Source organism: Euphorbia lathyris, chromosome 7 (genome assembly GCF_963576675.1).
Source record: "Euphorbia lathyris chromosome 7, ddEupLath1.1, whole genome shotgun sequence".
NCBI lineage: Eukaryota > Viridiplantae > Streptophyta > Magnoliopsida > Malpighiales > Euphorbiaceae > Euphorbia > Euphorbia lathyris.
In genome coordinates this window covers 6,887,308-6,959,396 of record NC_088916.1, presented here as the reverse complement: position 1 = coordinate 6,959,396, position 72,089 = coordinate 6,887,308, and the positions used below count along the sequence as shown (strand labels likewise).

General features: G+C 34.6%; 2 protein-coding genes and 1 non-coding gene across 4 annotated transcripts; 1 reads left to right on the top strand and 2 right to left on the bottom strand.

Moving 5' to 3' along the window:
* Positions 1-32,226: 32,226 nt before the first annotated feature.
* LOC136234727 (F-box protein CPR1-like) lies at positions 32,227-34,023 on the top strand. 2 transcript variants are annotated; one of them, XM_066024204.1, is made up of 2 exons: positions 32,227-32,347; positions 32,682-34,023. In XM_066024204.1, the coding sequence occupies exon 2, from the start codon at positions 32,714-32,716 to the stop codon at positions 33,815-33,817; it is 1,104 nt and encodes a 367-aa protein (XP_065880276.1). In that variant the 5' UTR covers positions 32,227-32,347; positions 32,682-32,713; the 3' UTR covers positions 33,818-34,023. The 2 variants fall into 2 exon arrangements, with proteins under 2 accessions (XP_065880276.1, XP_065880277.1); XM_066024205.1 differs by having other exon boundaries at positions 32,246-32,351.
* Positions 34,024-40,616: 6,593 nt separating this feature from the next.
* Positions 40,617-41,849, bottom strand: LOC136235860 (uncharacterized protein At5g39865). The gene has a single exon (XM_066025930.1). The coding sequence runs from the start codon at positions 41,716-41,718 to the stop codon at positions 40,843-40,845; it is 876 nt and encodes a 291-aa protein (XP_065882002.1). The 5' UTR covers positions 41,719-41,849; the 3' UTR covers positions 40,617-40,842.
* A 14,529-nt stretch (positions 41,850-56,378) lies between these two features.
* On the bottom strand, positions 56,379-56,452 carry TRNAV-AAC (transfer RNA valine (anticodon AAC)). The gene has a single exon. It is a non-coding gene; the product is annotated as a tRNA-Val (tRNA).
* Positions 56,453-72,089: the final 15,637 nt, after the last annotated feature.

Below are 72,089 nucleotides of genomic sequence, written 5' to 3'. Positions count from 1 at the left end.
TCATTCACGAAATCCGCCAGGACCTGACTTTTTAAAGATGACCTGCTCTCGTATCTTACATCAAATTCACCCAAGCGAATCGTCCATTCCATCAACCTTCCCGAAGTGTCCGGCTTCTGCAATACCTTTCTCATCGGTATATGGGTTCGAACTATCATGGTATGTGCCTGAAAGTATGGTCTAAGGCGGATGGCCGTGGTCACGACAGCCAGTGCCATTTTGTCCAACTTCGAATATCTGGTTTCGGCATCTTTCAAAACTTTGCTCACGTAATAAATGGGGAATTGTTGGGCATTTTCTTCTCGCACCATGACCGTGCATACGGCTTTATCCGTAACTGACACATACATGTATAAATCCTCCCCCTTCATAGGTCGACTCATCATGGGTGGCTCTGTAAGGAACCGCTTGATTCCTTCGAATGCATTTTGGCAATCTTCATTCCACACAAACGCCTTTTGTCCCTTGATAACTTCGAAAAAAGGCTGACATCTACGAGCTGAGCAAGAGATAAACCTGCCCAAGGCTATGATACGCCCATTGAGGCGTTGTACTTCTCTGATATTCCGAGGAGGTTGCATTTCTAGGACTGCTTTGACTTTGTCAGGATTTGGGCTAATTCCTCTTTCACTAATCATGAATCCTAGAAATTTGCCATATGTTGCCCCGAAAGTACATTTCTCTGGATTTAGCTTGATGTTGTGATGGCGAAGTATTTCCAGTACCTCCTTTACATCTTCTGCATGCTTTTCCGCAGTTGCGCTTTTAATGATCATATCATCTACATAGACAGAATAATTATCATTCTTACTGTTCGAGAATATCTTGTTCATCATCCTCTGATAGGTAGCACCTGCGTTCTTGAGCCCGAAGGGTATAACTTTAAAACAATAAGTAGCTTGATGTGTTACGAACGAGGTCTTGATTCTATCTGAGGGCTCCATAGGGATTTGATGATAACTTGATTTCACGTCAGTAAAGGAATACATTGCATGACCGGCAGTTCCATCTACAAGCATGTCTATGCATGGCAAAGGATAGTTATCCTTGGGGCAAGCTTTATTGAGATCTGTGAAGTCAATGCACATGCGGTAGGATCCGCCAGCTTTCTTGACTACCACGACGTTCGCCAACCACTGAGTGTAAAGTACTTCCTCAATGGCATCCGCCTTCTGGAGCTTGGCGATTTCCTCCTCTATCACTTTTTGTCTTTCTGGACCATGATTCCTCCGCTTCTGGGCTACAGGAACTGCATCTTTATCAATGTTGAGTTTGTGGGTGATTATGTCCGGACTGATTCCAGGCAGAATTTCATCCTTCCATGCGAAGACATCTTCGGCCTCACAGAGTACCTTGGAGATTGCATCTCTGATATTGCCCTGTAGTCCTTTAGCTATCCGTACCTGCTTTTCTTCTGCCATCAGGTACATTTCGGTTTCGCCTAAGGCCATTGTGACACGCTCTTCTTCATCTTCCTCCTTAGATTGAGGGCGAATCATTAAGGAAGCCGAATATGTCTCTTGGGCTACTTTTTGACAACCTCTAACCATCACGCCCCCCTTGACCGTGGGGATGTAAAGCGTTAAATGGCGAATAGAGATAAGAGCTGCAGCTTCGGAGATGAAAGGTCGCCCGAGGATAATATTGTAGGCTAATTGTCCATCCAAGACCGAAAACTCCAAATCTCCTTGCCAAACTTGATCATCATCAGTAAGCTCGCAATTCAGAGTAACTTGGCCTTTCGTCTGGATGGTATGACCTGTCACTCCCAAAATGTCCACCACAGTTGGTTCTACCTGGACAGGATCAATCTTGAGTTTGGCGAATGCTCCTCGGGTAATGACATTACATGAACTTCCTGTATCAATCATTACCCTCTTCATCTCCCAACCCTCAACCATCATAGTGACGACCAATGCGTCCGCATGGGGTGGAATTTCAGGACCTGCGTCTGAGAAAGGGCGATTTAGTGATGTCCTGTCAAGGGTGGTCGTCTTCGCCTTTTTCAATGTTGGCTGATAGCCAGGCCCACCTGCTATGACGTTGATGGTACCCTTTCCTTTCTTCTTTGGGTCCTCTTTGGATTTGTCATCTTCCTTTCCTTCCGTTTGGATGAACCGATCCAATTTTCCTCTCTCAATGAGTCGCTCAATTTCTCGAGCCAACTCCCAGCAAGCATCCGTATCATGACCATTCTTCCTGTGATACTTGCAATAATTTTTAGGATTCTTTCCTTTGTTGGTGTACTCCCCCCCTTTTGGCTCGGGGTATGAAATGCTCCGTTTGTGCTGGCTGTTCTCGATCCACATAAGAACTTCACTTTTAGAAGCATTAAGAGGTGTGAAGGAGGTGACAAACGTTGATTTGTTCCTAGAATCCCTTCGTTTGTTTCTAGAAGAAGAATCTTGACGTTTGTCTCTGTCCCGGTCCCGAGGGCGGGATTCGCCTCTATCCTTTTTTGGCGATGATGGTGTACCTCGGCGGATATCATCAACCTCTATAAAGTCTTTACAGCGCTCCATCAACTCTGCCATGCTGGTGGGCTTTTTACGAATGAGGTCTTCTTGCAAACTTTTACAAGTAGTGTTTCTTACAAAGCACTCCACAGCTACGGAGATATCTACATCAACGATTTGTATACACAACTGGTTGAAAGTGTCCACATAATCTCGAAGTGGTTCATTCGCCTTCTGTTTTAACTCAAAAAGTTTCCCAGATTTCACCACTGCAGGGATGCAGCCAGCAAATTTTGCACAAAATTCCCTGCTTAATTGATCGAAGCTATTTATGGAGCCTGGAGGTAGAGATTGGAACCATAAATAGGCTGGACCTCCCAAAGTGGTGACAAACATCTTGCAAAGTACAGGTTCGGTGGCTCGATTGAGTCTGGCCAAGATTCTATATTTTCGAACATGAGCCTCCAGATTGTCTTTGCCTGTGTAAATTGCAAGATTAGGGATTTTAAACGCCCTTTCAGTTTCCTCTGCTTCGATCCAGGCCGCAAAAGGCGAATCTCTATTGGCGAATGGATTATGCCTAGCATTTTCCTCATTCATTTGGAGCACTAGGGCCCTTACTCTATCATCAAAATTCTCTGGATCCGCCCTGGGATGATCTCTTCGTGGCGATCTGCTTGGAGAGGAAGAAGAACTTGATTCTGACGATGAATCCGATGGCGAATGTCTGCCTCGTCCGCCTCCCCTTCTTCCTCCGTCGCCTCCCCCTCCACTTCCTCTATTTGGAGGAATTGGACCGTTTCCTCCTTGCTGGCCTTCTGGCAGAGTGTGTCCAACAGTTCCTGAAGATGGATGGGGTGGTGGTCCACCTATATGAGACGTTTTTTCCGGTCTTTTGCTCCTTTTACGACCAGTAGATGGAGCCGATCTGCCACGGCGTGGAGATTTTGTTCGCCTTGGCGAAGGAGATCTTGCCTGCTTATCTTTGTTCTTTTTACGCTTTTTACGAATGGGCTCTTTAAATCCACCATGGGACGAATTCGTTCGCGGGCGCCTGGGTACATTCGGCCCATCACGATTAAACCTTGGAACTTCTGATCCGCCGGGAGGGACCGTATTGTTCCCGTGGCTTCCTTCACCAGGAAATAGCTCCCTGATAACCGGTCGCGCTCCACCCGGCGCCGTGGTAGTTACCGTAGAGTCAACGTTGTGAGCTTGAAGGAATGAAGAGTTACGAGCCCCAGGTCCCAGACCGAAGTTTAACGGAGGTAGAGTTGAGACAACTGATGTAGGTACCGTACTCCTATGAGGAGGAATAGTCATGAATGCCCGAAGGCGGTTTCCAATTTCAAGCCCATATCGCGCCTCGATATCCTGAGCACACATATCAAGGAAGGATGCCGTGGGCATATTTCCATCAATATTCATCGTAGGGGCGATTGTGCTTGTGCATCCAACGCTAGATGGTGTAATTATTGGTGATTCGATCCCTGAGGAGGGATTTTGTATTTCATCATTCATGATGTTTCAACGTGAACGAAAAATCCTTTATTTGGTCAAGGATTCCACCTTCACCGCACCAATTGATAACACTGGAGAAAACTTCTCGATCGGATCCCGTCCCTGTGAGGCGCCGCTGGGATCGGCCGGGGACACTCCGATGCCAAAGTTAGTAGAATATATGAAGAGTAAATCGTATTGACAAAGCTTAGAGAATGTAAAGTAAGTGTACCTTGATAGCCTAGAAAGGTAGGCTATATATAGTTGAGGAATTCGTAACCCCTAGGTAACTAGAAAGCCTCCATTAATGCTCATTTAATGGCGGTTACAAGTTACTCTTAATTTGGCGGTTAGAGACTATTAATGATTCATTTAATAATCATTTATGGCCGAGACGGCGGCCAGCCGTTATCTAGGTGAATGGAGAGATCCGCCAGCGGATCTCTTAGAGCTGATCTAGGGTGATCCGCCAGACGGCTTCCTTTGCTACGTGGCATATCTTAAGGTAATTATCTCTTTTGGTCCTCATGATAATATCCTAATGTTATCAAGTATCATCCCCGAGATCATTTAATTCGAGGTTTAACTCATTAGTAGTTGGGGATTCCTTCTTCTCCCTCTAGCATGGTGTTGACTACATCTTTTGAGCCACCAGGTCGAGAGATCAAAATCTTTCGACCATAGTCCTCGAGTAATTTCCCTTCCATGTTTTCGAGAAATGTTTCGATCTGTTCAGATTGAGGATATGAATGTCGTAGAGTAGGATCCACGCTCACCATACCAAATGTTTAAAGTAGTCCAACTATCGAGTTGACATTTCCAGCTACTCGTTGATCTACACTGGGGTGGACCCTTTGAGTACTCTGCGATGCTAAAGTTAGTAACAACCCGAGTAAAGAAAGTGATATTCTTACATAATGAAGAGAGAGAAAGGAAACATTATTTATTTATAGACTTCCATTAGTATGGAAATATAATTCAAACCCCAAGATTAGGTGGTGGTGCATTTCTACTGTGGGCTTCTCCTTTATCGATAGGCTTTTCAGAGTGGAAAAAACTTCTTAGAAAGTGAATAGACCTATGTTTTGACTTGATTTGAGATATTATCTATACTATATATAATTACGGAAGCAGAGAGAAATGAGAAGAAGTGTTTTAGAGGTCTTTTTGATGAGTTGTCAACGTAGTAAAAAATCAGATTAAAAATATTTAATTAATTAACAATAAATATTTAATTAATTAAAAATAACAAATTTATATTTATAATATATTAAATAATTACTAGCCTATTAATTAAAATAATAAAAGAAAGCAAGAGTTACGGAAAGATGAAAAAACACAAAGCAAAGGAAATCCAAAAGTCACAAATAAACTTCTATATAAAGCATGATGTATAGTATTCCACCATTATATTCATTGGTCACGATAGATAGTATTATATTTCTGAAGGTAAATATTCAATTTTTTTTTCATATGTTGTAGTTATTTTGTTCTCAATTATGTTGTTGTTTTATTTTTATTAAACAATAGTTGTTATAGTTTCATCTTTCAGATTCATTTCTGTTGTTACCCAGGTTCTATACATTTCGCTATCTTATCCATGTTTTCTTTTTTATTTGTCTTTTTTTTTCCAAACTGATAGCTTCAATTGAAGAAATCCAACCGAAATAGAAGATGCATGAACAACTAAAACCGGAAAACACAAAAGTGTCAAAAATTACAAGAAATTCTTATGTTTCTCAAGATAATTATTCGATTTTTTTTCATATGTTGTAGTTATTTTTGTTCTCAATTATGTTGTTGTTTTCTTTTTATTAAACAATAGTTGTTATAGTTTCATTTTTCAGAGATGAAATTCAATTTCTGTCGTTACCCAGGTTCCATACCTCTCGCTACCTTATCCATGTTTTCTTTTTTATTTGTTTTTTTTTTCAAAATGACTAAAATAAAGATTTTGTAAATTTGTATTCTTTTTTAGTATATGTTGCTAGGTGTTATCGTTTCGATTGCTAACTCTTAACTAAAATTTAGATTTTCGGCTTTATATGAACTCAATTTTTGGCTTTCTCAATTGTGTTGTTGTTTTATTTTTATTAAACAATTGTTATTATAGTTTCATCTTTCAGATATGAAATTCCATTTCTGTCGTTATCCAGATTTCATACCTCTCGCTACCTTATCCATGTTTTCTTATTTATTTATTTATTTTTCAAAATGACTAAAATAAAGATTTTATATATTTGCATTCTTTTTTAGTATATGTTCCTAGGTGTTATTATTTTGATTGTTAACTCTAACTAAAATTTAGATTTTCGGCTTTTTATGAACTCAATTTTTAGTTTTAATTGAAGTTGGATTAATTTTTCTAATTCGGAACATGTTGAAATCCACTCATTTTTTTAGTTTGAGTTTAGCTAATTGATATGGATTGTATTTTTTATTTTTATGCATTTTGGTACAAATAGATATAAAGTTTCACACGATAGTTGTTCATTGAAGTTTGAGACATATTAAATAAAATATTAAAGAGATATTGGAATATTATACTTACAATGAAGTTTATTTCAATATAAATTATGTTATATTATTATTATTATTATTATTATTATCAAGAAGTTATTTTTTCCCAATTTTCTAGACAAGGAGATTGTAAGCGTCTAATACGCTTTTGATAAGATGTTTATTCTTGAAGAATATGGATTATGCTAGATACGAATTCAAAATCAAGATAAATAAAAATAAATTTTGATGCTCAAAATCCTAAAAATGTACATTAATTATGGATATTGAGATAATTGCTTTTGCAACATTGGCTTATATAATTTTTCACTATTATATTATGATTCATACAAAATTGTTAATATTTCAAGAGTTTTTAACAGATGAAAATGAAATATGATCATAGGACAAATTATTGAAAAATATTAATTAAGAAAATATTATTATTTGAATCTCTTCAAATTCTCAAATGTATAATGATTCTAATTAATATAATTAATTTCACATATTAATTATAAAACATTTTTTTTGTACTGAGTGGTTACAATTGCGATTTAATTCTATTTAACTAAAATTAATTTATGGACTTAATACTTCATTAAGAAAAAATAAAATATTTAATTAATGGGCAAAAAATATTTTCACTCTCCTCTTTATACGCTTATGTCTCGACATTCTCTCTTATTTTCAAAAAAAAAAAACTGAGAGGAAGGTGGTTCTCTCCTAATTATCTTTTTTGTCCCTTCTTTTTTTTCAATTCTTTTGTTTGTTTTTCTTACTTACAAAATTCAAGAATATATAATTATTAGAAAATATTAATGAAGTCAAATAAGTGATATCTGCAAGTATGGCTGATATTCTATATAGTGAAAGAATGAAGAACAAATTGATCGAATGTCTTGATAAGATATTACGAGATGAAAATAGGAGAAATCATCATCTTAAACTGATTCAATTAGATATATTGGGTTATTGTAGCAGAATGAATAATTGAATTCGAATACTTGGTGATCATGAAATTCCATCAACCAAAATAATTATCATCTTGATGAATTTGTGACTAATTCTTACGAATTTTATTTTTTTATATGTAACATATTGAATTGATAAAGTTTCTTCATATGCAACATTAGAAAAGTATTGATTGTAATAGTTTATAGAATAATATATTGATGTTGCTTCCATTTTAACATAGATTGTAATTCTTTTGTATCGTAGATATAATATTTAATTTTAATTGTAGTTTAATTCAATTTTTGTTTAACCTATATTGTAATTCTTTATGTATCGTAAATATAATATTTAATTTTAATTATAGTTTAATTCAATTTTTTCATTTTTTATTATATTCTAATATATTTCTTAATTAATCTGCTATTTTATTATTATTATTGTTTCACAGAATATTTGGAATATGAAAATGTATTAAAATTCCTAAAAAGTACAAATCATTCAATTTTGTAAAAATAAATAAATCATTCATCTTTAGTTAAAATTCTATAAAAAAGTAGTCAATTATTTTTAAAATTAATTTAATTTGAATTATCATTAAAATATATATATTAATTTCAAATATACATAATATAATTTTTTCATAGCATGATATAAAATTATTTAAAAGTAAATATGTCAATTTATTTATTTATCTAAATTATATAAAAGTTTCATACCCCGTGCATCGCACGAGTTTTCGACTAGTTATTTGATAATTTTAAATGATTGAAAATTTGAAAGATTAAAATTGAAATAGAACATATTAATTAATAAAAATTTTTTTCAATTAATTTATGATATTAGATTCAACATCTGAAACACACATAATTTTTTAGGGTAAACTCTAAAAAAAAACCGCATATATATGCTTTTACTTTTTATTGAACTGGTATTTGTAAATTCTTTTTATCCAAACGAGACTAAAGTTTTCGTTTTGCTAAAAATGATGATCGTTATTTTGAGACTTTAAAAGGGATCATTAACGATTTCAAAATGAAAAATTCTAAGAATTAAACTTGTTTAGTAACATATTTACTATGAAATTAAATTTTATATTTTTCAAAATTATCATTTTCGAAACTTTCTCCCTCCTTAACAAACAACACTTGAATGATCTCAAACTTAAAAAGTTGAAAAATTAAAGTTGCTTACAATATCATCAAGTTTTAGAGGTTTTCAACACTCATTTTAATTTCGAGATCTTTACTTTTAGTAAAGTAAAAAAAACTCCGTCATATCCTAAACGTAAACGAAAACCTCATTCTCAGTGGAAGGACATATGTTTTGAACTTTACCCTATTTTGTTATTTACAATTTACTAGCAGCAACTACTCTCAGTCCTTTGATAAACCACAATAAATAACCATAAGGACAAGTCACTCTTGAAGAGGTAAAAGTATACCAAATTTTTTACGAAGAACAACAAAAGAATCCATTACAAACTTCAAAATCAAATAAAATAGGCATAATACCCTTTTCGCTCCCCAAACTAAGGCTTAAAAGTCATATAAACCTTAAACTATCAAACTCATCAATCAGCCCTGAACTAAGCAAAAATAATCAATTGAGTCCTCATTTTGAACAAAAATCATTCGATTGAACAGTTTCAGATCGTCTTCTCAAAACCTATTTTGAACCAATACAGAGATTATTACATCTATATCAAATAGTCACAGTTTCTGATTTTAGGATAGGATGTGGACTCAATTGATGATTTTTGTCAGGGACCTAATTGATGATTTTGTTAGTTTAGAGTTCTAATTGACTTTGAAGCTTTAGTTTAGGGAGTCAAATGAGTCAATTTTAAAGTGAAATACTGGCTCCTAAACTTGCTTACAGTGATCTATTTGCCCTCTGAACCTTTTAAAGTGATATACATTGCAATTTGTCTAAATTTATACAAAAAAAATCAAAACTTAAAAAATAAAGGCCTAATTCGTGATTCTAAGTCTTTAAAACCAATCAACTTTCTGTTTTATACATCTTCATGGCATTTTTATAAATTCAGGGACTTAATCATGACACTTTAAATAAGTTTAGAGGCTAATAAAATATTATATAAGTTCAGGGGGCCAAATAAGTTCAATGAGCAACTGATGTATTAAGCCCTAATATAATATAACCCATTCTTCCTTGGTAAGTAATATAGGTCAAATATTGGGTTAAATGCATTGTTGATCATTGAATTTACATAGTTGTTTCAAAATAGTCATTCAACTTTAATTTATCTCAATAAAATCACTAACCCTGAGTTTTATTTTAATTAGGTCACTCCGGCGATTTCAGCGATTAAAAATGATCGGAATGATCACATGAGCAACATATCAACATGAATCAATTCAGATATCCGATCGAAACATGTGATATCCATTTATGCACCACCTGACACCCACGTGTCTTTTTCATAAAAAATTATCAACATGTAGCTACCACGTCTCGTTTCGGTTAGACCATGCTCACTTGTCAGCCATGACATTATTCCGACACATTTTAACCACCGAAATCGTCGGAAGACCTAATTGAGACAACCATTTAAATACAGTGACCAACAGTACATTTAACCCGTCAATCATTAGAGGTCTTAAAAGAGGTATAAAAGTATACCCAAAAGAACCGAAGACTCCATTACAAGCTTCAAAAAACATAATGTTAATTTTTAGCAGATGCTTCATTCGTCTAAGAAGATGGAGTCGACATTATATCTACATTTCAAAGCCTGCTTCAATCCTCTTTGGTACGTTTTTCATTATTAGTATTCGTGAAACGCTAAAAGCTGTTCCGAAAAACTGAAACAAACGTCTCAGTCTCGTAATTCGTTAACTTTTGTTCAGGATTGGTATTGGCCCATGAGTTAGCCAAAAATGCAGTGGTAGATGTTCTAATTTTGTACCTCATCAATTGAGTCACGTTCTAAGCAAAAATCATCAATTGAGTACTCATAAAAAAATTGAACAGTTTCGGACCCTCTTTCTGAAACTCATTTTGAACTAACACAGAGATTATTACAGTCCATATCAAATAGTCACCGTTTCTAATTTTAGGATATGCATTATACCCATTTTGGTCCTCAAACTAAAGCTTCAAAGTTAATTAGGACCCTAAACTATCAAAATCATCAATCAAGTCCCTAAACTAAGTAAAAATCATCAATTAAATCATCGTCCTATCCTAAAATCAGAAACAGTGAATATTTGATATAGGCTGTAATCATCTTTGTGTTGGTTCAAAATGAGTTTGGGGAAGAGAGTCTGAAACTGTTCAATTGAATGATTTTTTATAAGGCCCCAATTGATGATTTTTGTTTAGAATGAGGACTCGATTGATAATTTTTTGTTAGTTCAGGGACCTGATTGATGATTTTGATAGTTTAAGGTCCTAATTGACTTTGAAGTTTTAGTTTAGGGACAAAAATGAGTGTAATGCCTTTAGAATATTATGAAGACTCAATTGATAATTTTTTCTGATCTGATCGATGATTTTGAAGTTTTACTTTGGGGGGAATCAAATAAGTGTTATGCCTTTATTATTATTATTATTATTATTATTATTATTATTATTATTACTTTCATCACATTAATTATCGTACACCATCTGAGCATCTAAGGCGTGCGTCTGAGCATCTGGTGGTGCTCAGACGCATGGGCCCTACTCCAAGTCTGGCTAGTGGCGTTTCTACTTCTATGGCTAAAGAGATTTAGGGATTTTAGTGTTTTTGTCTATATTTTTCTACAAAATTAATGAAGATAGTTTTTCCACTCAGCTCATTTTTAGAGATTTTCACCGGTCAAACTTCTAATAGTGGTATTTAGTGAAAAGAGTTTTGAAATAGCTTTTTAAGTTCAAACCAAACTAGTTTTAAGAGTTTTTTCAATTAGTTTATTGCTACATTTTTTTTAAATATATTTTTATCCCTAATTGTTACTCCTTACCAAAACAAATGGTGTTTTGTTCCTATACAAAAAAAATAAAAAAAAATAATAATAATAATAAAACAATAACATGATAAACATATTCATCTAATTAAATTTTACTGATAAATATCAATTAATAAATCTAAATTCACTATTATTATGTTTTTGGAAATTATATTTCTATTCAAAATTATATCAATCGAGTGGCCGACACTCTTGCTAAGTTCAGCCTTATTCTACATCTTTCAACTGGTGGTCCTCTCAGCCCCCTTTCTGTGATAGACTTGTTATTGAGGATTGCTTGAAACTTGAGCAATTTCGTTTCTCTTAATTCTTTTACTCTGATTGTCTTTCCTTACTACATTTTACTATTAGTAATATTGGACCTAGTTTCTTTGGAGTCTCCCAATTTGCTTTGGGTTCTCTCGATCCGCTTAGTTTTCTAGCTTCCCGCCTTTCATTTAAAAAAAATTAACAATTAAATTAATGAATATTATTGAAAACTTTGAAAAGAATATAAAAATATTATGCGTTCGTTTTAGTAAAATATTAAAATATAAATAATTGGTATATATTAGAAAATGTATTATATAATATATTATATAATACTCCAAATACTGTTAGCAATTCAAGTCTAAGTTTTCCAAACATCCTCCTGATAATTAACATTGTTCAGTAATTTTATTCAGTTTATTTTAATAGTTATTAGATATTAGTAATGTGGGTTTACATTTACATATTTATGTATATATTACTTGGTAGATAAAGGGTATATCCTTAAAGTGAATGATATTTGACGCTCTACCATAAGATAAGGTATCATCAATCGGAATTTTGTGGTGCAAAGCCAAAAATCTCGATAAATTTTTAATCATGTCCATTCCTCCTTAAAAAGTTGTATTGAGAGGGTTTTTCGCATTTAAGCGGCACATGAAAAATATTAGAGAAAGTGTTCAAATACTTGTTGCAGGATCAAAATAGAATGGTTTCTGTTGCATTTGCATAAGTACATAAGAGTAAACAAAGTTCTTAATCGATTATTAAGATCATAGATAAAGATTCCACTTTTATTAGTTTAAGAAATAATTTTATTGTTTAAATATATATGTTTATGTATTACTCCGTTTGTTTCATATTACATGTCTTTTTAGACAGTTGTATAGAAATTAAGGATATTGGAAAAAGGACATTATTGCTCCTCATTTATTGATTCCAATATTTATTTATTCTATAATAAGTTCATTATTCTAATTAATTTCCGTAAACCCGCGTTTTATAGTAGAAAAAAGATGACTTAACGTGTACTGATCATATAAAATGATATGTAATATGAAACAAAAAAGAATATCTAGAAAGACATGTAATATGAAACAGATGTAGTATATAACATGTGTATATGACATTTTTTTAAAATGTGGCGAAAAATATGAATTATTAAAAAAAGCAATAAAAAATGTGATCAACTAACAGCTAACAACTAAACTCTATTTACCAAACAGAACCAACGTATAAAATCTTATATGCTTGCAATCACATGATTTTTTTTTTTTTTTTTTGTGAAAGTAGAATATACCATAGTCATGACTTATGGATTTTTTTTACATGATGTATTCTCTACGCTCATGTTTGTCGTATATTTTCATACGAACTTTCTCATACATGTACACAAATAATCTCCCACCCATATGATGGAGTTGCCCTGAGCTGAACTGAACTGAGATGCATTTTAGCATGTATCGATATAATACGATTCACCATATAATCCTTGCTATTCATTCATGGTATATATGAATTTGTGCATAGATTCATTTACTTCCAACTAGAAAGTTAACATTTTTATTCTACCTTTCTAGCTTGAAAGTTAACTATGTATGCTAACTTTTAGCTTTTTCTAAATTTGGGTGATTCTCTTGCTTTAGTTTAGTTTTTGATCATCAACTTATATGTTGATTCCATTTCTTCATTGTCCTGGTCTATTACCTTTTCCTTTGGTGTATCTTATAGGGACGCTATATAGGTCTTCTGTGCCATTCTCTGTTTCCCCCTAGAAATTGACATGCCTTTTTTATTGGGATTCACATGGTTAAATGCATGATTGATTCATAGTTTCAACGTCCGAGAGAAATGTTCTTCCCATAATGACATTGTATATCAACGGTCTTTCCACGATTGTAAACGCATAGACTCATATCCATTTTGACCTCCATCCCTAAACTAATAGTATAATACCAATTGGCCCACCACGAGGGTCGTGTGCTAGTAAGACCCACTACGGGTGTATAAACTGGCTCCACTCTAGCAGAGTCTATTTGCAGTTTAATAAACACACCTTTGATAATCACATTCATGGAGCTTCCTGTATCTACTAGTATCTTTTTGACTTGGTATCCTTTGATCCCCGCTTTTAAGACTAATGCATCTCCAATGTTAGAAGCTATGACCCTCTCTTGTATTTCTCTCTGACAGCAAAAGTGAGATTTTTCCTAAATAATTTTGTTTTTTTTTTGTAGTCTATTTGTTGTAATTTTTGGTTAGTCTTAAAGTTAAGAAGAATGTAGAAGAGTCTAGATATTATGAGATCTGTATAGTTATAAATAAATGTATCTAGAATCCTTTAGGGTAATACAACTATAAGCAAGTATCTAGAACACTCTAAACATCACTATATATATATATATATATATAAGACTCCTTCAAAATGAATGATTAAGAGAAGTTTCATTCTATTGAGTCTTACTTTCTTGGTAGAGTCAAGCTTCAACTTTTACACTACAATACTTGAAGAGCTACATTAATGAACAGTGGTATCAGAGCTGCATTTCTTAAGGGTTGTGGTTACTCTGTTTTCCTGAGGTTTTTTTCTGCAGCAATGGCTTCTTTCAACTCTGCTGTAACAGCTCCTCCAACTTTCACAGGGGAGAATTACACTATTGGGGCTATCAAAATGCAAACTTATCTTAAAGCTCAAGGTCTTTGGGAGGTTGTGGAAAATGGAGGACCTGATGTTCCGCCACTTAGAGAAAATGCAACTTTAAATGAAATCAAGAGGTATGATGAGCTAAGTACTAGGAATCCAAAGGCACTTTCTTGTATTCAATCAGCTGTTTCAGAGGCAATTTTACAAGAATCATGGCTTGTAAATTTGCTAAAGAGGCATGGGATAAGTTGAAAGATGAGTTTGAAGGCAACACCAAAGTAAAGAGATTCAAGCTCTTAACTTTGAAAAGAGAATTTGAGCTGCTACATATGACTGAGACAGAATCAGTCAAGGATTTCTCAGCCAAGATCATGGAGATTTTCAATCGTATTCGGCTACATGGAGATGATTTTCCCGAGGAAAGGATCGTGGAGAAAATCTTGGTCAGTTTACCAAAAAAATTTGAGTCTAAGATCTCTGCTATAGAAGAATCTTGTGATCTTAGTACTTTATCAGTAGTTGAATTGATCTCCAAGCTTCATGCCACTGAACAAAGGAGTTCTGTCAGACAAAAGCAAGTTACAGAAGAAGCTTTTCAAGCCAAGCAAAAGGGGAATTATCTCAGGGATGGCAAGAAGCAGCAAGGGAAAGGTAAGAAACTAGATTTCTCTAGAAAGACAAAATTTCCACCTTGTTCCACATGCGAGAAGACAAATCATTTAGAGAAAGACTGCTGGAAAAAGCATGGCAGACCTCCAATTCAATGCAATCATTGCAAAAAGTTTGGGCACGTAGAGAAATATCGCAAGGCAAAGCAATACCAAAATTATCAGCAAGCTTCCTCACAACCAAAAAGTCAGCAAGCTCACTTTACTGAAGATCATATTGAAGCTAAAGCTGAAGCAAAGCTCTTTATTGCCTCACAAAATTCAGTCGCTAATAACAACAATGTCTGGTACATAGATATTGGATGTACTAGGCATATGGTAAGAAAGCTTATTTTCTCATTTAGACAAACGTGACAACACAAAAGTGAGGCTGGGAAATGGGAGCACTATTCAAGCTCAAGGCAGAGGTACGGTTAAGATTCAGACTTCTACAGGTACGAATCTCATTACTGATGCTTTTTATGTTCCACATTTAGCACAAAATTTGCTAAGTGTTGGCCAAATGATAAACAAGGGGTATAGCTTATTATTCAAAGATAAAACTTGTGAAATTAAAGACTCTACAGGTGCTCATGTTATTACGGTTGAGATGAAAAATAATTACTTTCCTATTAATTGGAATGTAATTAATAATCATGCTTTATCTGCCATTGAGGATAATTCATTGTTGTGGCATAAAAGATTTGGCCATTATAATCTTCATTCTTTGAAATTTATGGAGAAGAATGGCATGATACATGATTTAGATAAAATTAATATCTGTAAGGAGACCTGTCAAGCTTGTCAATTTGGTAAGCTTCATAGGCAACCATTCTCTCAAAGGAGTTCATGGAGGGCTAGTAAAAAGTTAGAGCTAATCCATACTGACATTTGTGGCCCAATGCAAACTCCAGCTTTGAATGGCAGTAAGTATTTTCTGTTATTCATTGATGATTTGACGTGAATGACATGGGTGTACTTCCTCAGCCATAAGTCACAAGCCTTTGAAGCCTTCAAATCCTTCAAAGCTTCAGTTGAAAAGGAGAGCGATTCTCTAATTAAGGTACTCAGATCTGATAATGGTTCTGAGTATACATCAAGGGAGTTTGCAAAGTTATGTCAAGATGAAGGAATACATCACCAACTCACTGTGCCTTATTCGTCTCAACAGAATGGAGTCTTGAAAAGGAAAAATCGAACTATTATGGAAATGGCGAGATCCATGTTGGCAGAAAAGAAGATGCCCAAATGTTTTTGGGCAGAATCGGTGAACACGACAGTCTATTTACTTAATAGACTTCCAACCAGGTTTGTTGAAGGGAAAACTCCATTTGAGGCTTGGTATGGATTCAAGCCTTTTGCCAAGGAGCTGAAAGTGTTCGGCTCTATTTGTTATTCTCTCATTCCATCAACAAGGAGGAGAAAACTTGATGACAATGCTGAATTATGTATTTTGCTGGGTTATTCAGCTCATTCAAAAGGATATAAGTTTTACAACATTCAAGCAAAGAAGGTTCTCATCAGCAGAGATGTTCATTTTGATGAGAATGCTTATTGGGATTGGGAGAATCATATGGTGGTAAAATAAGAAGCACATTTCAATCAAGTTCCAGCAATGGATATCTTTGAGAAAAATGATCAAAAGCTTGATCAACAAGAATACATAAGTTCAATAGAGAACACTACCTATGATGAAGTGATCAATACGAGGTTATTATCAGAGATATATGAAAATTGCAATTTTACTGCAGCTGAACCTTTAAGTTTTGCAGAAGCTATCAAGTTTCCTGAATGGAAACGGGTCGTGGAAGAAGAATTGGCGGATATTGAGAAGAATGGCACTTGGTCTTTGGTTGACAAGCCAAATGACAAGCATGTAATAGGAGTAAAATGGGTATTCAGACACAAGTACAGTCCAGACGGAAGCATTCTCAAGCATGAAGCAAGGCTGGTAGTGAAGGGGTATTCTCAACTCCCTGGTGTTGGCTTTGGAGATACCTTTGCTCCTGTTGCAAGACATGAGACAGTGAGATTTTTAATTGCTTTTGCGGCTCAGTTTAGGTGGAGATTGCACCACATGGATGTCAAGTCAGCCTTCTTAAATGGTTGGCTTGAAGAGGACATATATGTACACCTGCCTGAAGGATTTTCTATTGCAGGTGCAGAAGATAAAGTGTATAAGATACATAAGGCATTATATGGGCTTAAACAAGCTCCGCGTGCATGGTATTCGAGAATTGACTCATATTTGGAGTCTCTTGGGTTCAAAAGAAGCATGAATGAACCCACATTATATACGAAAAGAGGTAAAAATGTCAGTCTGGTTGTGATCTCACTTTATATGGATGATCTTTTAATAACAGGAAATGATGAAGCTGCTATTGATGAATTCAAGTCTAAAATGAAGAAAGAATTTGAGATGACTGATTTAGGATTGATGAAGTTCTTCCTTGGGCTGGAATTTTTCTATCTCAAGGCCAGTATGCTCAATCTCTGTTGAAGAAATTTAATCTTTATGAGTGTAAGTCAGTTCCTACTCCTATGATTGTTAAAGGGAATTTTCAAGTTGAAGATGGTGAAAGGAAAGTTGATACAAAACAATACAGAAGTCTTGTTGGCAGCTTACTATATCTCACAGCATCAAGGCCTGATTTGATGTACTCTGTAAGCATTTTGTCAAGATTCATGCATAATCCAAGCTATAAACATCTTGGTGCTGCTAAAAGAGTTCTAAGGTATATTAAGGGCACAATGGATCATGGTATTTGGTACAAGCATATTGAGAATGGAAAATTAATTGGCTATGCTGATAGTGATTGGGTTGGATGCGTCGAAGATTGTAAGAGCACATCTGGATATTGTTTTTCTTTTGGTTCATGCATCTTCTCGTGGAATTCTAAGAAGCAGGAGGTGGTTGCTCAATCCACAGCAGAAGCTGAATATGTTTCAGCTGCATCAGCTGCAAATCAATGCATTTGGATCAGAAAAATCTTGGTTGATCTTGGCTTTCCTCCTCAAGCTCCATCTGCCATTTACATTGACAACAAATCTGCTATTTCTATGGCAGAAAATCCCAACATGGAAGGAAAAAACATATAAATTTTAAATATCATGCTCTAAGGGAAGCTGAAAGAATGAAGCAGATTAAGCTAGTGTACTGCAAAGGAGAAAAGCAATTGGCTGACATCTTTACCAAAGCTCTACCTAGAGGCAAGTTTGACTTCTTGAAATATATGCTTGGTGTATCCAAGAAAAATCTCAAGCAGGAGTGACAGCAAAAGTGAGATTTTTCCTAGATAATTTTGTTTTTTTTTTGTAGTCTATTTGTTGTAATTTTTGGTTAGTCTTAAAGTTAAGAAGAATGTAGAAGAGTCTAGATATTATGAGATTTGTATAGTTATAAATAAATGTATCTAGAATCCTCTAGGGTAATACAACTATAAGCAAGTATCTAGAACACTCTAAACATCACTATATATATATATATATATATATATATATATATATGTAAGACTCCTTCAAAATGAATGATTAAGAGAAGTTTCATTCTATTGAGTCTTACTTTCTTGGTAGAGTCAAGCTTCAACTTTTACACTACAATACTTGAAGAGCTACATTAATCAACACTCTCCTCAAGAGAGTGTAAGTCTTGTTAAATATATCCACGTAGTCCCTTAAGGGTACATTTTACTTTAAGTGGAGATGATATAGGGTTCTATAGGCATGGTGTTTTGTTTTGAATTAGCCATATTATATATGTTGATACCCTAATAGCCATATATTCTTTTATTTATTTATTGCAAGTATTATATATGCTGAAGTTTGAGGATTTTCTATAAGAATTGGAATTTTGATTGTAGGGATTGGTGTTGCTATGGCTTTCAACATGGGTGTTCCCTTCAGAGATTAAAGTTCCAATATTTTATGTGGCACTGTTACTGATATCATTTGGTAAAGCAGGAAAAGGTGCACCTTTCAAAAAAAATTTTAGAGATCAACTATCTGGAAAGGATGATAAACAAGTGTATGATCGTACTGCATTTTGGTGGAGTGTGTTTAAGTTAATAGGAGCTTCCATCTCTATATTTTACTTGGTTGGTCAGACATGGAAATACACCTTCTTGATTAGTGCATCAGTGATGGGAGCTACTTATCTTATGTTCTTAGCTGGAGTATTTTGCCCTTACAACTACACTCCACTCACAGGAAACCCCTTACATATTCTCTACAATGTTGTCAAGGCAGCATTCAACAAACGCAACTTTGCTTATCCTCGTACACCTTCTGGTTATTTCCTCAACCAAAGAAATGAACTACCACTTTTTCCTTGTGATCCATTTCTTAGGTAACTTTCTTTCTTTATATTGACAAATTATATGTCTATTAGCTATTTGTCGATGTCAAGAAACCATTTAACACATAAGCTTATTAAGGGGAGAGATTTAGAAATACTAGTTTTTAAAGTTTTTTCCTCCATCGATGTGTGAACAGGTGCATAGATAAAGCAGCCATTGTGGAACAAGCTTCTCCTAGCAAAGATGATGAAGACCTCTTCTCAGTGGAAGAAGTGAGGCAAACCAAGAGTCTTCTAAGACTGGTACCTTTATGGATTTCATTCATTTTATATGGTATAATGACAGCAGCAGGCAACACTTTCTTCGTTGTACAAAGTGATGGCCTCAATGAATCCATTGGAGATATCATTGAGGTTCCTGTCAATTCTTTTTTTATCATGGGATCGGTTGTCTCATGGGGTACTTCATATCTTGCCAATTTAATTCTTTCAAGATACTGTCATAGAAATGAAACATGGAAATTAAAGGGTGGGCTTATTCGAGTCGGTGCGGGAATTGTTGTCTCTATAGTCTGTTGCAAGATAGCTTCCTGGAGTGAGCATGCTAGATTGCATATAGTAAATATACATGGGGATCCTATGAGCATTTTATGGTTAGCTCCTCAGTTTATCTTATTAGGATTAATGGAAGGACTTTCAGAAGATGGCCTAAGTGAGTTGTTTTATATTCTTGTGGATGAATCAATGGCAAGATTTCAAACTCCTATCAATCAATTGATGTTAGGGATTGGGAAAGTGGTGAGCATAGGATGTGTTTTTATTTTTCGCGGTTGGTTTGGGCACACTGCTGACACCAGTCGACTCGATAGGTATTTTAATATGCTTATGTATCTATCAGTTGCAAATCTTGTGTTTTATCTCGCAATCGGATATTACTATGTTTGTGTACAAAATAAGGAAACCCTTTTTGAACATGATCATCCACGACAAGAAGTTGTGAAATAGGACGAAAAAGAAGAAGAAGAAGAATGAGGAGGAGGAGGAGGAGATTCTCTATAATAAGTAGAAGAAGACTAGATGTATTAGTTTAATTAGTTACAAATCACACTAAATTTTGTTTAGATGGAATGTTAATAATAAAATATATGAAAAAATTTAGTATAAAAAGTATTGTAATGAGTTTTTTTAAGGCACATACATTTTTTTTATTAAGATTCTAATAAATTATTGAGTGCTTTATTGTGTTTGATATGATGGTAAAGTAAGAATCAAATTTTTTTTCTAGGTTTAAGATGAAATTTTTAATTCTACCAATTATATTGGCGGAGGTATTACGTCTGACAACATGAGAGGCGTGGAGTTAGAAAATATATGACTCCACCGTTTCAATTGAGGCCAAGAATATTTGTCCCCTCATCCGTGTTGAAACACAATTTCTACACTAATTTTGATTATGACAAAAATATTAAAAGAAATTAATATACCCATGGTTAGTTCAAACATTATATTTAATTGTTGATTTATTTGGACTAATGTGTTTGTTAAGTGTATATTTGATTAAATGAAATAAATAAAGGAAAATATACAAAGGCCTTAAAGTTGGATCAAAGGCCCAAATACCAAATTCAGCCCAACAACTCGAAGGATCCAGAAGCAAAGCCCATGCCCTAAGGAATACTTGCTTCGGAAGATAGAGATCAAGGCATAGAATACAATATCAACATTGACTCTGGACCATTGACAATGCATCACCATATAAGGAAAGAAGTACAAGGAGCAGACGGCTTGTCCCCTGGTCAACTTGGAATCTTTACCTCATTTGTGCAAACCGTCAGACTGCCTCTATCAAGACTTAGAAGCGTGATGTCTCCTACATGCAACGGAAAAGAGTGTAGGAAAGAAATTTAGGTTACAGAAAAACTTATCAGAAATCGAGCTGTGTCGTGGCTAGTACCACTGTCTTAAAAGCGATTTCGGCAGACGGATGTGCAATCTGATAGTCCGTTCACTCCCCAAGGTTAATACATAAGGGTTTGAAACTTGTGCACTCAAAGTTCAAATCAGTGGAACAGCAAATAAGTTTTAATTGCCCAGAAAAGTGATTGAGAGAAGAAGTAGAAGGATAGGAAAAATGGTGTCTCTCTTCGAGATCAAAAAATCAGATTTATAATATTTGTGGAGAAAGAATAGGAGGAAAAATCTCTGACTAAATCATTCTGATTTTGTTTGTTAGGCAAAATTAAATAAGTTGAGGAAGTAGTCAAAAGGGTAAATTAATTATGAGAAAAGATAAAACTCGGGCCCGGTCGAGACGGGCCGGCGTCACGTGAACGAGTGAGCGTGTGTGGTATATTTGCCAAAACCTACTAAACACAATTTAAAGGCTCATAAGGTCCAAGACAATATAAACCCCTTTATCCTTTCATTTCAATCCGATGTAGGATAGAAAAGAGCTTTAAAACCAATAAAGAGCTATTTCACAGCGAAGGCAAAAGCCATAAGCCATTTCCAACAATCCCCCACAAATGGCTTTATAGAAAACATTTTAGATAAGAATAAGGAAGATATTTTCTGGGCATTAAAACAAAATAAGGTTTTGAAAACTTAAGTATCAATGTCTTTCGATTGAATTGATACGTAGTGAGATGAGGCAACAACTGACGCTTTAGAAGTGAATTGTTCTTGAACTTCTAAAACTTCATTTGAGACCCCCACATCACGTAAAAACCTTAAAAAAACTTTGTTGTTCCGCGATAAAAGAATACAACGCTTTTGATGGCCATGCGCACACCTTGGGTCTCATGAGTGCTCTAGAAACACAGCCCAAGTCTTTCATAGAAGGCGACCCACCTTCACACTCAAGTAGGTGATCTCAACATGAGATCATTAAGAGTTTCTCATAACTCATCCTTCAGAGAACATCCATCAAGTCCATTAGAATGAACCACCACATTACAGGTTATGGATTACACACGCACTATTATACATCATAGGAATGGGAGAAATATAGTGCACACAAAGGATAACATGGTTTCGTTTGACCACGAGTGGTGTCCACCATATTTCCTTTGATCAATGGGCTTTAGTCCCATTTCCCTCGATGATTCAAGAACAACTCTTCTCGGTAACCCTTTAGTAAAAATATCTGCCAGATTCTTTTCAGATCTCACATAATCTAAGGCAAATACCCTATTCTTCAAGAGTTATTTCATTATACCGTGTCTAATGCGTTATGTCTCCTCTTTCCATTATAGACACTATTTTTTGCATTGAGACATGCATAAAAGAATTCCCCCACAATGGGATATCGGCTAACAGAGCCTCAACCATTCTGCTTCTTGACTAGCCAACTCAAGGGCTATAAATTCAGATTCCATGGTTGAGCGAGCAATACATGTTTGCTTGGACGATTTCCGAGACACAACACCATCACCTTTCTTTGTAATACTCTCTGTTGATGAATCACTTGTTTAAAGGAGTATCTTCCTCCAGGAGGAATATAGTCATGGTAGGCTTCACTAAGGGGAACTTTGGAAGGAATAATACCATATATTTCCTGACCCGCTGGAGGGCAATCCAACCAGCCTATAAATTTTGAGAACTGGGCTGGAGAGCTAAGAAAAAATCCCCATATGTGATATGATCACAATATCTAGACTCAGAAGCGAAAAGAAATGAGTGAGGATGAAACATAATTATCCTCAAGTTACTAAGATGGAGAAAAGGAAAAGACCATCTCTGATTATCATAAACTAATGTAAAACCACATAATTGTCACTTTCTAAACATGTTTAAATAGAATCAATAGTTGAATCTGCATTCATATAAATAATTGAAGTTTCCTTGAACAATCTCTGGACTCAATCATTTATGTGGCGGCCCAACATCAATTTACTGCAATTAAGAAATACTAGCCACCAATCCCATGATTTGATCTTCCAGGTAAACATTTTAAATTTCCAACTGGTAATAGCAGGTGATTAGAAAAGGTTGATGCTTCATTTATCAACCATGAAGTCACTGTTTCAGCACCCATATGGGTTCAGGTGATGCAGGGCAATGAATTTGGTATCACAAATTAATATAGTCTGATGCAAGTACAGAAATTGTGGAGGGGACAAAGTCTCTGACAAATGGCATACCAACTACAAATACAGGACTCAGAACTATATATATATATATATATATATATATATATATATATATATATATATTTTTTTTTTTTTTTTCTTTTGCAAACCACCTTATTCTTGCCTAAGCATATATATATATGTGAAAGCAATTTCATTTCAACATGGCAACTTCCATAAAAAAGCAATCAGCAAGGAGAAGAACTTCCTCAGAACTTCCACAAAAAAAATCCCTTTTATATTCTGTCAAAAGTTGTGATTGCAAGAATTGTTAGCTCCAAAATATCATTTTGAGCTGAGAAATACAAGTTTCTACCCAAATTGAGATGAAAAAGTTCATGTTGGGCCAAATTTGACCACCAACTAATTATTGAAGGGGAAATTGGCTTTTAACCTGTTTCTATGCAATCTCCTCCAAATTCTAATTGAAAACTAGGGAGTAGGTCGACAACAAGCACAAAGAACATCAAAACAAAGTTTTTTGTATTTTTAAATTATTAGACACATAAAATAGTGAATAGATACATCTCATGCAAAATTAAGATTGGAAATGCCACAATAAGTTACAATGCACAGAAGAGCCAACTAATCCATAAACAATTTGAACTCAAATTTGGCACATTGAACACAGATTTTTTTCAATGTTCAAAAGAAGCAATATTTACAAGTATGCTATGAACCAATAAAGCCCTAAAATAACCCACGTAGAAAATAGACCACTTAATTTGGGCAAAGTTTCAACTAACATAAGCATTGTCTCAAAAATTTCGCTAACCACCCTGAGACAAATATTCTCAACTGATAGGTCAAGGGACAAAACCAACATCTTGGACGGATAAGAAGCCAAATAATGCTTTAATCCTAAATAAAAAATATGAAGTAACCAAAGATGAAGGTGAAAGGTGAGCATCATGCTTACCTTGGCTGGTCCAAAAGAGCTGTAAAGAGGCTAATTTTCTCCACCTTTGTTTCCTTTTAAGTTATAAGGATCAGATTACATTTCATATTAATCTCTACCTCTTTGTTTTCTAGAGATAACGAGATAAGAGAGTGGAATTGATGGATGAAAATGACATCCACTAATTCCCACCCATAGTCAATACTCACTCAATACAACTGAAGATCAGAAACACAATATATGAAAGCAGCAAACAAGCTTTAATCCATAAAAGATCTGCCATTGTCTCATTTTGATATAAATGGCAGCCAAGGCCCCATTCACAATTCAAGTCCTTTTTTTTTTTGGATTTATAGTTTTAAGGACATTGACAGCTTAGCAAAACAAAAACACACTATGAAAAGGAAAGTTAAACAAGATAACAAAAATTCCTATTATTACATTATAACATAACACAGAGGTCTGCATCAAATAACCATTTATATGTTCAAAACACTGTCAGATACTTATTTTCAACAACTACACATTTCTAATTCCCACTAATGGCCATTAATATTTAATTCTGAAATTGAAAGCCTACTTATTATCCAGAACTCGAAAGACTCAGTTGGATGCTTAGAGTCTTAGAGGTATTTTGTAACACACTAGTCCACCTAAGAATGATGCTCTTCACCTTATGTAGAGTAGATTTGGAAAAAGGCAGTGCAAAATTATGAAAGCAGCACCAACCAATTCGGGTTACAAAATGTTGAACCACCCACATTTAACATGCCCTGTTTTTAACTCTATCAATAACCAAGCTCAACCAAGTAATGAAAATCCAAATTAACTCCTGATAATATTGAAACCATATAAAATAAATTATGGGAAAATAAAATTCATAGGTGTAAACAACTGACCAGTACATACAGATAAAAGTAATGCAATTTCAAGTGCCTTAGGATCTTGAAATGTAACGATTGCAGTCTTGGGCCCCCACCCAATACGTTCGATTTGGCCAGAGAAAGAGAAGAACTCGTGAATCTCTCTCAGTTGCTAGATTTGACAGTCGCTTAACTTGAACCAATCTTGTCTGTCAAGAAGAAAAATTAATCACAGCGGAATAAAAAAATTAACTCTAAAATCAGAGATTTGATTTTCACTAGTAGACATAATTAGAAGAAAAGAAATTTGCTTTCAAATTGTAGGAAAGAAATTTAGGTTACAGAAAAACTTATCAGAAATCGAGCTGTGTCGTGGCTAATACCACTGCCTTGAAAGCGATTTTGGCAGACGGAGGTGCAATCTGATAGTCCGTTCGCTCCCTAAGGTTAACACAGAAGAGTTTGAAACTTGTGCACTCAAAGTTCAAATCAGTGGAACAACAAATAAGTTTTAATTGCCCAGAAAAGTGATTGAGAGAAGAAGTAGAAGGATAGGAAAAACGGTGTCTCTCTTCAAGATCAAAAAATCAGATTTATAATATTTGTGGAGAAAGAATAGGAGGAAAAATCTCTCACTAAATCATTCTGATTTTGTTAGGCAAAATTAAATAAGGGGAAAATTACAAAACTGGGTTAAATGGGAAGCCCATTTACATATTTAACCCATTTACTCAACCTACTACATATCTAGACTGATTTTGTGTGACTTTCCCATAATACCCCTAACCTTCCCACTTCCCACACATCGCGAACGGCCGCCCGCTCCCCCTATCTCCTTGGTTACACGAAAAGTTGCTCCTGCATTAATGATTTGAAGACTTTTGATCTTTCTTTCTTCCTTTAAATTGCACGAAATCTGCACCATTTCATCAAAATCAAAATGAATTTCTCTTTTTCCTCTCTTCATCTCTTGATTCTGCAACTTCCTAACCCTAGAAAACGAAGCCATGGTTTTTCATCTCCCTGTTCGTTGCTTGGTTTCTTTCTTCTTGTTACCATCAAAGAAATGGTTTTTCTATGTTATTTCCTTCGTTCTTCCCATGTTATCATATTGTTATTGTCACTTTTGGGGGTGAAAGGGGCAAAAAATGTAAGTATTTGTTGCTTTTTCTGCGTTTTTTCATAAATACACTTCGTGAATCGATGGTTTTGTGAAGCTTTGCAAAGAGAACGAGCCTGGAAAGTGACGATCTACTTCGTTAATCGATGATTTCGCGAAGATATGCGAAGAGAAAGAGTCTGAAATGTATGGATCTACCTCGCGAATCGATTAATTCGCGAAGTCTGCGAATAGATCCTCACGTTTCTGACCTCGCAGACTTCGCGGAAGCATCGATATGCGACGTAGATAGTCACGTTTCAGACCTCGTAGACTTCACGAAAAAACCGATTAGCGAAGCAAAATCACCTCTTTCCCTGCACATTTACATTCGCATGCTTCTTTAATCTTCATTTCGCGAAGCCAAAATCGTCTTTTTCCCTGCCTAACACGATTAATTTTTTCTGAAGGTGGTTGAATACGTAACATCCCTTTCTGGAAGGCGACGTACTGGGCTGCAGGGGAGATGATTTTCCTTCCTGTATAAGGATTAACTTCCCTCAAGATTGACACATTCACTCCTAAAATGGTTGGTTAGGAGAGGTTGTGTCAATCTTGGGGTGCACCATGGGACACGTCCATCCCATGGTGCCAATCTTCAAAGTGAACCTAACTAATCCGGTACCAATTTTAAATCGGATGAGTAATCTTGGTGTGCACCGTGGGACACGTCCATCCCAAAAGGTCTGGAAGTCCAGACCTCTTGGGATGAGAAATGGAAGTCCAGACCTTTTGGGATGGATGTGTCACATGGTGCACACCAAGATTACTCATCCGCTTCAAAATTGGTACCGGATTAGTTAGGTTCACTTTGAAGCGATTTGTTAGGAGTTTATTATGGCAATCTTGTTGTAAATTTTGATAATGTTATGATTTTAATGTTAGAATCCATTGTTGTTTGCCATTTTTTGTTATATACCACTTCGCGAATTAGCTTCAAAACATATCCAGCCTTCGCATATGCGAACTAAATTCATCAAGAAAAACAAACTTCAGCTTCACAACCTTCGCATATGCGAACTAAATTCATTAAGTAAATCCAAACATTAGCTTCGCAGGCTTCGCATATGGTCGAATTTGCAAAGTCAGACGGGAGGGAGACAGACGCGCGTAAATATTGAGGGTATTATGGGAAAGTCACACAAAATCAGTCTAGATATGTAGTAGGTTGAGTAAATGGGTTAAATATATAAATGGGCCTCCCATTTGACCTAGTTTTGTAATCTTCTCTTAAATAAGTTGAGGAAGTAGTCAAAAGGGTAAATTAATTATGAGAAAAGATAAAACTCAGGCCTGGTCGGGACGGGCCGGCATCACGTGAACGAGTGAGCGTGTGTGGTATATTTGCCAAAACCTACTAAACACAATTTAAAGGCTCATAAGGTCCAAGACAATATAAACCCCTTTATCTTTTCATTTCAATCCGATGTAGGATAGAAAAGAGCTTTAAAACCAATAAAGAGCTATTTCACACCGAAGGCAAAAGCCATAAGTGATAGGGGTATTTTACCCCTATCTTTTAGCATGATTTACGGGTTAGTTTTAGAAGAAATAAATAAGTTTAATTACAAAAATAGAGTGTTTTGAATAAAATAACGAAATAATAATAAACCCCGTACTTTCGGTTAATTTCCTTGTTTTTGATTAGTTTAAGAAATAAAAACGTCAAGCTAACTCGGCCCTCAAGAAGTGTATTTCAGGTACAAGGAAGAAGCAAAATCCATACCTATACGCGGGGCGTATCATCCCATACGCGGGGTGTGAAACATGGTGTCAGACATAATTGCCTTATCCGCGGACACCACGTAGAATTGACTCAGCATACGCGAGGCGTATGCCATCTCACGCAAGGCGTATGACACATGTCGGAAATGATTGGCCTAATCCTGAAAAGTCAGACTGCATGGTCTCCCTAAGTCAACGATCTATACGCATGGTGTACCACCTTACACGCGAGGCGTGTAAGGGAGTTCTTCAATGAAAAAAAGTCCAGAGACTCATTTACGCGGGGCGTACTTCAAGCTACGCACGGCGTATAGAGACCAAATGAAGCAATAAAAGATCAGAGCCTCAAACATGCCACGCGCATCCCAGCCTACGCGGGACGTGTTTGAGACAATAAGACATGAAATTGGTCCACATGCAGAAGATTTCTGACGGAATGGGCATTTACGCAAGGCGTACCACACCATACGCGGGGCGTATTATGGGATTTCTGCACAAATAATGTTGCTCCATGCTTGTACCTTGCAAAATTACAATTTTGCCCTAGCTTGATGTGTATAAATAGGCAGCTCTTGATCCACAACAGACACACCGATATATTAGAGAGCAAACTATACTTGTTTTAGTTTAGATTTGTGTTTTTAGGCTTTGTGTAATAAAACTCTTCCATCTCGAGAGCTTGTTCGTTGCTCCCGGCATTCCATCAAAGTCCCTCTCCATCTCCGCACACCAAGATCGAGAGCTCCACCATTCAAGTCCTTAGAGACGGCTTTTGAGTCCGGTTAGCTAGTTCCGAGGGTGGATTCTTCCCTTTACACTTGCTAATTAGCTTGATCTCATCCTATGTACTAGGCTTGTTTGTAATCCATATTTACACTTTCCATATTTATAATTTATGATTCATAATCTTCTTTTCTATATATGTGTTGATGTTTGTTACTTGTTTTGATATTTATAATTGATTATTGTGTAGGAGAACGCGACTACCGACGCCATTCGGGCTATTTTTAGGGATTCATATAGGTGTTGCCTTACCGGAAGTGACAAACCGGAAACCGTAGGAATTGACAAGCCACAGAACTTACGGGCCCTAATTTCTGGTCCCAAGCATTAGACACGCCTTGACTAGGAACCACGTAGTCTAAGTACTTCACGGGTCGGTTACTCTACACGTAGTCGTCTTTGCAAGAGCAAACCATTAACCGTATAAACATTAGAAGTCATTATTTATCATAATTATAACTTATCGCATCCATCTCGCTTCATAGAGTTTCGTTACATAAATTCGCCTCACACGTAGTTAGGAATAGTTTGTAGTTGGTTACCACATCAACCCCAAAGTATTCACCGCTTAAATAACGTATAAAACTGAGTCGTTTAATACTTGCAGTTATAAATCCCGTGGATTCGATACCCGGTCTTAACTAGATTATTACTTGATACGACGGGGTACACTTGCCCCTAAGTAGTGACATCTAGTAGATACAAAGCACTTAGAAAGACCACATCCATAGTCATAGCGCAACCATCGTAATATATATTTTGTCGTAGAAAACACTACTAGGTGACACGCATCAATAAGCCATTTCCAACAAAGAGAAGCTCAACAATTGGCCGAATGTACTGAATGTTGAAGATGAAAAGGACAGGAAGAGCCTTTCCCTCCAACGGTTATTTCGAAATTCGAAATGATCCACCTTCAAGTGTCACTATAAAAGCTTCATCATTTGCTCATTTTGGACTTGATCATCAATGCTGAAATTTGTCGGTTTTATACAATGCATAATTATTTTCGTATCGGGGGTAGGGGATGATCTACCTCATGGTTGGATAAATAAATGTTTGGATTTTTACGATTATTTAGATATTAGAGATAAATTGCTACTAAATTTCGCTAGCGGTATTTTTTTAGATCTTAAATCTTTTTTAGATCTAATTAATTAGATTAGCAACTCACACGAAATCTTAAATCTTCTTGTTTTATCCAATTGATGAGATTAGCAACTCACACGAAATCTTAATTTTTTTTAGATCCAATTGATAAGATTAGCACCTCACACGAAATCTTAAACTTTTTTTAGATCCAACTGATAAACAATTGGTACAGAATAAAGAATAAAAATTTGTTTTCCGAAAACAAAAAAAAACTTTCATAAAGACTAAAAAAAGAATAGGTGCAGAGACACAATGGAAGTTGTTCTAATAAATGAGGTTGATTGCGTTGCATTAATTGTAAAGTACAGAAATCCTTCTGTCAAAACTCCGAAAAGGATAAAGTAAAGGATAACCGTAAAAAAAAGTTTTTATTTAAACATTAGAGTATGTTTCGAAAGAGTAGTATGGAATATTAAGGGTCTTTCTGATTTTATTCTACCAGAATTTTTATTAAATTTATTGTTATTAAACTCACCCAATAAAAAATCCTTCAATTCTCAATTCTTAAATCTTATATTGCATCGAATTAAACCGCCTTTTATGTGGGCCCGATAAGTGTTCGGATCTATTATGACATAGCCTCAAGGCGCTCAACGGACCTTTATGGCCTGAGTTTTGAATTAATGTAAAACCAATCTACAAGTGAATATTTGCGACAACAAATGAATTTTAATTTTAGGATGCTTTTCATTCCTATTTCCATAAGAATGAACACTATCATTTGCATTTCGAATCGGCATGAATACAACATCTAGAGGAAAACTTCCGTCTTGAAAGGTTTTTGTCCTTTTTATATGATGCATAATTATTTTCGTATCGGGGGGTAGGGGCTGATCTACCTCGTGGTTGGATAGATAAATGTTTGGATTTTTGCGATTATTTTTTGTACCATTTTAAATATTAGGGATAAATTGCTCATGAATTTCGTTAGCGGTATTTTTTTTAGATCTTAAATCTTTTTTAGATCTAATTGATAAGATTAGCAACTCACATGAAATCTTAAATCTTTTTGTTTTATCCAATTGATGAGATTAGCAACTCACACAAAATTTTGATTTTTTTTAGATCTGATTGATAAGATTAGCAACTCACACGAAATCTTAAATTTTTTTTAGATCCAATTGATAAACAATTGGTACAGAATAAGGGATAAAAAATTATTTCCCGAAAACAAAAAAAAAAAGTTTCATAAAGACTGGAAAAAAGGATAGGTGCAGTGACACAATGGAAGCTGTTGTAATAAATGAGGTTGATTGCGTTGCATTAATAGTAAAGTACAGAAACCTTCGGTCAAAACTCTGAAAAGGATAAAGTAAAGGATAACCGTAAAAAAGTTTTTATTTAAACATTAGATTATGTATCGAAAGAGTAGTATGAGATATTAAAGGTCTCTCTGATTTTATTCTACCAGAACTTTTATTAAATTTATTGTTATTAAACTCACCCAATAAAAAATCCTTCCATTCTCAATTCTTAAATCTTACATCGAATTGAACCACATGCACCTCTTGTGCGGATCCGACAAGTGTTCGGATCTATTATGACATAGCCTCAAGACACTCAACGGACCTTTATGGCCTGGATTTTGAATTAATGCAAAACCAATCTAAAAGTGAATATTTGCGACAAGGAATGACTTTTAATTTTAGGATGCTTTTCATTCCCATTTCCATAAGAATGAACACTATGCTTTGCATTTCGAACCGGCTTGAATACAATATCTAGAGGAAAACTTCGGTCTTGAAAGATTTTTGTCGGTTTTATACGATACATAATTATTTTCATATCGAGGGTAGGGGCTGATCTACCTCATGGTTGGATTTTTGCGATTATTTATTTGTACCATTTTAAATATTAGGGATAAAATTGCGCTTGAATTTCGTTAACGGTGTTTTTTTTATAGATCTTAAATCTTTTATAGATCTAATTAATAAAATTAGCAAGTCAAACGAAATCTTAAAATCTTTTTCTTTTTTGGATCCGATTGATGAGATTAGCGACTCACACGAAATTTGAATTGCTTTTAAGATCCAATTGATAAGATTAGCAACTCACACGAAAATCTTGAATTTTTTAGATCCGATTGTTAAACAATTAGTACAAAATAACGAATAAAAAACTGTATTTTTACAATAATATTTAAAATTAATTCAAATATAATTATACTATTTTAAATATTAGGGATAAAAGCAGTATTTCTTTTTTCACCTTATTATATATTGTCATTATGTTGCGCATCAAAACGGTTAGTTTTGATTTGCTAGCAAAAAAAAAAAAAATGATGTTCTATATTTACAGAACGCAACCTATTGCACATCTCTGTGTAAATTCAACCAATTTCAAAAGATCTTCAAGAAATAGGCTACCTGGCGGTGACGACTGACGAACACAACTCATTCCCGGCGGTGACGACTGACGAGGTAGGTAGCGAATCTCTCTACTCTACATTTCTTTCTTTTGTCGATCTTTTGGGTTGTTACACACTAAATTGCAACAAAATTTCATAAAACTCGTTCGATTTTGTTAGAGTTAGGGTTTCAAATTTTAATTAGAGTTCATATGGTATTTTAGATAATTTATTGACTGGAAGAACGCATAGTCCACTTTTGCTATGTATTGTACGGAATAAACCAGAAATTCATCTCTCGGATGCAAAAAAGTTTATCAGGGGAGATGAGTGAAGGGCTGATTATTAGACCTAGGGCTTAGGGAAAACTATATATTGCTAATTTTGCTAATTTTGAATCTCTGTAGCTGAACAAGAACTCATCAAATTGTGCCTAGCTATGGCTAATCTTCCGCAAGAATTGATTTATGAAATTCTTCTTTGGTTTCCAGTCAAGTCTCTTCTTCGATTTAGATGTGTTTCTAAATCGTTTTGTGCCATCATTGGAAGCCAATCATTCATCAATTCTCATTTCAAAAGATCTTCTGAAAATAAGATTCATCCCAAGCTGATTGAACTAGGAGTACATAGGCTGGGTAATAATCGCTGCATATTTCATGCTTTAGACTTCAACGAAGACTTCCAACCAGAGTTGGTGCTTTATAAATCATTTCCATCCATGCCATATCCCTCGTTCTTTTCTTATTGCAATGGTTTGGTTCTCTTGTGTATATGGCCTTGTGAACTTTGTTTATGGAATCCATCCACCAGAAAGTACAGGATACTTCCGGCTTTCCCTGTGAATGCTACAGTTGATTTCAAGTATCACAATTTTGTTTTGGGTTATGACTCTACTACAGATGATTTCAAGGTTGTAGCATTTATGTGGAAGGTGGGATGCGGTTTAACCCAGGTTTGGATTTTTGAATTGAGGTCAAATTGTTGGAGAAGGATTCAGGATTTTCCTTACGTTGGGTATAATTGTATTAAACTTGGTGGCAATGGAGATTGCTTTGTGGATGGTTCTCTGCATTTTATATGCTATGTTAGAGGTGAATATAAATCATATGAAATTGTAGCATTTGATGTTGCAAAAGAGACATTTTCTATAGTACACAAGCTTGCTTTCCAAACTGAAGGAATTCCTATCCATTTGCATGTTTTGGGAGGGTGCCTTTCTATCAGTTTTTTTAGTGAGAGTTCGGAAGAGTGTGTTGATATATATGCGAGGAAGAAGGATGGAGATGGGTTTACTTGGACTAGATTACATTCTGTTACAAGACAATTTTCTGGAGAAGCATTTGACCTTTTTGTACAAGGGAAAGTTGCATATTCAAAGAAAGGAGACAAGGCTTTTCTTTCTTCAAAAGGGAAGTTGTGTTCGTATGATTTTGGAGATAAAACTCTCCAAGAGATTGTAAGTAATAGTAATATTCTCTCGGTTGAGATATTACTTTGTACCGAAAGTCTCGTGCCTATAGGTTCATTAGATGAAGAAGAATAAGAAATGAATGCCTAGAAGAAAGAAGAAGATATATATGGTGTAGTTTTTGACATACTTCATGCTGTGTATTTCTTATGAAACTTCAGGTTAAAGGTAGAGATATATTTGAGTAAAAATGATGGATAAATTGACTTCAAATGTCACTGGGTTGTGTTTGGGTCTGTTTACTCAACATATTTCTTAAAGTTTGAAGTTTTAAGCCTCAATGCTATCTATAAACCCCAAAAATGTATGTTAAGTTTATATATATATATACACTTTTGTGCAGAAATATCTATATATTCGATATGGAAGTTTCAAGTTTATTGTTTGCCGTTGCAGTTAGCCGATTGATTATTAATGTTTGTTTTTATTGTTTGCCGTTGCAGTTAGCCGTTTGATTATTAATGTTCGGTAAAATTGTTATTGAATGTTGTTGTTAGTAGATAAAAGGGTTGTTTACATGAAAATCAGTTATGATAACAATATTTTGGATTTATTAAGGTTGGTAGTTTAATTTTTAATATGTCAAAAGTATTAAATTTTTTCTTACAAATGTCAAGTAATTTTTAAGTAATTAAATTGTAAAAGGTAGGCGGAAGCCATTTTTTCTTTAACTGCTATAGTATTTTGAGGTTTGATATAATTCAAAATGGTAATTGATAAATTTGTAGATAATTTTTCAAATTTGAATTTGCCTGTAAATTCCCCTAGATAAAATGACTAATGTAGACATGCTTTAAATACAAAGATTAATGTATATGAAGTCAAATTTAGTATACCTTATATATATATATATAAGGGATAAATAAGGGGTAAAAATATCCCTAACATTTAGGATCATGAGCAATTTTACCCCTAACGTTTAAAATGGTAAAATTTTACTCCTAACGTTGGTAGTTAAAAGCAAATTTACCCCTAATGTTGATAAGTTGGATCAATTTGAGAAATAATTTTTCAAACTGCTTTCTTGGCTATGAATCTTGTTATCTAAAATTCACATGTATGTCATTTTATCACTAATTAGTAGTAACATATTATAAATAGATGATATCCAATTGGTGTAGAATAAGGAACAAAATATCTATATGTTATAATGATGTCTGAAATTGATCAAATTTGTCAACGTTAAGGGAAAAATTGCTCTTGACTGTCAATGTTAGAAGTAAAACTGTATTATGTTTTATGTACATGATAATGTTTTTGATTAAATTATATAACCAAAATAATTATATATTCAGCCTTCTTTGAACAAAAATTGGAGCCTATATTCTAAAGGGGCGTTTGGTTCGGGATGTTTAGGAATGGGAATGAGATGGTTTCATTCCCTTTGTTCTTGTTTGTTTAAAAGAAAACTCATTCTCTTTAGGTTAAGCCCATTACTCCATGCCTTGTAGGGAATTGGATTCTCTTTACCTCATTCCTTTTTCTAAACATATCCAAACACATCGAGGAATTAAAGTTTATTCTTTTCCTTTCTTTTAGTTTCCCTTTCTTGATTCTTTTTCCCTTACCCCTTTTGAACCAAACATTCCCTAAGTGTCTCAATTTTGTAGCAATAAATATAAGTATTATAATATTTATCAAATCAAGCAATTGATTTTGTGATATATAGCAAAGGAAGGAAGAAATTTTATCATGTTGTCATAGTTACAAGTAGATATCATACTCAACAGCGGAGAGAGTTCAGGGCAAATCGAACTGGAGCTTTTTAGGTCTCCGACACTACCCGTGAGTAGTTGGGCGTGAAATAATAACTTATTAGCATAATTGGTTAAAGGAGCAAGAAATTTCTCTACCCGGAAGAGGTACTTGCATTGAAGCTACACTTCCTTAATCAAAAAGTCATTATCCAATTTAATTTTTTTTTTCCCTTTTTTAAAAAGTCAATTTTTTTTCTTTAAGTCAAGTGTTAATATTATTATCTAATTTTAGAAGTTCTGAATGGGGTTTTAATTTAAAAAATTAGTATTGAACTTATAGAAAATTAAATGTATATGCTTTTCACATTGGACATTTTTAATTTTATTGTCGACACACCAAAACGAAAAGGTTTTACCCTATAAGAGCATATCCAAGAGACTCTTAGTGAACTCTCTAAAAATAATATAAAAAATTGACTTTTAGTGATTTAAGAGTGGCTAAGATATATCATCTCTAACAATGCTCTTTATATTCACTTCTTATTTATTATTTTATTATTAAGGTTATCATTTATTGTTACATTACCAATAGTGTGAGGAGAGAGACTTATCAATAATAAATTATTATTAAAAAAATGAAGTTAGGAGGCACTAAGAGGTGGAGAGAGACTTTCTATTAATAGAGAGGATGGAGAGGCTCTTAGTGATTTGAGGAGCCACTAAGAGGCTGTTGGAGCTGATTTTTTATTCTCTCTCCTCAAATTTTAACTTAAGAACCAATTTAAGAAGCTGTTGGAGATGCTCTAAAAGGCTAAAGAAATTGCCAACAACCACACTGCTAAAATTAGCTCTCCAAATATGAAATTCTGGCTTTGCCACTGATCATACTTTTCTTAAAATGTAGTAGGCATCGTACTTGGAACTAACAATTAATGATCATGCTCTATTTGAGTAGGCTTCATGATATATTTTTAAAATAATGGGTGGGTCCCACTATTTGTTTAATTGTGAGACATACTCAATTGAAGCATGCTAATTGGTTGTTAGTTCCAAATAAAATGTACATTTGAAACTTTGATAACATAGTATAGAATCGCGGGAGGAAGCCAACAAGGAGAGTATATCCTGCACAAAAAAAAAAAAATTTAAAGGGTAGTTCTGTCACAAAAAATGAAGCAGTTGAACTATATTGAATTGTTCCTTTTCGGATTTAAAATGTCTAAAATGGACATGTTTTAAATTAATCAACGATGAAATTATAAAAGGGAAAATGTGAAAAAATGCTCATAACGTTTACAACTAGGAATAATTTTACTCTTAACGTCTAAAATGATATAATTTTACCCATTATGTTGGCAACTACAAGCAATTATACCTTTAACATTGACAAGTTAGGTCGATTTCAGATATTATTAGAAAACATGGATATTTTATTTCTTATTCTACACCAATTGCACATAATCAGTAGTTCTAAAATAGAGATTTCATTTTTTTTTTTTTTTGCGATTTAATAATAAAATTGAAAATTAATATTTATGAATTCGGCGAAATATTTGAAATTTTTTTATCCAACTCGTACAAAAGACAATATATATCTTTTTATTTTCTTTAAAAAAAAATCACGTCTAATCATATGTTTGTGATCTCTTACTAACAACGATAAAATGGTGCACATGTGAACTGTAGATGATAATATTCATGACCAAAAAGACAGTTTGATAAATTATTTCTCAAATTGACCAAACTTGTCAATGTTAGGGGTAAAATTGCTTTTGGCTGCCAATATTAGGAGTATAATTGCTCCTAGCTATAAATGTTAGGGATATTTTTGCACCTTATCCTATTATAAAATAAAAAATATGTTGCACAAATTAATAAAAATAATCTATACAAAAAATAAAAAAAATTATTGAACGCAACAAAATCTTGTTCTTCCGGTAATTATGTTGTAGAAATATAAATAATGCTAAATAATAAACATATTTTATGGAAATAAGAATGATAATTTTGTCAATAACATATAACTACAAACAACTGCTTATGAAAAGCTCCAAATAGGAGCTTTTCGTGAAACGCTCCAAATATGAGCTTTTCGTGAAACGCTCCAGAACGCTGCAGTTTGCAGAGAAAATGCTAAACGTTGCGGTTATAAAAACAAACATGTTTTTATAAGATGGACTTTTCTATCCTATTAAAATTGCAGGTGCTTATTTACCTCCTTATACCACCCGCGTGGTATAGGATTTGAGGGATAAACTTCATATCCATCTATTATCTACCTAACCTATTTCTAAAACAAACATGTGATAACTCATCTCAGTTTTTTATCCATATTATTATGTCTTTATCAGCTCTAACAAACACCCCGTTAGTTGAAACGCAATGTTTCACTAATTAAAAAAATGAATTTTATATCTAAATCACCTCTCTACTCTATCCGGTCAACCTAGCCTTCAATTTGCAATTTCATTTTTACCATAGCAGCAAACCTAGCCCATTTGCAATTTTAATCACTTTTAAACCAATTATGTTAAAATTTTATGCATGAGATTCTTGATTTAAGAAGGTGGCAAATTAAAAATATATTCGCCTTCCCATTAGGGGTGGAACGACAGAAGGAAAAAAAAAAAAGTCAAAAGGGGTCAAAGTCTAGCTAACCCGTTCTGATGTCTAAGTCATCTTTTGTGGAAAGACTTGAGGATGATCACAAAAGTAAACCAAAGATATAATGTAATCTTATATGTAACTTGAGGAATGTCTTCCTCTATTTATACTATGATCAAGCTAAGAAAGGTGGTTATACGTTTTAGAACGGTCCGTGCTACGTTTCTTATGTTGATAAGTGAACGAGTACTCGTAGATCGAGGTTCATAATTTATAAAGCCCACTTGGTCCGTGATTCACGAGATTGGACGTGATTGATGTAAATGCTTGATCCTTGATAGGGTTTATGGAGGCTTCCCCAGCCAATGCCATAAGACCGGGTCATATCGAGAATGGGTCATCTATGAGACTCCACATGTCCTCTTTCCTAGGTGGTAATTCGAACTTTATAAATCCCATGTGGGCGTGTTTATGTTCCTCAGAAATCAAATGTTCCCCCAAGTCAAGTTTATCATTCTTTAAAACGGGAAATCTCTAATCTCGGGAGGGAGGCGATGTACTTGTTAATTCTTGTTGAATCAAATGGGTGCTCGGGTTTTGATATGAGGGAGCTTGGTTTTGATATTTTGGGGATTTTTGAGATTTGAGGGATTGATAAGAAGGTTGTGTGGGCTCTTCTCAATTGATTTTCCCGTTGTTTGGTCTACTCTTAACTGTAGTTGTGTTAGAGCGCGTTTAGCTGTGCTCAAACGTCTTTCAAGTTGATTGAAACACAAGATACCAAACATTCAAATTGTAATATAGAAAGGAACATTACCAGATAATATTTTGTAGCGAGTTTTATTGTTCAACAGATGAGATGAAATACGGTTAATTAAATGAGGAGCTGTAATCACATGAAGTTTGAAAGAAAATACCAATTGCAGAAGAATAATCGAGCAAGCAATTAAATTTAGTGTAATTATCACTTTGAACAACTTTGAAAATTGTCCATCAATCAGTACAATAAATGACATAAACATCGGAACTGTTTTGTCAATTATTAAATAAACCCAAACAGCCCAGAATAATTATCCACCAAAATTTGAATTTATGGTTCATCATCCACAATAAATCCACAATAATTAGGATCAAAACTCTATTTCTTTTAATGAAATATTGGGGCAAAATTTGAAGTTTAAAGTTTTGACTAGGTAAAATCTCTAATAAGTTTTGACTAGTAAAATATCATTATAAAAACAGGTGCGAAAGAACTTACTAAGTTTAATAAGTTTATTGCTTCATCTCTTTTTAAGAAGATCTTTACTAGGGATGTAAATGGGATGGGAATTCCCTGTCCCCATTAGTGACCCATCCTGACATGGACGGAGAATTCTCGATAAGGATACCTATGGAACAGGGATGGAGTTCATTTTATTCCCCGTGAAGGGGATGGGGCGGAGATGGGGAAATGTATCTTCGCCTCGTGGGATCCTCGTACCCGTCCTGTTAATCTTCGATAAGAATCCCTGATTATTCCCTGTGATAATTGATTTTTTTTTATGATTTAAATACATTTTAATTAGATGATCGATTGTTTCCAATTGTTAGTTTTTTTGTGATTTGAAAATTTTGATAATTTTTTTTTGGTAGGAATAGGAAAGGAAAAAGAAAAAACAAGAAAACAAGAAAACCTAGCCTGGGATTAGCCTAAGGAAGCTAACTCCCACTACATCTTCCATAAGAAAAGAGTGAAGATAAACAGGAGGATAAGAAAAGGTAGTGACGTCCATCATCCTCTCATGCCCAGCAGTCGCCAAACGATCCGTAATCCGGTTCTGCTTTCTGAAGATATGACTGAAATTTATGAAATCAAAAGAAGAGCAAAACCTTCTCATTCCTTTGATAAGATTCTGGCTATTTAAACAAATAGCATTTTTTTCGGAAATCATTTTGATAGCCTCAAGATTGTCAGATTCTACAATCAATTTCTTCAAACTCAGACTCATGGCAAGCTTAAGGCCAAAGGGTTAATATTGGCAAAAGATAGAGACCTTAAAATATGTTTTTCAAAATAGAAGGACTAAACAGTGTGTTAGGTAAGAACTAAGAGACTAATAAATTATTTACCTTTTTTTAAACATAAACGGTGATTTCCACGGAGAATGAAAAATGTTGATAACGTTCTTGGAATATCTGTAAATGGGAAAAGGGGATCTCCGTCCCCATAGGGATGGAGATTTCCCGCAATACGGAGATGAGGGATAAGTTTGTCCCCATTTAGCTTGCGGGGACGAGGATGGACAATCTCTGACTAGTTGGAGACAGGAATGTCCCTACCCGCCCCGCCCCGTTTACATCCCTAATTTTTATCCCCAATTACTATATTTGAGCTCTAAATAAAAGTTTTATCATATTTTTATTTATCATTTTAACAAACAACCGTTAACAAACAACTAAGTTTACTAAACAAGTTTACATAATGAGCTAAAACAAGTTTACAGAATTAGTTAATAGCTAAACAGGGCCATTATCTTGAATTCAAAATCATGAAAACAACCGAATAAAAAGACTCAAAATGCAATGGACAATTTTTTTCTCAACTAATCTTGTTGTATTCTTGTTTAATTAAATTTCAAATCTTATATAACACCAAACACTAAATAAATATATATTAAAAAAAAAGTCCTCACCTACCTATCTAATGGGGTCTATCATATAATTTTACCACAAAAAAATAAAAATAAAATAGCCCCCAATAAAGTAAAAAAAAAAAAAAAAAATCCATAATTTTTGTTAATTAACTGAAAGTAAGATTAATTAGCAGAAAGAAGAACAAGAAGAGCAAGAAGGGCACCTAATGAGACCATTCTCGTTGCAAGCGATACAGCTTCTGAATGCAAATTTCTCTGTATACATTTTATGGCTACCGTTACAGTCGGTGCACAAAATGAACTTATAACCACCGCACACGTGACAGGCGCCAGGTTCCGCTGCGGGCAATCCTTTCACAAGCTTTTTGAGCTCACCTGCGTCGTGCAAATCTCTAATCTCATCCGCACCGCCAATGTACCTTCCGCCGATGAAAACACACGGCAAAGTTAACTTAGTTTGACCACCGCCGCCAAATATCTGCTGTAACTCTTTTATGAAGCTGGAATCCATCGCCAGATCTCGTTCGTCGATCGATACTCGAAATGTTCGGAGGAGCGTCTGAACGAATCTGCAATCCTCGAATGTCGATCGGACTACTCGGAGGCTTGTGAAGTATATAACAATCTGTTTTTCGGCTCCCGGTATTGTAATGGAAGGCGGTTGCGGTGCGGGTTCTTGGAGCTCCGATTGAGGAGGATTACTTTGCGGTGGCGGTGCGGGCTCTTGGAGCTCCGATTGAGGGAGACTACTTTGCGGTGGCGATGGCGATGGCGGCGGTGTTTTAAGAGCTGGTAAGACATTATTATGAGGTTGAGAATCAAATTGAGAATCGGAGACTTCAGGAGTTGCGGAAAAGGATCGGAGGATTGAGTTGGCGGCGCGGACGCGGTGGAAAATGGAGGATAATTTGGTGTTTGGGACGGGAGAATCGTCGTCGTCGGTGAAAAGGTTATGGATATCTTTGAAGGAAGTGGAAGAGAAAGAGGGATTAGAAGAAGGTGGATGAAGTTGAACGGGTGATTTAGTCCAGCGCCGCCACATTGAAGGTAGTAGATGACGGAATCTGAGCTGAAAAACACAAGAAATTGGAACGGAGAAAAGAGGACTAAAATGAAAATGAATAATGAGATTAGCATATTAAGGTAGTTGAAGGAGGTATCGGTAAATTTTGCAATTTTGGTTCAACGGGCTTTTTTCTAAAACAGGCAAACATATACTTGGAAAAAAAAAATAAATAAATAATAATAATTCATAGCGTTTCAAGTGTATTTAGCTATGTTCAAATTTAACCTTAACGTTTTCAAGCAATATCAAATTTAGGTCTATTATCAAAAATTTAAAAAGAATGATTTAACTGTTTTTTAGCTGTCATATCGAATCCTTAAAATAAGTTAGTCGATAAATTTAAGTAGTTTTGTACCTTTTTTATTGGTTTTTTTTGTAACTATATTAATAATACAGCAAATATTTTAGACAGTTTGACCAAAAAAAAAAAAACTTTGTGATTAATTCATATGTAGCAAATTTAGTTTTTAACATTTTAACAAAAAAAAAATTATAATTTTGCTAGTAATACACTGAATATCTTTTTTTTTTGTCTTGCATTAAATATCTTAGATATAATTAGTGACAGTTAACTACTAGTCAAACCAGTTTTTTTTAATTTTCGATAATATATGGCTAAAATTGATCTTGCTGTTAAATTTACATCATTTCACATGTTGATCCTAAATATGCACTTCTCTTAAAATGTTGGGGTTATAAACCTTAACGCATCATATGCTTAAAAAATCCATTGGCCCCTAAATTTATAGAATTTATAGATAATGTCTCATTAGTCGTGAAATTACTTAAAGTGACATATATTAATTTTTTAAGTTCAGGTGGCACAACAAGGTAGGTTTTGTAGAAACTAACATGTATACACTTTAAACAACTCTAGACACCAATAAATTATTATAAGCAACGAATACATAATTGTTCCGTTGATCGTAATTATTATTTTTTACTAAATTAAACTTGTTTAATTTTTTTTGTCCCATATATATATATATATATATATATATATATATATATATATATATATATATATATATATATATATATATATTATCAGTTGAGAACCAAGTTTGTCATACCACTATAAAACTTTTTAAAATTGAACTAGATTTGAATTACAAAATTAGATTGGATCGTTTTAAATGAACTTAGAGAAATTTATCATCTATCATATACTAATCAAATTGAATAGTATATGATACAAATTCAATGAACTGATTAAATTGCACTAACCTTAATCTATTGGCAACAGGGTCTGGGATAGCTCATGGGAGGGGGCGGCTGGGGGCCTCGGTCCCCTAGGCCCTTTTCTCCGCGCATGGTTAATAAATTGCTTTTAAACAAATTCAGGTGGAAAATAAATTACTCTAAGCAAGTCCATGTAGCCAATAACACACTCTAAGCAAATTTAGGAAGCTAACACTACACTCTATAAAGTTGGCCGCTGCATGGCTTTTTTTTTTTTTTACAGTTTAGATGTATTAAGGAGTGTTTGTTTACTCTATTTTCTCTTTTTGTTTATCTTTTTATATTAAAAATGAGAGTTTTAAATATTTAGTTATTGAACTACAATTTATCTTTTATACATAAAAATTGTTTTTTTATTAACAGTAGGAAATCCCTGCTTTTCTAAAAGTAAATGGCAGATTATAACAGCAAACATCAAATAAACTAAAAAGGGTCATAAATCAATATAAGTTTAAAGGTATTTTTTTCTTGACAAAAATATAAGTTAAAAGTTTTAGATAAGAAAGAATGAATGAAATATAGTATAAGTTAAGCTTGAAAGCTATAGCTTATTCTTTATACATGACATAAAAAAGGACAAGATAAAAGAATAAAAGCTTATAAAAGGGAAAGCTGCTAAGGTGGCCTTAAATGGGCTTTTTTATGTAAGAGATATAAGATGTGAAGATTCCCTATTTATTCTCATATGGATAATCTTAAGTTTAATTAATTAATTAATGATCATTATTAAGTATTCTACATGAAAAAACATATTTTAAGATGGGCAAAAATCATTATGAGCGGGTCAAGGTTAGGGCTGCAACTGAGTGGTTCGGTGTTCAGTTCAATAAAAGTTTGTTTATATGTGGTTCGACTTATAAACGCACCGAGTTTGAATACGTCGAAACTCAGTTATAATGTTTATGAACATGCTTGTGAGAAAACTTGATTCGATTATTTTTTTAATAATTGTATATCTATAAAAAAAAAGAAATGTAAAACAACGTAGTTTTGTGTTAAAGGAATTTCAAATGGACATAATTAATGTATTGTTCACGAGCAAAGTTCATGAATAGAATTAATGAGTTACTCGTTAGCAGAATATTGAGGTCGAACTCGTCAATTTTTTAAAGAGCCGAGCATGAGTAGGCCAAAGCTTCGCTCGGATATGATTCAAATTTAGATCATAGTAACATGCAAATTTGCTCTTATTGTTTTTCTGAGAAATGTAGACTTCTCTTAATGTATGAAATTATACAATTTTACTCATATGATTAAATTTATTCTTTTTAAATGAAAATTTAAACAGATCGATTTACTATTATTTGACTCTTTATTTAAATGTAATATTGAACTTTTCAAACATTAGTGACGTCTAAATTTTTTATTATGTTACAAATACAGTTATAACAATCTTCCAAAATGCTAATATTTAAATTTTTCAGATACAAATTAATCACAAAAAAAATTGTTTAAAATATTTATTATATTATTAAAACAGTTATATACAACTAGACCTGGCCCATGCCCATTGTGTTCGGGCTACCTGCCAACATTAAAAGTAAAATTGCTCTTACATACCAACATTAAAGGTAAAATTGCTCATATGTTAGTGAAACTATCGAATAAATGTAAAATCGATCTCTTTGAATTTTCTATTAGTAGGGGTAAACTTGATATTGCTTGCAATATTAGGAATAAAACTGTGTCATTTCATCCTTTTAGGTAAATCTATACTTCCCTTAAAATGATAGAAGTAAAGTTCAACTTTATCTTTCACGAGGCCTACGATTATGCTGATTTTAATGGATTCGGTCTCTCTAACTTTATTTCAATGCATCAAAATTTTGATTATTGTTTTAAAGGAAAAGTATAAAATGTGATTTGGCTAATTTATAAAGACAAACCATGGTTTAAAAGTTCACAAACAGAGATCTATGTCTTTTCTAGTTTACAAATTCAGTCATTCTTTCAAAAAATTATTGTCTTTAACCCAAAATGGGAGTATTTTATAGTAATTAAAAATATTGACTTTGTAAAATTATTCAAAATTCATGGTCTAACTTTACAAATTAACTAAACCACAAGTATTATTTGGTTCAAAAATTGACTTACATATTCTTTAACTGTAAAATTCATAAAGTACAAACTCATACTTGTAAACTTTTAAACCACGAGAACTGTTTTTACAAATCAATCAAACCATATAATTTATTTTTATATTTTTTCCTTTTTTATTCATTCATCGTATTAAACACTTAAGAAACTAATCAATTGTGAATATTTAATTTAAATAATTGTAATTTGTAGCTAAAAATACATCACATGCATCGAGTCTCTCCGCTAGGGCGCGATATCGCCGTGAGAGTTTTTGTCCCTCCAAATCGTGAGTGAGGGTAGTCGCCGCCGCTGGTAATCTTCAGGGCTGGCCGGGGAGGTAGTTAATTTGTGAGACTGTATCCAAGAACTGAGTTTCATAGGCACAAGGGAAAAGCTGGGACGGCCAAGACAAAAACCAAAATCGCGCAACTCTGCAACAGGAGGCATATACGAAGGGGTGGCTGGTGAACCGAGTGAGGAGAAACGGAACAAAATTCCATATGGAAAAATATATGGCTAACCTAAGCATGGGGGAAGAAGAGCTTACAGGGATGGAATTAAACTTAATCCACGACACTAGGGGGAGGGAAGTAAGACGATTAAGGTTTCTAGGAACCTTTGTGGCAGATCGGATTGTCAATTTTCAAGCTATGAAATTGAAACTAACAGGGCTATGGAGACCAGGAAGAAGCGTATCAATACAGGAAATTATGCCTAACCTGTATTCCTTCGAATTTTACCATGTGGTAGATAGTAATAAAATCCTGGCAGGAGGACCGTGGACGTTCGACAACTATGTCCTAGTGATGAACGAATGGCCAGACGAGGTTAAACCGGAAGCAGTGCAGCTACACATGATGCCGATTTGGGTCCAGGTACACAATCTACCATTCGGAGCTCGAAATGAGATAGCAGGCAGGCAGATAGCAGACTTTCTAGGGGAGTTTATGGAGTATGATACTAAGAATGGAAGTGGGAGCTTAAACTCGTATCTGAGGATTCGAGTAAGGATAGATGTCAGAAAGCCGCTGAAACGATTCAAAAAAATTTGTAAGGCAGAAGCTGAACCAATGTTCATCCAATTCAAATATGAACGGATTGGAACTTTCTGTTACCTGTGTGGCATGTTGGGACACGCTGAAAGATACTGTGAAAGGCAATTTGAGGAAAATAGCCAGGAGATAAAAAGAGATTGGGGACCGTGGCTGAAAGCACCAGTCAGAAGAGGGGGTGATCAGAGTGGAGCAAGATGGTTGAAGGAGACAGGAGAGCAGAATGAAAATCCTAATATGCCAGGAGGAAGAAGGTTCATGCCTTTCAACCAGATTACTAGACAGAGGCAGGGGGTCCCGTTTACTGCAGGGGCGTCTGGAAGTGGTCCAGGGAGACAACCAGGGGGCCAGGGAATGGTATCAGTGAATCAGAATGGGATGAATGATAATGGGGATGAAAACATGATCATGGAAAGTGCTGAGGAGATCGCGTTGAGAATTTTGGAAGATAGAAAACGCTGAAGAGGGGAGGAAGAGGGTAGAGGAAAGAATATCCAGGGAACAGACACACTAGTTGGTTACACATTCAAGGAATCCCTTTCCACATTGGATAAGGATTGCTTAGGCGAAAATGAAGCGGCGAGACCTGGGGTATAGGTCCGCCGAGAGGAATGATGTGCATTAGTTGGAACTACCGAGGATTGGGGAACTCTCGTGCAGTTCGGGCGTTGGGGGAGATGATCAGATCATGCCAACCTAACATTGTGTTCCTTATGGAGACTTTGGTCGATCAAAGTCGAATGGTTATAATAAGTAAAAAACTGAAGTTTGATGGCTGTTTTGTAGTGGAAAGCAGGGGCCATAGTGGAGGCTTAGCAATGATGTGGAAAGCAGGGGTGAATCTGGATATTACAAAGTTTTCAGACAGACATATCGAAGCAATAATCAGGAATGGGGAGGAGGGGGACTAAAAGTGTGTAGGATTTTATGGATACGCAGACAGGCAACTACAGGCGGAATCTTGGGAGATCCTTAAAATCGTAGCACATGATGCATCATTGCCCTGGATTGTGATGGGAGATTTTAACTGTATTCGGGATCAATCGAAAAAGGAAGGAGGAGCAGAATACCCGGAAAACCTAATTAGAAGATTTAATTCAGCACTGCAGGAGTGTGGACTTCATGAGATTAGACAAGGAGGTAGCCCGTTCACATGGGAGAGGAGTAGAGGTACACCACGCTGGGTCAGGGAAAAGCTTGACAGAATATTTGGGAATGAGGCGTGGATCAGTCAATTCCCAAGGCACAACCTTAATAATATCATCACAAGCTATTCTGACCACTATCCTCTGATTCTAACCCTCACTGAAGCAAAAACAAGAGGTAAACGTGGGAGGTTCCGCTTCGAGCAAGTGTGGCTGCAAGAGCCTAATTTCGCAGAGGAGGTGAGGAAGCAGTGGAGATTTAGTGCTAGTAGAAATATGCAGGAGAGACTTGAGAGGTGTACAAAGATGATGGAAGAGTTCGGGAAAGGTTGCAGAAATCGATTTCTGAAGGAGATTGATGCTCTAAAAAGACAACTTGTGAAGTATAGAGATAGAAGAGATGAATGGGCTATTAGAAGAATAAAGGAAGTTGAGAAGCATCTCAATCAGGCTCTTGAGAAGGAAGACACCTTTTGGAGACAAAGGGCAAAACACTTCTGGCTGACGGGAGGAGATATGAATACAAAATTTTTTCATGCATGTGTCAGAGCCAGGAAGAAACAGAACCAGATTCTATCAATTCAGGAGGAAGATGGGCAGATTATAAAAGAGCAGGAGGGCTTGAAGGAGCATGCTAGAAAGTACTTTCAGCAAGCTTACCAACAGACGGAAGATTGCAACCTGGAAACGGTTAGTGTTCTTACCCCTATTGTCTCGGATAGAGATAACTTATAGTTAACTAAACCGTTTACCATGGAGGAGTTCAAAGTGTTTTCCAAATGCACCCTGATAAATCGCCGGGTCTCAGACAGACTTAATCCGGGATTTTATCAGCATTTTTGGCCTGAGATTGGGAAGGATATCTTCGAAGCTTGTAAGGGATGGCTTGAACGCCGGGAATTCCCGGCAAATTTGAATGATACAATTATAGTGCTGATTCCAAAGGTTGACTCCCCCAGCACAATGACAGATTATAGGCCTATTGCATTGTGCAATGTTTTGTATAAAATAATCTCAAAAGTCCTTGCTAATAGGTTAAAGTTAATTCTACCTAACCTTATTAGTGAGACCCAAGCAGCTTTTGTCCCTGAAAGGTCAATTATTGATAGTGTACAAATAGCTTTTGAAGCTATTCACCATATGAAAAGAAATAACAGGGGAGTACAGGGAGATGTAGCTCTAAAGATTGACATTAGCAAGGCATATGATAGAGTGGACTGGAGGTTTTTGGAGGCAGTATTGAAAGGTATGGGTTTTGATGAAGTATGGATCCAATGGTTGATGCTATGTGTGACGACTGTTTCATACTCGGTATCAGTCAATAATGAACTTGCAGGGCCAGTGAACCTAGGGAGAGGAATTAGACAAGGAGATCCACTATCACCATATTTTATTCATTATGTGTGCAGAAGTGCTTTCCCAACTAATCTACAAAGCTGAAAGAGATGATTTGATTAGAGGATGTAAGGTGTGTCGCGGAGCCCCTGTGATAACACACTTATTCTTTGCAGATGATAGCTTCTTGTTCTTTGGGGCAACAGTGGAGGAAGCAGAAAACGTGCTGAGAATCCTGAAAGACTATGAAAAGGCATCAGGGCAAGCTGTGAATGTCAACAAATCAGGTATCTTCTTTAGCACAAATGTTAAGAGAGAAGTAAGGGAGGGGATAAGCAATGTGTTGGGAGTGTGGTCCCCTTTAAATGCAGGCAAATACTTAGGACTACCTTCCTTGATTGGTAGATCAAAAAGAAGTTTATTTTCGTTCCTTGTTGATAGATTAAGGAAACGGGTCAATGGGTGGAGTTTTAGATTCCTATCGAGTGCAGGAAAGGATGTACTGATTAAAACGGTAGCCCAGGCGCTGCCTACTTTTTGTATGAGCGCCTTTCTCATTCCTAAATCTATTTGTGAGGAATTACAACGAATAATGAATTCCTTTTGGTGGGGTAAAAAGGAAAATGGGACAGATAGGATACACTGGTTTGGGTGGGAGAAAATGTGTAGTCTAAAAGAGAAGGGGGGTCTAGGGTTCAGGGATCTTCAAATGTTTAATCTTGCCCTAATCGGCAAACAGGGATGGAAATTCATATCTAACCCAAATGCTCTTGTCAGTAGATTGTTCAAAGCTAAATACTTCCCAACTGACAATTTTCTAAACTCAAGGTTAGGCAGAAATCCTAGCTTTATTTGGAGGGGTGTTTGGAAATCGATAGAAGTGCTAAACCTGGGACTGAAGTGGGAAGTGGGGAATGGGGAACTAATTAGAATTTGGAAGGATCCATGGGTGGATAGGGGGGTCGTATTTAGTGGAGAGTAGAGGGCCGGAAGGATTGGGGGATATGAAAGTGGCGAATCTCTTTGAGGGAGAAACCAAGGTCTGGGATAGGGGGAAATTAAACGAACTATTCTCGAGAGAGGAGGTTGAGGCGATAGACAGGTTGGTAATACCTAAGAGAAATAGACCGGATAGACTGGCATGGAAGTTTACAAAAAATGGGTGCTATACATCTAAATCGGGTTACAGGGCTATAGAATGGGAAGGATCACCAAGAGTGGAATGGAGTAGAATATGGAATATTCTGTTACCGCCTAAAATAAAATTGTTTATATGGAAAATGTGCTCAAGATGTCTTCCGATAAGATCGACATTACGGGCCAGACACATGGCGATTCCAAGTCATTGTCTAATCTGTGAAGTGGACCTAGAGTATAGCTGGCACTTGTTTTGTGCATGTCCGTATGCGGTAAGTTGTTGGTGGAGTATGGGGGTGGATGCACCAGATGGAGAGTTTGATGATGCTGTTGACTGGTTCAATGAAAAATGTATTAACGGGAATGAAGATTATCTAACAAAGGTCGTCAGTGTGCTGTATGCAATATGGCAGCATAGGAATGCTGTTCTATGGAAGGATAAATTGTTACCGGCGGATATAAGGGTTCAACAAGTCAAACAACACATAGACGAGTGGAGAAAAGCAAAGGAAATCGGGAAAATGCGAGGGCAGGAGGGGGACAGCAGGTCGAGGTTGAAGATGAGGAAAATGGGAGAGGGGAAAGGAGATTGAATGAAGCAGAAATTGGGGCTGAAGGAAGAGCTGTAGATAGGGCGGAAAACAGAGAAGTAACAAGGCAGGGGGGCGGAGATGCAACGATGGAGAATAGTGAGAGGAGGCAGGATTGTCTAATTAACAGTAGAACTGAGCCGTTGCAGCAGCGTGCCTTTGAAGATTTGCAAGAACAGCAGCCGCACCGTCCAAATTCTGCAGAAAATCGAGTACAGCAGAGACGAGATAGAGGGGACGTAGGGGAAAGATCGCAGCAGACAACTAGACAGGAAAGGCCGAGGCTAAGCACACATTACTCTCGAGTACAGCACTGGGTAAGACCGACCATGGGTAGACTAAAATGTAATGTGGATGGTGCTGTGTTTCAAGAGTCGGATTGCTGCGGGTGGGGGGCAGTAGTGAGGGCAGAAGATGGTTCATTCATGGCAGGGGCAAGCGGGTTAATACGAGGAATCTTTCCGTCTCGGGTTGTGGAGGCAATGGCACTGAGAGCGGGATTAGATTGGGCTTTAGAAGTAGAGCTCGATAATGTCCAATTTGAGACTGATGCCCAGCTAGTAGCGAAGGGGATAAATACAAATGAATTAGATCTATCTACCTTTAGAGATTTAATAGAAGATTGTAGAGAGTTAATGAGAAATAAGACGTTTTCTGTGTCTTTCCGAGACTAGCGAATAGAGCTGCACATCAGATTGCTAGACAGACTCTTTCCAATACTAGTCCTTATTCGTTTTTTGAGTTGCCAGCTTGGCTAAGAAGTGTAATTAATGAGGATATTAATGTGTTCTTTCTTTAATTAAAGAAGTATCTTTCCAAAAAAAAAAAAAATATATCACGTGCAGCTACTCATTTCTTCTTTATACATGGCATAAAAAAGACAAGATAAACTGAATAAAAGCTTATAAAAGGAGAAGAATGAAAGGGAAAGATGCTAATGGGCTTTTTAATTAAGAGACATGAGGCTTGTTATTTATTGGGGAAATTACACAGAAAAGCCTTTATAAAAAGTAATTTATAGTTATAGCAAATCATATTTTGCATTTTGTCAATTAGGAAGTTATCAATAAATGATTGGTTAGAAATGGTTAGAGAATGTTAAAAGATGATAGAAATTCAAAAATATTTGACAGTTTTAAAATAAAAAATGATATATCTGATATAATACTAATAAAATTATTAATTTGATTAAATTATAAATATTTTTATCATTTCCGATCTTTATGTAAAAGACCCTTATTTATTTATAAGGTGCAAAAATACTCCTAACGTTTAGAGCCAGAAGCAATTTTACACCTAAAGTTTAAAATGATGCAATTTTACCTTTAATGTTGGCAGGTAAGAATAATTTTACCCCTAAAGTTGATAAATTGAGTCAATTTGAGAAATGATTCATCAAATTGTCTTCTCAATTATGAATCTTATCATCCACACTTCATATATACATTATTTTATCACTAATTAGTAACAAATCACAAACATATGATTAGACGTGAAAAAAATCAAAATAAATTAAAAAAATATACTGTATTTTGTATGAGTTGGACAAAAAAATTCAAATATTTTACCGAATTTAAAAACATTAATCTCTTATAGTTTTTTAAAAACAACGGATATGCAATTGGTGTAGAATAAGGAACAAAATGTGTGTGTTGTATAATAATGTTTGAAATTGACCAAACTTGTCAACGTTAGGAGTAAAATTGCTCTTGGCTGCCAATGATAATGGTGAAATTCCACCATTTTAGACGTTAGAGGTAAAATTGCTCCTTGATGTAAACGTCAGGGGTATTTTTGCACCTTATCCCTTTACATATTTAACGTATAAAATGGTACAGTTTTATTTTTAACGTTGTTAAGCAAGATATTTTTACCCTTACGTAATAGAAAATTTAAACAGACAATTTCACTGTTATTTAACTCGTTTTTTAATTATCACATCAATTTTTTCAAGCATCACTTATGTCTAAAATATTTGTTTTATTATTAATACAGTTACAAATAACCCGTTGAAATGATAATAAGTAAACATACTAGATACAAGTTAATCACACAAAAATAATTATATAAAATACTTACAGTGTTATTAAAACAAATATAAACAACCCGTCAAAATACATATTACTGCTTCATTTTATCGACATATTTGTTTGGAAGATCCAATGTGATAATCGAATAATTGTCAAATCAGTCAGTTCACATTTTTTATTTTGTAAGGGGTAAAATTGAACTTACTTTTTTTAAAATTTAAATTATGAAACCGGTTTCTTTACAAAATGAAACCGGTAATAAAACTACAGATTTCACTATGAAGCTCTGCTAATTAAATGTGAAATATGTAGTTTTATTACCGGTTTCATTTTGTAAAGAAACCGGTTTCATAATTTAAATTTTAAAAAAAGTTTCAATTGAAACTAGTAGGTAGAGTACCGGTTTGAGTTTCTATGCAAATTAAACTCTCAAATCGGTGGAGTTGGATGAGTTTTCAAAATTTTGAAGAAAAATATCAAAATTAATCCTTTTATGTTTTATAAAATTTTAATTTAATTTCAATCTTTAACTATTTATTTATAAACTCATTAATTAAACCTTCTCTTGTCAAATTAGTTAGTAGTGAACATCTAGTTCGGTTAAAAATATTTATTCTTTTAAATGTGAGTTTGAAAATATATTTTTTACAGTTTAAATTAGGATGTTTACAATTCCTTTGTTAGTCACATTACAATTTGAATTAACGTTTTACTTGAAAAAATCTAAAAATTGAAAAAATTGGTTTGACTGTTATTTAACTATCACATCGAACCTTCCAAATGAGTTTTATTTATTTATTTTGACTGTTATTTAACTGTCACATCGAGCCTTCTAAACGAGTTTGACTGAAAAGTTAATTTTTAATTTTTTTGATTGTTATTTAACTGTCACATCAAACTCACAGTAAAAAATATGCTAAATTAATATTTAACATCCATTAAAAAATAATCAAATCTTCTCAATTTATATAATTTCATGCATTTTTAAATTGCGAAGATTTGATTATTTTTTAATGGACGATTAAATATTATTTTTATTTAAATATATAATTGTTAATCTAATGATCATTTAGAGCATATCCAACTGTAATTAGCTATTTGATTTTCTAAAATAATATATAATATTAATTAATTAAAATTTAACTAGTTAAATGGGTGTTTTAACCTAATTATGCTAACCATTTGACTTTATGTTTCATTATTTTATTATTAAAAATAAATACAATTAAAGAAAAAATAGAAAAGAAACAAATAAGAAAGAGAAAAGATGAATAAAAAAATAAATAGTTAGTCAAATTTATCTACTGAAAATAGTTAATGATGTGGTTGAATATTGAGAGTCCACTTATCAACATGTGACTACATAGAAACAAGATCAAATGGGAGCTATTTTTCAGCTAACTCACTTTGATGTCTAGTTCAGTTTATTAAAGGATTGGAAGACGACACAATTAGTAAACAAAAGTTGTAAAATAAGCTTAATATATGAATGAACTTGTGTATCTTAAACCGATTTATACTGATGTCGAGCTATAGAAGATGATTATGAATTGTCGAGCGGCGTGGGCCATGTGTCTTTGGTTGATAGGAGGAAGTACACCTAAAGGCCTGTGATTCTTGGGATCAGACGTGATTATGGTAACGCCTGGATCATTGACTTGGTCTGGTGAGACTTCCTGAATCAAGCTTTCTAATACGTCATTGTACTATTCTATTTCGCAAAGAGATGTCACGCACTCTTTATCTCTGAGAGTTTGTTCTGGCCTCTTAGGCGACACGTGACAGAGTTATATTTGTATTATATTATATGGGGTATCTCACTCTTTAAATAGCTAGTTAAAAGCATCTACAAAAGACTAATTTGTTGTATTAAGTTAAAATTTGAAGAGTTTTGGGTTAAAAATCAACTCCAAGAAACTCATTTTTTTATAGTTTTGTCTGATTTATCGGTTTGAGACTCGTCAGACACTCTTGAGATGGATCATCTTCCAATTAAAGTTTTCTGTATACGCTAGAACTCGAACTCGAGATCCAACTTAAACGACTTAAAACCCTTAACTAATCAAGTGAATCTTAATTCGTAACTCCAAGAGACTCTTAGCTAATCCTCAAATCATTAAAGGGGTGTTTGGTTTGAGGGTTTCAAGAAAGGATAAGGGAAAAATGAGGTTTCATTCCATTTGTTGGTGTTTGTTTTGTTACTTCAATCATTTCCTTTATATTTTTTTAGTTTTGTGTTTACCACGAACTCCTCTAATCTCATTCCCAAACCCCTTCTAAGGTTTTTTATTCCCTTTCGTCTCTCTTACTAACTTGAACTTCTACACTCCTTATAAAATTCTACTTTATTCTCTATTTTATTTTATTTTTTATTTTTACCAACCCCTTTTTTTATTCCCTTTCGTCTCTCTTACTAACTTAAACTTCTACACTCCTTATAAAATTCTACTTTATTCTCTATTTTATTTTATTTTTTATTTTTACTTTATTTTTTATCTTTAATTAATTTCACTTTGTTCCTTATGTTTATATATTTTTCATTTTTTTTCTCAAAAAATATTTTCGGCTAAATTTTACTTTCTGATTTTTATTTTGATCATTGTACTTATTTATTTATATTTTTTCCCTAGATTAATTTTCACTTATTTATTTTTATTTTTTTATCCTAAAAATAATTTTGATCAAATTTTTTTCTTTTATCATATTATTTGATTTTAATATTTATTTTTAATTATTTTCTTTTTAAAATATAATATTATTTATTTTTTTATTAATTGTATTTCAGTTTTCTCTGTTTCATCATCTTTTTTATTTTAATTATTATATTTTATTAATAGAGACATGTATATGTATAAAAATTGTTGTTAAAAACACAACTATGTTTATTACCTCATTTGAACCGAACAGCCACAAATAGAATTAGAGGTATATCATTTCTTTTGTGGAACTGACACAAACCGATAAAGGAATTCAGGATCATTCTATTACTTTCTACTTGTTTCACTTTCTTGATTTCATTCCCCTACCCCTGCGCGAACCAAACAAACGCCCCCTAAGAGTCTCTTTCAACTCCTAGTGTCATACTTATTTCATATTTTATTAATAATTCATTATTGAGGAGTCTCCCTCTTCTCACTATTAGTAAATATAACAATATATAATAATTTTAATAATAAATTAATAAAGAAAGAAAATATATAAGGAGTATTGTTTTTAATATTATTAAATGTCAATTATTTATATTATTTTTATAGAATGCACTAAGAGTTTTTTTTTTTGTTACAAGAGGGGCTAACCCAAGGAAACACCAAAAACAGACCGACACTTAAAGACGGGTCATTCTGGAAATTCCAGACCCACAAAAATCAGAAAAAATGTCATGGATGCTTGTAGGAGGCGCATCACATTCTTGAAGACCTAAACTCAAACTCTCTGTGTAGTTTGCCATCCAATCAGCTACCATGTTCCCGCGTAGGATATGAACGAGCTGCACCTCCCAACCTATGTCATATAAATCACGACACGCCATAATAGCCCAATAAAAACGATGTCGTTGAACCACCCCATGACTAATAAACTGAATTACTACCAAAGAGTCCACTTTAAATACTACCTTGGGGTAATACCTAGCCCATACGTACTTGAAGTCAAAATACAAACTCCATAGTTCTGCTAGTGCTACAGTGCAAAAACCGATAAGGAGTCTCTCGAATATATTCTAAATTTAATAATTTAGAGAGGTACTATACATAAAGTATAAATTTTGGAATGGGGTGAATTATAAAAGTATGGGGTGGTGTTCAAAAAGATAAAGCTGTAATTCTGAAAAGTTTCACATGTTCATTTCATTTCAACTTAAAAATGTCCCCACCACATGTTCTTCTTCTGCAGCATAAAATAAAAAATTAAGCTATGACTTTTTCCAGACCGTGATAAAAAAATAATTGAACAGCAATTTTAAAAAAAAAAAAATATATATATATATATATATATATATTTTTTACTAAAAAATATTATTTATTGGGATGGCTTCGCCCGGACTCGAACCGGAGACCTTCAGTGTGTTAGACTGACGTGATAACCAACTACACTACGAAACCACATTTTGAAATTTGAATTAGCAATTAATTAAGGGTTAAGGTACAAAAGTACCCGTAACGTTATGAGCCAGGAGCAATTTTACCTTTAACGTCTAAAATGGTGCAATTTTACCCCTAATGTTAGAAGCCAAAAGCAATTTTACCCTAAAATTGATAAATTGAGGTAATTTCAGATACTATTATAAAACACATATATTTTTGTTCATTATTCTGCACCAATTACATAATAATTCATTCTAAAAAAATATTTCATGTTTTTTATAATTTAATAATAGAATTTGAGATTAATATTTATAAATTCGATGGATTGAAACGAAAGACCTTTTATTCTCAATTCTTAATATGATATGAAAGCAATAAAAATAAGATATAGTTTGTGTACCACTTTGCGAGTAAATTTAACCCTTTCTTCACAGTGCTCTTTCGTTGAGGCAGAGCTCTTACTAATTCTATTAATAATTACATTATATTGATGAACGTTTATTTATGAAATTGCGTTTTGGTACATTTTATATATGATTAAAATTAATATAATTGTAAGAACAATTAAAGTAATGTTTATTTTATCAGAAATAAAGTAATATAGACGATATTTAAATTTAAATGTCAAATTTTATTAATTTGTTAGCTTTATATATATATAGATTGGCGTTTTTTTTTATCCAAATGGTCGATTTGAAGGGCTAAGACTACTATTTTATTGTTTATTTTGATAAAGATAAACAATAATTTTCTCAAATAACATTAATTAAAATGAAATGGCAAGAGAAAATATATAGTGAATGAGTTTGCTCTCATGGCTGAAGCCTATTGGTCTCAACTCGTTTATGCCCGTATGACATGAAAGCCCAATGGAGAAAAGACCCACTTGGCTAAAGCACCCAAAGATACTTTAGTCATTAGATCCATTGTGCAACCTAAGAGATCTCATTAATGGTAAAAGGATAGTAGTGTTCACATGGACCCTAATGATCACGGTGAATTTGGTCATTCACCATTAGATGTAGGCTGATTAGAATTTTAAGGTGGAAATTCAAAGCATCCTAAGATTTGGATTTAATCAATCTACATCTAATGGTAAATGACCAAATTCACGTGGTCATCAGGATCCATGTGAAAAATACTGGGTGAAAGGATCATAATATATTTTTTTGCTCTCATTAGTTGTTTATCTTTGTCATATCTTCTCTATACTGACTTGATTATTAGAGTGTTCTGAATGACCGATTCCAGTGTAGGAGAAGAACATCAGAAGAACAATAACCAAGAATCATATAACTATATTATTTGGTACAATGATCAAGGAGTAGCACGCCATTCCCACATTTACTTTCACATACGTAGTAATGGCCGATTCACAGCTAACTTTGATCACAAGCAAAGAAATGATGAATCCCTTTATACCAGCACCGACTCCCCAACAACTAAAGATCAGCAAAGTCCAACAATAAAGTCGCAAAATTTGAGTCCCCTATTAATGGAGAACGAATCTGATGAAGAATCTAATGAGCTTTCTAGGCAGCTCATTAGCATGATGAGGAGTTTTTAGACTACCCAATCCATCCAGACATCGATATAGATAAAGATTATTGATCAGCAACAAATCCTCCAGAAGGCCAGATGAAAAGGAGGTTGTCGGACATCCCAACTAGGTTGTCACTCCCTAACGAACCTCTCAAAACATCAAATTCTGAATTTGACTGGCCCATATTAGTAAACACATTATTTTTAGCTAAATTATTAGTAAATCCTCTTGTTATTAAATTATTAACCGAATATTAATATAACTAAATATGTAAAAAGGATTGTGAAAATCCTCGTGTTATTCCTTTAAGAAATAGAATTAGTAAATTCTTAATGGTCCAAGTTCCATTTCGATTACCATAATTCATCCCAAATTCTGAATGTAGTGTAATGTCGAAACTCTGCATAATGGCTAAATCACGACTAGATTGTAATAAGTTAATAACTTAATAACTATATTATTATATTTAAAAATACAGGTACTGCGGTGTCTTCTATCGTTACTTTTTTTTTATAAAGTAAAGCCTACTTTGTTTTTTCCACCATTGGATGATGGTGGACTTTAATAAAATAAGTTCATCAAATGGTGGTAAAAACAAAGTAATGCTTACTTTGTTAACAAAGTAAGCATAGTCTAACCCCCAGGTACTGCCTACTATGATATGTAAAAACATATGTGACTAATAAATTGTTTACTTTATATATATTTTAAAAAATGGACAAGGTAAAAATTTAGTCATATGGTTAGTAGGGTAGAGCAATTAGCATCCACGTACAAAATAATGCAATCTTAAATCTAACGTTTTTCAGCGGGTATAATTTCAAGCTTAATTAACGAAAGTGATGTTTATTTTATGTAATTTCATGTTCTGGCTTCGGTCCAACATTCATTGTTCTTGTCAGTCAAAATGGTTTGAAATTGCACTATGTCAATGAAAAAAAAAATGTATTTTTCATCAACTAAGCTTAAAATTGAAAAACAAAATTTCATTTTTACTCTGTGAAATTATTTTGTTTCTTGTACGTTCATACCATTCCATTTTTTATGCTCTGGTGATAACAATTTACATATAGTAAGAGTTCACTTACACAATCTATTGCATCATGTGAGACGATCGTTAATAACGACGAAATCTATTTTAAGAAGATAGCTAATACAAGCCTCAAAATTATCTGCTCTTATACTTCCAAATGGTTTATAATAGTATTTTATACACTTTCACATTCTCTCAATTAATTTTTGTTACTCCAATTTTAATTTTTCTTTAGAAAAAATTACTCCAATTTACTTACTATTACATATTCCTATATCTATTTTATTTTGTTACTCCAATTTTACTATTATCACCTCCAATAAAAAAAAATATAAGTGTCTTTTGGTAAAAGTTCTAGCCCAAAAAGAGCCCAAAAAATTGCTTCAACCAGGGCCGGATGTGACAGAGCTCTCACCTGTAAGGTTAGGCCCATGATCGGCCCAATACTGGGTTTTATAAATATATTATATTTAAATATATATAAGGATAAATTATAAAAATACCTCTAACGTCTAAAATGGTGCAATTTTATCTCTAACGCTAACAACCAAGAACAATTTTACCCTACCATTATCAATGTGAGTCAATTTCAACCATTATTATAAAATACATATACTTTATTCGTTATTTTGCACTAATTACATATCAATTTATTTTAAAAATCATCAACTGTCTTCTTATTCATCAAAATAAATAATTTTTACATATGTTCATAACTAAATGTTTTATTAGATATTAACTCTCCATGTACAATTATAATTAGGGTAAATAAGTTTATTAGTTGCCATTTTTTTTACCTTAGATACTATTTAATCCATTTATTTTGAAAAATATATTACAACGTTTCTATATTTTGTCACTGTTAACCTTTTATTCTTTTTATCTATTTTTTTACATTTTTAACCAAACATATCTTAACTTCTAGAACAACCATAGTGTAATACAAAATGGTCATATTATTCTGTTATTTTCTGTCTGCCTGTTTATGCCGAACATAACGGGTAAAAATCTATAAAAAAACGACAGAATGACCAAAAGGTTAATAGTGACATCTATTTTTTAAAATATGAGGACTAAACAATACAATATAAAGCAGATGACTAATAAATTATTTATCATTATAATTAAGTGAGCGATCAACATAAGGCTTAATACATCATTTCTCTATGAACTTGTCCAAAAAACTTGATTGAATCCTGAACTTTTAAAATATCTCGATAGCTCTTTCGACTTGCATAAAATGTAATCAGTTAATCATTCGATTGCAAAAAAGTATCATAGATCCACAAGTTTTGTTGCTTGCACCTTAGAATGTTATTATATGGCCTTTTAGATGGATCCTCAATATGTTAATATCTACAAATAAAGGCATTACACTCATTTGAGTTCTTAAACTAAAACTTCAAAGTCAATTAGGACTTTAAACTATCAAAATCATCAATCAGATCCCTGAATTAATTAAAAATCATCAATCAGATCCCTGAATTAACTCTATATTTTCTACCTATATTTTTATATTCAATTCAAGAAGTTTAAACTTGCAGAGTCTCTATAATTGAATTGATGTTCCAATTGTTGTATGTGCTGCATATATGAATATTATTAAATTGTACAAAACAGTAATCATACATGTATGGGTTTTAAATTTAGTTTGCATATTTGATATAGTTTTGCAATCCATAGAGTAATGGTAGATTCGGTTTTAATTTTAGGTTTTATTCGGTATTCGGTTATTTCGGTTCAGTTCGGTTTTTAGACCGAACCGACCGATGAACACTCCTAACATCATATCCTAAAATCAGAAGTTGTGACTATTTAATATAGACTGTAATAATCTCAGTATTGGTTCAAAATGGGTTGGAGAATAAGGTCTGAAACTGATCAACAGAATGATTTTCGATGAGCTTCACTCAATTAATGATTTTTGGTTAGTTTAGGAACTAACTTAGTAATTTTGATAGTTTAAGGTTTTAATTGAATTTGAAGCTTGTAGAGAGTCAAATGGGTATGATGTCACAAATAAATAACAAATAGGCATTATTAAGTGGAGAGGTGTTTAGGCATTTTCTTACAAGTTGAGGAGGTTAAATTGTCATTTTTAGAAAATGTCATTCTTGTGTGTTTACAAAGACTAAAAACCAAAATAAAGTGGAGAGATAATCAATCAATCACCTTATGGGTCTACAATCTCCATCTCATCATCATCTATTCTTCAAAAAGCACAAGGTTCAACTTTTTTTTTTATCTTGCCAATGTTATTAACCTTCTAACTTAACTATAAAATAAAGGCATAACATTTATTTTTTTTTACCCTTAAACTAAAACTTTAAATTCAATTAGAATTTTAAACTGTCAAAATTATTAATTAAGTCTATGAACTAAGTAAAAATCATCAATTCAATTTTTATACTATCTTAAAATAAAAAATTATGGGGATAAGGTACCAAAATATGTCTATGGTTTTTGGGAAAGTATCAATTTAGACTGCAAGTATAAAATAACACCAATATAGGCTTAATATTTAAAAAAATGGTATCGATTTAATCCTCGATAACGGATCGGACACGTCATTCCTATTACTTCGTTAAGTTTTGATTTTTCCCTCTATGTACAATTGATAGAACTTAACGGAGTAATATCAATGATGTGTCTCGTTCTGTTATTGATGCCTAAATTGGTATCCTTTTTTAAACGTTAAACCTATATTTGTGTTATTTTGTACGTGTACGTGAAGCCTAAATTGATACTTCTCCAAAAACCAAAAACCTATTTTGGTACATTGTCCCAAAATTGTGACTATTTGATATGGACGGTAATGATCTCTGTGTTAGCTCAAAATGGATTTGGGAAAGAGTGTGAAAATTGTTCAACCGACTGATTTTTGATGAGGACTCAATTGATAATTTTTACTTAGTTTAGAGATCTGATTGATCATTTTTATAGTTTAAGGTTCTAATTGACTTTGAAACTTTAGTTTAGGGATCCAAATAGAAATTATGCCTAAAATAAATATATAAAAAAACAAACAAATAAACTTAAGGAATGAGTAAGTAGGATGGAGATGGAGAATCATCGAAATAGTTTTTTTAATTAAAACCGGAGGACTGGGGGAGGGTTCAGACATCCCAACTATGTTGGCACCCCTGAAGGACCCCCTACAGAACCCGAATAGAATAAATGAATAAAAAATAAAAAATAAAGTTAATACAACAGAGAAACCGTCAGGTAAAACGATAAGTCGCTTGACCTGAGAAGTTAAAAGCTAAAAGACTATTACAAAATTGTGGAGGTAAATCCCACCAAGTGTTGCCCGTAGCGGAACGAGCGTAATTGGCTAGGGCGTCTGCGACCTGGTTACCTTCCCGGAAAAGATGGGAGACCACAATCCTCATCAAGAGCATGTTTTGTTGACATTTCGCCCAGTTTGAGCGAAGAGTCCAGGGAATAGCGATACCAGTGTTTCGTAAGCAGGCTACTACATAGGTTGAGTCCGTCTCAAGCCAAATAGAATCCCATCCTCTACTATAAGCTTGGTTGATGGCAAAGAGAGCGGCTCTCAACTCCGCCACATGAACAAGACGATCGGTTGTCGGAAAGGCGAAAGCACCGATACAGATACCATTGCTGTTGCGGAAGACTCCACCACACCCTGTTAAGCCGTTTCTGATCGAGGCGTCAGTGTTCGCCTTAATCCAGCCAGACGGCGGAGGAAGCCATTTGATCGGTAAGGTTTTAGGCGAGATTGAGAGACGAGGGGTAAGGCCCAAGTTAACCAAGATATTTCGCTCCGTTTCTGAATTCCAGATGTTGCCCAGTTTGAAGTGATCAATACGCCTGATGTGAAGCCATATCAGTCGAAGCGCACGGTGTATGTCCGGAGGCTTGTCATTGAAAATACAGTCATTTCGGATGAGCCAGATAACCCAAATCGCGTGAATAATTGCACTGTTCCATAAGGCGTAAATTTGAGAACTGAAACGTTGGTAGGCTGCCCAGCACAGGCGATCCTTAATGTTAACATTATCCGGAAGACGTCTTCCGAATAAATAAGAGATACTCGACTAGATTTCCTTAGCGAAGCTACAATGAATCATTAGATGATCGAGGCATTCCGTATTTTCCTGACACAAGCAACATCTAGAGACAATGCAAATGCCACGGCTCATAAGATTCGAGTGAGTCGGGAGCGCTCCGTAATAAGTTCTCCAACACACGAATGAGTGAGTCGGAGGAATGTAATTCCACCATAGGAACTTGAAAACCCTCTCCTGAGCCAAATCCGAACCCATCCAATGATAGAAGAGGTTAGAGGAGAAATTACCGTTGATCGCTGGCATCCAAACACACACGTCTTTGTCCTCATCTTCTATTTTAGTCTCCTGAATTGCCTGTGCAATGTCTACCGGCAATGGCGGCAGAGACCACTCGCCCTCCAACCTGAAATCGCTCACTTTCTCAAAGCGTTTGCGCTGATCCGACAACGCTAACCCCAGACGCTCTGCGATCGAAGGCCTGATCCAGTTCGACGACCAGAAGTTCAAGCTAGAGTTTTCTCCCAAAAACCAATGACAGTTCTGCTGCAGCAAAAGGTAAGCAGATCTGATAGAATTCCAAATTGAGGAATTAGGAAGCTGTAATCTAGGGAGGCCAGCACGGTCAAGGTAGCGGGAGCGCAGCAAGGAGAGCCAAACTGAGTCCCCGGTCAGAATTCCCCAAGCTAGTTTTCCACAGAGCGCTAAATTGAATCTGCTCAAGTCTCTAATGCCAAGACCCCCTCTGGAAACCGGCTTTAAGCAGATAGACCAAGCGACTGTTACCAACTTCTTTTCAAAAACATTCCCGTTCCAGATGAAGTTCCGTATATGGGATCTCAAGCGGTTTAGCAGGCTTTTAGGCCATTTATAAACTGAGAAGGAGTGCGATAGTGAACTCGTGATTACGGAGTTAACAAGAGCCAGTCTACCCGCCATTGACAGAGACGCACCTTTCCATCTAGCAAATTTTCCTGATATATTATCACAAACAGCCCCTAGGTATCTCTTGCTAGGCCTACCCTTGAAAAGAGGAACTCCCAGATAGTTGAAAGGAATACTTCCAAACCGAACCCCTGTGATGCTAGTGAGGCGGGCCCTTCTAACCGCAGTAACTGAGTCCCCAAAATAAGATTCTGATTTATCCCAGTTGACAAACTGACCCGAAATCAGCCCGTATTGCATGAAGATGTTTTTAATCGCTGCTGCATTAGAGATTGAAGCTTTACAAAAGACAATAACATCATCTGCATACAAGAGATGCGTTGGGAAATCCCGAAAGCTCGTGTACCTCATAGGTGAGAGGGAACCATTGGAAGTCGCCTGAGACAGGAGCCTACTAAGATAGTCCTCAGCAATACCAAACAGAATCGGGGAGAGGGGGTCTCCTTGTCTAACCCCTCTAGAACAGGAGAAGTAACCAGAAGTACCCTTAGGTGTCAGAATAGATAGTCGGGCCGAAGAGAACATGTTCAAAAGGTAATCCCTAAATTTTAGAGAGAAACCGAAAGAGTCCAGGACCTGAAAAAGAAAGTTCCAATCCAGCGTATCGAAAGCTTTCTTTATATCAATTTTTAGAGCCATGTTTCCCCCGAAACACTTTTTGTTAATACAATTAACCCCTTCTGAGGCAAGAGCAATACATTGATGAATATTTCGGCCCTTAACAAACCCAAATTGATTCTGCGAGACAATACGGCTAGCCACAGGAGCAAGTCTATCAGCAATAATCTTAGCAATTAGCTTGTAGCAGAAGTTGCTCATTATGATCGGTCTATACTGATCAATACGGAGGGCACCCTCCACTTTAGGAATCAACGTCATAATGCTAGAATTCAACCCGGTTGTAACCAGGCCATTATCAAAGAACCAATTAATCATGTTGCAAATATCAGGTCCTATAATCTCCCAGTAGGATTGAAAGAACTGACCCGTAAAACCATCTGGACCTGGCGCACTAGACGGATCCATACCCATGACAGTTTGATAAATCTCAGCCGGCTCCGGCTTGCGCAACAGCGAGTCATTTTCCTCAGCCGTTATCATAGGGTGAACAAGATCAGAAATGCCAGAAAGATCAACAGGACCTAACGGATTCTTAAAAATGTTTTCAAAGTAAGAGGTTACATGAGAAGCAATTACCTCAGGATCAGTAGTTAAGGTACCGTCTACCTCTAATGTTGAAATTCCCCGCATACTTTTCCTAACAGTAGCCACGCGGTGAAAAAAAGGAGCTGTTTCTATCTCCAGCCTCCAGCCAGCGGATCCGGCTTTTTTCTTTAAGATAAACTTCCTTTTGCACTAAATGATGCTCAAGCTGCGCCTGCGATTCAATCTCTCTGTCCCGAAGCTCATCAGTGTATGTAGAAGCGATATCAACTTGGATTTGGTGAAGAGCGAGCTCGCTCCCCTCGATGTTACGGTCCAAATTACCAAAAACAGAACGGTTCCATTCTCGAAGAATAGGACGGAGGCCTTTCAACTTATGACTGACCAAGTGCATGGGGCTTAGACTTGGGTGCGGGCCCCTCCAATAATCTCGAATCAACGACTGAAACTCAGAATGAAGAGTCCACATTTTCTGAAAGCGAAAGCGGGAGACCCTTAAAGCATTCTGACCAAAAGAGAAAAGGACGGGATGATGATCCGAATGCATCCTGGATAAAATAGTGCTACGGCAGTTCCAGCTTTCCCCTAAAGATTCTGAAACCAACACCCTGTCAAGTCTGCTACAAACTCTGGCTCCACCCTGTCGGCCATTACACCAAGTGAACCTCGGGCCAGCGACCTCAACATCTACCCAAAGATCTCTTTCAATAAAGGACCGGAACTCCCTACACGGCCTAGAAGCCGGAGGCCTACCCGTTTTCTCATGCGCACCAGTGATGGCGTTAAAATCCCCAATCACAGCCCAGTGCCCCTGGTATCTATTTCTGAGAGACGAGATTTCATCAAACATACCAACCCTTCTATTTGCCTAGATACTGGCATAAACAAAACAGAGATATTGCTTATTATCCCGAAGCGAGCTCTCAATCAAGACAAACTGATCATGCGTAAATAAAACGGAAGAGGAAGAGTTTAAGGATTTGAAAACCCATAAAGTTTCCCGCTCCCTTAGATTAGCTGCCACAAAATTCATTCCAAGGCTCCCCCAAAAGGAGTCAAAAATTGTATCTCGATCCACCATTGGTTCAGCAATGCACAAAAAATCAGGCTTGTGTTTCTGACACAGACTGTAAAGGTATCTCTGGGTTTCCAAGTTATGGATTCCCCTACAATTCCAGAAGAGCACACTCATTTAAAACGATTAGGGGGTTTACTAACTCGTTTGGACTGAGCTGCTTTAATTCCAGTGGTGTCGTTAGCCGATTTAGCTTTCCTCGGCTGTCGGGTAACCGTTTGCCAAGAATTCCCTTCCAAATCTGCTTGATCAGCCCATGAGAGATGCTGTCCACTTTGGTCAGGCGAGGAACAAGCACTAATAGGGGATATAATATTTGCATTACCTGGAGACGCAGCCCGTAAAGCTTCCTCAGTGTTCAACTCATCATCATTCCCGGGGGCAGGGCGTTGAGCACCATCAACAAACAAATCCTCAATCTCAGTCTCGGGGCCAGGACGTTGGATGCCATCCTCATTCAAATCCTCAATTTCAACTGTTACCATAGCCTGGATATCTGTAAGTGCAGCGACCGAGCCCTCGGCAATAAGCGGAGCCGTTTGTGCAGGGGTAGGTGCCGGGGCCTCAATGACGGGTTCCTACATAGGTTTTACGGGATCCTTCTTCTTCACCTCCTTAGGGCCTGGCGGTTTCCTATTTCTTTTACAGTCATACGCCATATGTCCGATGCATGAGCACACCTTACAAAAACTGGGAAGCTTTTCATACTGAACCTCAATCCACAACTGTTTCCCATCTCTCTCAATTCCCAACTGAACCGGGAGTTCCGATGCCAGGTAAACCTCTATTAACATCCGCGCAAAATGGCCAAATTCTCCTTCCAAGGTAGCGTTATCAAACCGCATCAGATGTCCAATGACTTGTGCAATGTCCGACAGTATCTGTGTATCCCAATATTCCCAGGGGAGGGAGTACAGACGCACCCAAACCTGAGCTGTAGTTGCTTTTTCCGCATACGGATCAAAGTCTGGAACCCAAGCCTGAAGACGGAAGGAACCCGGCTTCACTGCTATAATTCTCTTGCTTAGTACCAAATCCTTAGCAGCTTGAGAAGTTAAGAACACATGAAAATAACCTTTTCCAATTGAGATTAATCTCCACGGAGACGTAATGCCCCATACAGGAGAATCGTTATGGGTTCGTGAATAAGTTCATGAACAAACTTGATTATAATACTCGGCTTATGAGCAAGCCTTGTTTGATTTTTTTAATAATAGTATTTTTTATAAAAAGAGGAAATGTAAAAGTACACGTGGTTTTATGTGAAATTTTAGTTTTGTAAGTTTTAAAACTACATTGTTTTGTGTTAAAAAAAATTCAAATGAGATTAAAACCATATCTTTGACTTTAATTCTTCATTTTAAATAGAATTAATGAGTCTAACCTTGCTTATGACCATAATTAATGAGTTATTCGCGAGTAAAGCTCGTGAACAATTAAATGAGTTACCAATCAAGGTTGACTTGAGTGGTTAAGAGCCTGAAGTCGCTTAACTTAGATCTCGAGTTCGATTCCTAACGTACGCGGAAACCTTTAATTAGGAGAGGATCACGTAAAGGGTATCTGACGAGTTTCGAATCGATAAATCAGACAAACTATAAAAAAAGCAATTAAACGAGTTGCTCATGAACAATTAAACGAGATACTCGCGAGTAACTCACGATCAAATATTTTTCTTAATAAACTGAGCTCGAATAGTATGTTGAGCTTGAACCGAGCTCAAGCTTGTTCATTTTCTACCAAACTGAAATGAACAGGTTAAATCTCGGCTTGACTTAGCTAGCCCTAATCCATAGAGCTGAAACGGGAATGGAAGTACTATCCTCGAACCGTAGAGATCTCCATCATGTCCCCAAATAAATTGCTTAAAATTATTATAATTTTAATTATATTAATTACATTTATATATTTGATGTAATTATTTACCAAATTTAGGGACTATGCTATGTTAGGGCCATGAGGTGATCATCAAGTTGAAAGCTTTTTCCTTGGTTGTCTTTTCTTTTTTATTTGTGATTATTAGTTTGTATTATGTGTCAACATTAGTTATGGAGAGAGCTTTATCCAAAACCATGGTTTGAATTACATGTCCCTCTAAAGATGAGATGTTATTATTGCCTTGGAAGCAAAGACATCTTCATCTTTCAACTTTATTGTTTCTTTTTGGATTAAATACAAGATTCTTTTACATCTTTTGCTATATGTGGAACGGTCTTAATCATTTTTAGGGCTTGTATTAAATGAAAAATCACTAATGGTATTCCTGTTTACCCATTTAAAGTTTAAAAGAATATATGAAAAAAAATAAATGAAAAGAATAGAGAAAAAAGAAAGAAAATATGAAAATATGATGAACAAATAGATATAGATAGAGTGAAATAGAAGTAAAACATTTGGATCGGATTAATCATAGGTTCAAGTTTTTCTATGCTTCTTTTTTATTTTCTATGATTAATAATATGTTATCGGGGATTAAATGGGTAATCCGTCGGGAATCCTCTCGGGGCACAATACGGGGCAGCTTCGGGGATCCCCGCGGAACGGGGATACCCTTTCCCATCCCCGTCCCGTCCCTGCTAACGGGGCATATATTAGTCCCTATCCCCGCTCCATTTACATCCCTACATATAAGCTAAAAGCATACAATGTCTTTCTCTGATCTCTGCTAATCCCAAAATGGCTAAAAAAACCGAACTAATCACACATATTCTTGAGATCGCCAAATTCAAAGGACATTCATACAAATATTTCATCTCTACTTTTGGTTTTGGCTATGACACTCTTTGACTTTTTCTATTTTGGTTTGGGATGGAGAAGGAAAAGTTTGAGAGTCTGAGGAAGAATGTGAATTGAAATAAAGGTATTATTGTCCAAAGTGGATGAAAGTGTTTAGATTTGTAAGATGAAAAGGAAGTATGTCAAATATGTTAATAGACCCCTCAAATATACTAGCTTAATAATCAGCCTATAATTTAATTAGATATTTATAATAATGATAATAAATTGGGCCCACTAAAATTCTTCGACGGTTAGATTCCAGATATTTACAGAATAAATTAACATTCACGTAATGTTTAACATAATAATAATAAAATAATTTACTTAAATATTGTACAATAAAAAAAAAGTGCTCTTTACATAAAAATTATAACTGATAATAGAATTATTGTTTTATCCATATGAACAATTTAATTTTTAATATATCAAAAGCATTAAAAATTATTTTACAAATATCAAGTAATTTTCTAAATTATTAATTGGTGAGATGCAGTGGAAGATCTATCTTCTTTTAACTGCTATGCTGTTTTTTGGCTTGATAGAATTCAAAATAATGAATGACAAAATTGTAGATAAATTTTAAAACTTGAATTTTCTTGTAAATTTTCCTAAAAAAAATTTAGGCCCCTTAAATTTTGCACAAGAACGGTTGGCTATATGTGAGTTCGAACACTAATAAAAGCATCTACAATGAAAAAAAAAAACCTTAAAAATTACCAAAATAAAACATATTATCTTAAAAATATAATATTTTATTTTCTCTCTCATTCACATCATTTTTTTCAACTTTTTTTAAAATAAATATTTCAATGCTAAAAAACTCTACAAATCATTATTTTATGTGTAATTTACTTTAATTATAAATATTATCATAAAAATATACTAATATTAACTAAATCATTTTTTATATTAAAAAAAAAAGATAGAAATGACACCAAAAAGTGGCAACATTGCTATTAAAAAAAGGCTTAAAGCACTATTTGGCCTCTGATCTATCCAAAATTTTATCAGTTGGCCCCTGACCTATTATTTGGTCATATTTGGCCTCTTATCTATCCCAATTGGTGAAATTTTCACCCAATTTGTATTCATACTTAACCGAATCGTTATCTCATTGATAAGTAACGATATTTTGACACTTGAACTTAATAGATTTTAGTTTAGAATTTGTTTTTTTTATTGTTTTTTAATCTAATTAATTATTTCCACATAATGTGGCAAATTTTTTTTTAACAAATATCACGTTTCAAGTTCAAGTGTCAAAATATCATTACTTGTCAATGAAATAACAATTTCGTTAAGTATTCATACAAATTGTGTGAAATTTCACCAAATGGGATAAGTGAGGGGCCAAATGTGACCAAATAATAGATCATGGACCAAATGATAAAATTTTGGATAGATCAGAGACCAAATAATGCTTTAAGCCTATAAAAAAAAGCAAGCAACCCCTACACATGTCAAAAGATGTGTGGAGTCCTCCATTTAACATGAAGAACTTGAGCCTTCTAATAATTTCTCGTGAGACAATTGTTAGAACTATTTTGGTTTGAATTAGTAATTTACTGGTTTTAAACAAGTATTATTACTGGTATGAAACCCGTAATTTTATTGGCTTTGAAACAGTAAAGTACTACTATTGATAAGTGGGTTGCTAAATACCGCTCCCAAATTACTTATCGCAGCTTATATCTGGACTTTTTTTGTCATCCTCATAATTTTGATAAAAAAAAAACTGAAAATTCTCTCTCCAAAATCATAAATTCGAAAAACAATAATTGAAATTATGAAAATAATTGATATGTGACAACCAAAACCCCGAAAATGGATGATTACAAGTCGGAAACATTAAAATTTACGTTTTTTTCTCATGAAAATAATATATATTTTTATGACAATTTTGTATTTTTCGTCATAAAAAATTAGAGAATTTTGCATTTTTCGTCAGAAAAAAATTGAACGATTTAGTATTTTCGTCATTAAAAATTTTACGATTTTGCATCGGCCAAAATTTGACCTAAACGGATCGCGTGGAGCTGATTATGAGTGAAAAAATTCTCTAATTCTATATTAATTAATTTATTCAATTTAATTAATTAAATCAGAAATTATTTTTAATTGTAAATTCGGTCCAAATTAATTAAGAGGTGATGTAGAATGATTCCGATTTTAGCTTATTACACCCATATTTTAGTTGGTCTGACCTAATTAAGTGATTAAATTAAATTAAATTAATTAATATGTATTCAATTAATTAATTTTTGGTTAGTTATATTAATTAATTATGTTTAGTTAGTTAAACTAATTGAATTAAAAAGCACATGGGGAATTAATGTCTGAGTTGGCAGAAGAAGTAATGGATGTGGGAATGTGAAGATGTAGGCCTGTTTGTAAGGCTGTAAATCACCCGACCCGCTCGATGGTCGTCTCAATAAAAACTCAGTTTGATTTGGTTCGATTTGTAAACGAACTGGTTGTGAGTATGATTTACTGGTTTGGTTCGTAAACGAGCTAAGTTTGAGCAGGCCAAAGCTCGGCTCGAAAGCTCGCGAGCAGACTCGATTAGAATATTTATGAACAAATTTTAGAAAACTATATAATTTTGTATTAGTTTACAAATATCTAAACTTAATATTATTTCATTTGCTATTACATGAGTTCGTTCGCAAACATAATAAATGAGTAATAGACGAACTATTTGTAAGCATCTTGTTTATTTATTCACCAATTTTGCTTGTGAGCTTGTTTATATACACAATTAAAGAGTTATTTGCGAGCAAACTTCACAAATATAATTAACGATTTACTCACAAACAATTCATGATTAGATAATTTTCTTAATGAACCAAGTCCAAAGAGGATTTTGAGCTCGAAACAAGCTCGAAGTTCGGCTCGGGCTCGAGCTTGTTAATTTTATAGTAAGCTCGGCTCGGCTCGGCTCGATTATAGCAACAGGCTGTTTGTAGCTGTTAGCTAATTACATTAGTTGTTAGCGAATTATCTTTTTAGTTTAGCTGATTGTGTAAATTTGTTTGGTAAAACTTAGCTGATTGCTAATGGTTGTTTGTGTAAAATGATAAAGAATG

Excerpts from the sequence above, each read along its gene's own strand:
- LOC136234727 (XM_066024204.1), top strand. The coding sequence starts at position 32,714 with ATGGCTAATCTTCCGCAAGAATTGATTTATGAAATTCTTCTTTGGTTT.
- LOC136235860 (XM_066025930.1), bottom strand. The coding sequence starts at position 41,718 with ATGTGGCGGCGCTGGACTAAATCACCCGTTCAACTTCATCCACCTTCT.